The sequence below is a fragment of the Neolamprologus multifasciatus genome, chromosome 18, assembly GCF_963576455.1.
Source record: "Neolamprologus multifasciatus chromosome 18, fNeoMul1.2, whole genome shotgun sequence".
NCBI classification, from domain to species: Eukaryota; Metazoa; Chordata; class Actinopteri; order Cichliformes; family Cichlidae; genus Neolamprologus; species Neolamprologus multifasciatus.
The window spans coordinates 29,404,968-29,475,455 of NC_140456.1; the positions used below are offsets into that span (position 1 = coordinate 29,404,968).

Below are 70,488 nucleotides of genomic sequence, written 5' to 3' on the forward strand. Positions count from 1 at the left end.
TCTAAAATTGTAGACGGTAACTGATTTTCGTGGATGCTTCTACCTCTGGCTGTGAGTACTTCTACAAACACTCAAACCTGCAGCTTATGTGAAATTATACCAGAAATCAAAAGAGCACTCCAAGCATTGAACAGAGACCTTCAGACAACATAGGAAATGTTGAAACTGAGAATTTTATTACACTTTAAAAAATACACTTTGATTTTGAATTTAATGACCACAAAGCTTACTCTAAAAAAGAAGAAAAAAAAATAAGAACTTGGTGTAATATATCACAACTATTTTACTATTTATGTTTTCAGCTAACTGTTTAGATTAATCAGTAACATAACTGGGAGTAAAAAAAAGACCATCCAAGAGAGTCATTCAGTAAGACAGGGGTTTGCAACATTATAAGTGTACATTTGTTCAACAATCTCAGATATGTGTTATTTTTCTAATAAAAAACTGCAAAGAATTTAGTAATTTCATCATCTATGATAAATAATATTTCTGTATGCAAGGGACAGAGCTAAAAGCATGCACATAATAGGGACAACAGTACTGGGCAATCTACACATTACACCTGCAGGAGCTGCGGTCATATTATTAGGGCCTTTGGGCACATTGAAAACGGACACACCTCAGTAGTGGACATGGTTTGTTTGGCTCTGGCTTCTTCTGAAAAGCACAATCTGAAACACACTTCATTGCTGCATTCACACACACAGTCCAAAACTCTACACACTACATCCTGTGGGTAAAGAATAGGGATGGGTACCGGTATCCGGTGCCATGATGGCACCGGTTCTGACATAAACGGTAGTAACCAGACCGAAAAGCAGCGCACATTTCGGTGCTTTATTTCGGTGCTTTTTTTCCTGAGCTGTGATACACTTTCTTCTTCCTTACATTTGTATTGGCGGTTGGCAAACAACTGAAAGGTGCATTACCGCCACCAACTGGTATGGAATGATACACTTTAGATTCTAGCCAATCATTTTAAGTTTCCGAGAATAGTAGGCGGGTCCAGGTACGTACGTTCTTTTAGAGCAGAGCTACAAATTAAAAATGTCCAAGGCGAAGCGGTCAAAAGTCTGGCTGTACTTCACAGCAAAAGATGCAAACTCAGCAGCCTGCAACAAGTGCTTTAAGGTGATACTGTGATACTGTCAAAGGAGGTAACACCTCAAATCTGATGAAACACCTGGCGACGCATAGTGTTTTTTTTTAAAGCCGAGAAATGCGCCGTATTTGATAGCTTGCTGCGAGACCTCACACCGAGCACATCTACTGCTTGTGGGTTGCCTGTTATCGGACCCGGAATTAGCAACATCCCCCAAAAACCCGAAGAGGAGAGTCCTGGCCCCTAGCCCTGCCAGTGTAGCAGAAATGATGACGGATGATGATGGCAGCAGCAGGCGTTCTTCTCTGCGTGAGTAGCTTAATGTTGTTCGTGTGTAATTTACGTTGAGTAGGCTAACCACGTTATTACATTAATGCATGTAAGGTGAACAGCAAACACCATCATAGCTACATGCAGCTGTCTTCTTGTTTGATGGCAGATACTCCCTTCACCCTGGCCAAAAAGGCTAAAATGACCAAAGAAAAAGTGGAAAACAGTTAAACATGAGAGGTTTTTGGACAAAGTTTGTGTTTTTTTCCATTGTTTAAGCACTGCTTCCAGCCAAGAATGATACCATATATGCCCCATAGCTGCAGAAAAGGCTAACACTGTTATCTTTTTACAAAAAAACAGCTGAACATGAGAGGTTTTTGGACCACTTTTGTGTTTTCCATTCTTTAAGCACCGGTTTGAGCACCGTTTAAGCACCGGCACCGTTTCAAAAGTACCGGTTTGGCACCGGTATCGGATAAAACCTAAACGATACCCATCCCTAGTAAAGAACACAGGAAGACCGCGACCATCTGCTTTTTTCTTTTAAAGCAAGGTGTAGTGTATATACAGCATTCATGATAGTATGGGGCTCACGTGGAATGGATAATATTCACATCTTTAAGAATCCAGAATCATATGCACTATATGGACAAAAGTACTGCGCCACCTACACATTACACCCACAAGCTGCTCAGTCGTGGAAACCCATGCTGTGAAGCTGCTGGCACATCGCTTTTGTGCTGATGTTAAAGGCAGAGGAGGTTTAGAGCAGCAGCCGAGCATTTGGTTTTATGCACTTTATGCCTCAGCACATAGTGTATTAAAAAGTTACAGACTTACGGAGACCCTGCTGTGTATCTTAATGTGGTCTGCAACATCTTTGCTGAGTCGCTGCGCTTCCTAAACATTTCCACTTTATGTAAGAGGGAAGAAATTTGCAATGAAGACATCCTGTTACAGTACCACACTCGAACTCAGTGAGCTCTTTAAAGCAACTCATTCCTTCACAAGTGTTTATAAAGTGTGTGATTTTAGACACCTGTGATCATGAGACTGAGATTGTATGTTTTCATCCAGACTACCTCAATTTCAGGGCTGGCTTGATATTTATTAACTGGATTGGTGGATAGGTACACTCTACACATTTAAAAATGTTCCAATTGTGAGTTATTTCTCTCTCTACTCAAACAAGTAAGTTCTTTAAAGTGCTGTCTGTGATATACTTCTTGTTAATGAAGGCCTCATGCCAAAGCCTGTTGGTCAAGTAACAATATCTGTTCTTTCTGCTAAAAGTGTTGCAGGAGCTGCGACCTCTTTAGACCCTTATGCTTATCCGTGTGCCTTGGAAGCAGGTGAAGTTTTCCCAGAAACCTTCATTTTATTGTTTATTTCAGCAACAGAATAATGTGACAGGAAATAGTTTTAAGGGCTGCTTTTGTGTCACCTTTCATAAGTTTGCCATATGTCTCAAAAATGGTTGTTTTACCTCACAATAATGTCTTCACCTGGCATGGGAGAGGACTGAGTTGTGTGACAGAAACATCATTTATTGAATTAGTCTTCTGCTGGTCTTGTTTGCAGTGTGAATCAATGCAACCAAAGCTGCATGGCTGACCACAAGTCTGTACTGCTGTATTAAGAATGTAGGGAGATCTCTCACCGATCGCTGCTGTCTCTGAGACTTTGACTGCAGACTTTCAGCTACGATTATGGTTGACGTGTGTTTGTTTTTGAGTGTAACCCAATGTACTGGACATGAACCGCTAGTGCGTGTGCGTGTGTGTCTGTGACCAGTGAGCTGGTTGAGCTTGTATTGAAGGTACTTTGTAGTAGACACACCCAAGGCTAAAAATGTAAGCTTAATACAACTGGACATACATAGCCACAGCACTATAGATTGGTCACAGCAGCCAGCAAAAGACAAACAATATTCATACATCCAGTCAGTGCTTCACCAGTAAAAGTGGGAAGAGCAGCTACAGCTGTCGTCACAGCGACCAGTTAGATACTGTCAGACATCAGCCATTTAAAGTGAGTTATGAGCACTAAATGTGCCATTTCTCCTTTCCATATCCAGTCTTTTCCTTAAGTGGCACCACAACTGGAATGGCCTCGCCATCTGTTCCGAAGGAATTGGTTTATAAAACATATTGTCGGAGGATGCAAAAGTGTTTCTAGGTAATGCAAAAGTAGTGCTCATGTTTTTCACCTCGAGCAGCTCCATAAAATCAAAACAGACCTCAAAGCAGAGAGCAGCCCAGCTTTTGTGGAATTGGGCTTGTTAAACTCTACTTATGCTGAAATTGAAATCCCCTCCTGAAATGAGCTCTGTTTTTTTTATGTATGAAGGCCATCTACTGCTATTTATTTCTCTGTGATGCTGTTCCAACAAAGTGACTTCAGAAATTCCCATGTGTTTTTAATGTCTTGTATCTTCACTTGTATTTTCAAATAGATTGCAGTGAACAGGATTTACAAAGAGCTTATATATAAACAAAGAAATAACCTGTTTTGCAAGTCTTTTTATGACTTTACATTAAAATATGTAAAGTCATAAAATATAAAATATGTTTATAGAAATCTTATGTTATATTTGTTATAACTTTTCATGCCCAGGTTTCTCTTGAAAATGACTGATTGGATGACTGATAAAGCTGATTGGAATTTCTACCTTGTGAAAATATTCCTTTGGGTATAAAATGACTTGATATCATTAATGAGAGATATGTTTGAAATATTTTTGCCAGATTATAGGCCAACAAGTCATTTATACAGCTTAATTACCACAACTGAGTTTTCGGCAAATACTGGAAATCATTTTCTGGCACTTGTTGTGTGAAAAAGAAAAAGAAAAGAAAAAAAAGATTGTCTGTATTTAAACGGTTTTAAATTACGTGTTGACCTATAATCTGTGAAACACACATCAAACATATTTCCCGTGAATGATATCAAGCTGTTTTAGGCCAAAAAGAGCATTTCTGCAATCACTTTTTGGCAAAGCGACTTTTATATACCCATTATTTATGAACACAAAACTCTGATTGATTAAAAATGTTTTTTTCAAGAGAGGTGGGGCCGAGACGGCAGCAGTAAAATTGCAAAAAATATAACATAATAGTTACATAAAGATATTTTAAGTGGTCAAAAAGAGCTGGATTGATTATAATGTAGCAGCAGGTACGTAAAGATACTTGCAAAACAGGTCATTTGCTTGTTTTTTTTATAACTCCTCCTTAAATCTCGATGATCCCAGACTATTTATCAATATTGGCAAAAATATAGCAAAAATATTATACATTAAAAAAATTGAAACACCGGAAATCACTTTTTGGCAACACCCTCATTCCTCTGTACAAGCGTTCAGCGGCAGCGCCTTTTTTTCCCATCCACGAGATGTCTCTCTGCCTCCCCCTGGCGGCCTGTCTGTGAGGCGGAGCGCCTCACAGACACAGAAACTGCTAACAGTTGTCAAAACTGAATGATATTTTTTCCACGGGAGCAGCTCAAACCCTGGTGTCTGACACACACACAGTTATTGAAAAGAACTTAACAAGCTTTTTGAAAGCATTAGAAAGATATTTGCGCTGGAGGAAAGAGGGAGGGGCACACCACCCCGTACTCATCACTCCCTTTACCTCCAACCCAAGATCACTCTGCAGTCACTCAAGGGCGCACTCCCACACACACACACATACTGAGAGAGAGAGAGATACATGCAGGTATTAACTGGAGGTGGAGGGAGGAGCGCACAAACTGCTGTCCGCTGGAACTCTTCTCAGTGGACACGAGGGGATGCGTTTCGGTGCCGGTGGCTGTCCGTCCTCATCTCCTTCACATAGAAAGTCGCCTCCTATGCCGAGCGGCGACGCAGGTATAGAGTCTTCTTCCACCTGGCAGCCTGCTTCTTCCCATCCCGGCGCTCCACGCGCCGCACCTCTCATTTCTAGCGAGCGGAAGGAGCGAGGCAGGGAGGAGGAGGAGGAGGAGGGGGGAGGTTTTACTCGGCGGAGAAGGGGAGAATAACATCACGTTAAATGAGTCGCGCGTGCCTTTTGTGTGCCGTGCGTTAAAGCCGTGGTTAATGTGATGCCGGGTCTGCAAGCAGCACAGATGACTTGAGCCTCGTTCTGCAAAGAGAAGACTCACCGATAACCATGGCTGACCAGGTAAGGGGACGCAGATGTTCCACTACAGCCTCGTGCGCTCCGCACAATAGCCAGCCACACACTCCAGGTACGCTGCTACAACACCGCCTGCGTTTTTTTTCTGCAGCACACTTTGGTTTCTCACAGCTGCACTTTCTATGTGCAGGAATTGTTTTTTTTTTTTTTTCACTTTTATTAGATAATTGTTTTATTATTATTATTTAGGCTCTTCATTTCATTCACTATCACGCGAACTTTGACTGCTCATTGGTGACTTAAAGACTGAATATTAATGAACCAGATTTTCTCACCCGGTCTAAACCCCACTTGCTGTTAGGTGTTTCGGCGTTTGCTGTGACAGGATATCTGTGTGTTCTGTAAACCATCGGCAAGTGTTACACTTCTTAAACGCCTTCGATCCGTCCATATAGTGGAGCACTTAATCCCACAGGTTACTCCATAGATGCTGAGCACAATTATGGATCAGCTGTACAGTAAACACGGCTCGTAAGACTCGAAAGTAAAAAAGACTAACTGGGCTGGAAAGAAACAGCAGTGTCTGTGTGATTGGGCTGCGAGGAAGAGAGACTAAAAACATAGCCTGTAGTATTAATTTTGTATTATGCACTGCTGTTTGCCCCAGTTTCTAGACAGCCTGGCGAGAGAGAGATTAACCCCTGACACGCTGGAGCGATCCGTGGTCACGGTCTCTGCGTAGGAAAGCTCCCCTGAGCTCAGCAGACAATAAAGGCGTGATTAATTGATTAGATCCTTTGGCTGTTACCTGAGCGACAGACTCTGAGTGATGTGTCTGTGTGTGCATGAGAGAGCTACATACTCAATTGTCACAATCAGCCACACCTTAACTGCATTTTATTGTAAAAACACTATACAATATTAACAACACTGCAATTACGCTATAGTGCACTTCAAATGACTGCACTGTTACACTCAGTGCTCTATTTTACACCAGGAAAAGCGTCATGTTAGCAGTCAGAGGATCCTATCATGAGGCTGGCTGTCCAAACTGTTACATTTCATCCAAGCCAGAGGTCTGAATCAGTGTCAGGTCTACAGCCTCCTTACTGGCAAAAACATAATTTTACATTATACCAGTCATACCACACATATTACAGTCAAGGAGCTGTGCAACAGCTTTCTTTCATTTTCTTGTCAGCATTGCTTTGTGACAACAGCAGACAGACTGAATACACATTTTTGAAATTACACTTTCTTTCTTATAATATCTCAGTTTCAACAGTAGTAGGTGGACTTCTTTAAAAAAAGACATCTCCATGCAACACTATACAAAAACACTACAAATGGTATGTACAGAGTAACTAACAATGCAGTACTGTTACAATAGTCCTGTGAATGTCACAATAGTGATGGTATCACATTCACAGGACAACAGTTCTCTGATACATCGTGATATCTGTGGAACCAAATAGAAACTGGGTTTCTTCCATTAACTTTTATTATTCATTTAAAAAACCATTAAATATTAAGTTTGGTGTGTGTGCTGTATGCTATAGTGTACTATTGTATACTAAACTACACTACAGTATAGAGTATTACTATTACTTCTCTTATAGTATTCTATGCTATACTATGTGCTACATTATACTATACTATACTACTTTGTGCTATTTTATAGTGTACTATATACTATACTATATTAAAATAAACTATAGTATACTTACTATACTATTCTATACTATATGCTACAATATAACCTTTCTGCTATACCTTTTTAGTTTGCTACATTATAGCAACCTACCCAAATCTAATTCAACATGCAAGTTTATAACTTGTAGCTTGTGTCCTGTCAGCCTGTGACGTGCTCAGCTCAGTAACACAACAGTAGCTGTAAACTGCATTGTAATGTATTCGAGTGTGCTCCTATTATTGTGTCAGTCCCCTTTAAGTAAGTGCCAGTACTGTACTTGGCTGTGCCACAGACAGACACAGAGCCACCAATGCTCGGTGCTGCTGTGGAGCTAGATTAATTGCTGTATTAATATTAATGCGGGTCTTCTGTGGTTGACCTGCTGTGGCTGCAAAACACACACTCCCACACACACATGCACTATTGTGCTCGTGCAGAAACACTCACAGCTTTCTCAGCAAAGCCATTGTTCTATATAAAACTGGAAGCCCCCAATTATAGATTTCCATTTTTAAAAGACTAAGAATAAAGATGCAGACTTTATGTTTTTGACCTGTTTGCATGTGAATTCCCGCTGTGCACACACTCACCGTGCAGCATATAGCCACCTGAGTGCACTTATTACGCACAGCTGCAGTCTCTTTTTGTCTATCCTTGCTAAATGTTTCCGTGTTACATGCACGCTTCTTTTTGTTCTCTGGTCTCCACCTCATTCTCTGCATCCTTATCAACCTGCTGTCACTTTTCTGTCAGCAGCTCCTACTGCCCTCATATCACCACTCCCCACCTCAACATCTCCCTCCTCCTCTCTTAATTTTCCCTTTGACATGCTCTGTGTCTTCATCAGCATCTTTCTCTCACACTGCCATTCATCTGTCTCACCTCTGCTGTTATCACCTCCCTCCTTCTCCTTTTATTTTTTACACACATACGCACACAGTGGAAGTACCCTCCCCCTCCCACATTCTCCTGCGATAACATGGACAAGAATAGGCAGCGTTACAGGTAGATCAGCTGTCTGTTTTGAACTTTAAAAATCTGGGAATGCACTCGTGCCAGCAACACCTCCCGCCATGCCCAGTGACAGTCTTTCTTATCTTGTCTCTATTTCACTCTAGTACAGTATGTTTCTAACGACGGCACCCCCGCTTCGACGAGGGAGCACACCCCTGCCTGTCAAGCACCAGCTGCGAAGGGAAGAGGCCGTATCCGAGGACTGTGATTGGATCCCGGGCTTGGAGGAGCCTACCACGTTGCCTATCAGTGACACAGCGGTGCCTCGGGATGAGTCCTTCAGCCAATCGGCTGCTGCCCAGTCATCTTACCACAGCCATGGCGGGGCACTGAGGATAGTGCTACTGGGACAGAATGGCGTGGGCAAGTCGTCGCTGGCCTTATCTCTGGCCGGGCAGTCAGACAGATCCCTCTCTATAGACTCTGAGACACAAGCATGTGGTAATGACCTGGACAGAGATTGATGGAATGTCTTCATGCATGTTCACCTATATTCATAGTTTGTTTCCACTTAGTTTTTAACTAGGTTTAACCAAGGTTTAACTTTAGAAAACAGTAAGGCACGCTCATCCAACCACAAAATTCACCCAACCACTCTTTGAGCACATTTGTTTTTCCATTAACATATCATGACTACTAGCGCTTATGCATGAAGGCTATACCTTTTTAGTTTCCATTAAGTATAAAACCAAAGAGTAAAACTATGTTTAGGTTTATAATTCTGATCCTGAATTTCTCACCTCCAATAGAGGTTTACAGGTTTACAGGTTTCCCTTTTTCCTGTTCTTTTTGCGCAGCTAAGCAAATGCTTTTATATTTAGCATACAGACATTGTGCAGATTGGTAGGTGGGACCAAGGGATTCTGCACTAATCCGTACCAGCTGTTTCCACCTATTTTGTTTTTTAGTCTAAGCTAGGATAACCAGCTACTAGCTGTAGCTTTACATATAATAAAGAGACATGTAAAAGGTCTCAGTGACCTCAGCCAGGCAAATGGGATATTCTGGTTTATTGGTCTTCGTGTCATTGGGTATATTTCTACTTAAGGTATACACGTCTACCATTAAAGCTCATTAAAACTGTCCCGACCCTCCCTCCCCCTCTATCAGTCAGCAGGTCTGTCTGTGGCAAAGATCAGTTTAACACCGGGGATAATCAGCTCTTGTCTCGGCCAATCGATAAGTCACTGTCATTAAGAGACGAACGCTCTCCATCATGTATAAAGCTGACGTATCTTTGACATCATCATGTGTTATTCATTGCTGCCAACATTGTACATTTAGATTTATGCATCATACAGGGAGAGAAACAAAACCCCTCTCAGACAAGGAGCCTTTACATGTTTCCCCAAAGCCACTCCTATCATGCCGGGGAATTTAAGTGGTGCACTAAACCGTTCAATTATTCACACATTAAAATTGCAAAGTGTGGAAAGAAAAAAGACACAACACCTATTTAATTAGCAGTTTTTTAGTAGTTTTGAACAGATGCTCAGAACCATAGCATCTGTGAGTGGAGTAACACCTTACCAGACAATACGTAAAGTAATTACTTTCCAAAGACAGCATTGATTTACACTGGGAAATCTGTTGTCCCTAAGAGCAGTAATCTCATTGATCCCGAGTTTTCCACACTTACGGTGTATTTTAAAGAAGAAGTGTTTGTGCTAATGGTGTAATGATAGGAGGCTTCAGTTTGTTACGCCTAAATGAATTTACGATGTTTAAATGGGCACGTACAGTAGCTCCATCTGGCTGTTTTTGTGTATCAAAAAGAATCATCGGATTTTCAATGTGCTTTGATTTTGCAGCTGTTGAGAGGTAACAATTAAAACACGTACAATTAGAAAGAGGTGATTCAGGAGTTTCATGTGGTTGCTGGAAGGTAGTGTCGCCGCAGTGATTCTAGACGTGCCTGTATTTTAAATGTATCATAAGATTCAATGTCCATTACTCAAAAAAATTGCCTTTTGAGATCAGATGATGGAAAATTAAGTCTGTGATTCAAAATAGTGGTACGTGATGTGTTATTTCTCTATATCAGAGGTGTCGAACTCCAGGCCTCAAGGGCCGGTGTCCTGCAGGTTTTAGATATCACCCTGTGTCAACACACCTGAATCAAATGATTAGTTTATTACCAGGCATCTGGAGAACTTCAAGACATGTTGAGGAGGTAATTTAGCCTTTAAATCAGCTGTTTTGGATCAGGGACACATCTAAAACCTGCAGGACACCGGCCCTCAAGGCCTGGAGTTCGACACTTGTGCTCTATATGGACTCAATCTTCACTGTCTCATATACGCTGCTGCTGTGAATATTCAAAAATGTCTATTAATCTGCAACTGAAAACATTTAATTCCCAAAATAATAAATCTCATTTCAAGTAGCATTTGGTAAAAATTGACCTTGACTTATAGGAAATGGGGAAAATCTACTTTTTGACGAGCTGTTTGAAAAGATTTCCTTCTTCGGTAAGAGCAAAGAGGCTTGGACCGATAAGGCAGAGCAGTTAGACTGGGCTTTAACATATGGGCTTAAAACATTTGTTTCATGGGATTCCTTGACAGTTAAGAAAATGCAGAATATCACCACCATCATTTAAACTGGAGCAAAAATGCATTAAAACATCTGCATTATACCGCCTTCATAAACACATCATTTAGCTCCAAAGCCCAGTCTTTAAATGCTTTGCTGTAATCTTCACGGATAATGATGTAAGAACTCTCGAGTAGGTCAAGGACAGTTTTTAAGACTTAAACTGGTTCATCAGTGTCTTGAGGCAGAATATGCAGACAATCTACTTAAGTAGTGAATATTGTGATTCATTCTTTTTATCGTCAACAATTCCTGTTATGATTTTCTTTTACAACCTGTCAGACCCCCTATTTATTCTTAACATGAGCTGCATTGTCCTTTCTTATGTGTGACGAGGGCGTTTTGTTTGCAGGTGAGGGCTATGAGTATACGGTGACAGTGGACGACGAGGACAGCAAAGTCATCATTTTTGACAACTGGAAACAGGTGAGTGACTGACAGCTTCGTCCTCTCTCTGTCTTTTTTACACATTTAAACCAGTTCTGTGTCCCTTCTCACTCAATGCCCTCTTTCTCTTCCCACTCTTTATAATCTTTGCCTGTAGTGAAGAACAGGGAAAGCCATTTGTCTGATTTCACGTGTAAAGAGGTGTAAAGAGAGTGCATTCATACTTTTGCTTTTACACCTACTTGTGCGTTTGTGTGTGTGTCCTCCACTGTAGAGGGAATCCTGGAGGAGCGTTCACTGTACTTGATCTCTTTGAAGTTCTCTCTCTCAAAAGTGGGAATCACTCAGTAGTTAACAACATATGTTTCTATTCAAATCTGCTGAAAAAAGACGACTTCTTCGCAGGCTAAAATTGCTCCTGCTACGCATCATCTGTCTTTACAGTTGAACAGTGCGCGCAAGTTAATGTGACCTGGTGGTGGTGATTGTCGTGGCAGGAGAAACTTGAGCACCAGCAGCCAGCTTGTCAAAAAAAAGATCCTTTTGACACAGAGCGCATTATGCAAAACCAAAAGGCGTGCAGTTATTAATGGCTGCTAATAATGTGATGGAACAGTAGAGCCCTCTAATTAGTATGTAGGGTAGATCATCCTATTCCAGATGTCCACTGGGCTTTCTCTTTTCTTAAGGTTGAATTAGTCACATTTAACTCAGGAGCATCCACAGCAGGGGTGCTCACTTCTTCACCTTTCCTGCTCCCCCTTTCTCACCTCCAGTGTTGTTGCCTTGCAGTCGTTGTGTTTGAATGCCAGCGCGCCCTCGTCTGTTCTTTCGGTGGCTTTTTTTCGTGCTTGCTCGCCTCATTCTGCTGGTTAAATCTTGCTGAGAGTTAATTATATTTGTTATTATGTGCGTGTTTATACGAGGCAGGGCATTAATGCTGAAGCAACAGAAGCAGTACAGCGGGGAGCTTGGAAAGACTCCAGGGCCGTCTGCACTTGGTGGGGCGAGGGGCAGCGACCCTGTTCAGCATTGCGTTTATGCTAGTGTTTTGTTTTGTCGTTGTTTTGCAGTAATGCCACTAGATACAATATATATGCACACAGTGTCTAAAGGCAGAGTGTCCCACATACAAACAATCAGGTGCAGAAACAGATGTCATCCAGATGTCTAACGCGTGGCCGGGCATTGAACTAGCACAACATTAACCGCCGGGCACTCACCATCCCAAGAGGCAAGGCTTCTGGTCTTGTAGTGAGCCGCAAGTGTTCTCCGTGGGGCAACCCATCCTATACCCAAGTTACCATAGCAACATGCACAGACACACACACACATACGCACTCAAATGTGGCTGAATTAATCACTCACTCGCTCACGCATGAAATGATGCTGGAATAGTCAGCATCCAACCCTGCTGGCTTTGGGGCTTCATCCGTTCTCTGGCCTGGCCCCATCCTCTTCCTTTCCCAGCAATGCAAACTGCCAAAAAAAATGTGAAAAGGTGGCATTTACACCCATAGATTGCTCCTTCAAGTACTTCTCGGTTCGACTCACAACTGATTGGTACATGGACGTCAAGTCGGAGCTACAATTTTCCCCGAACTGCAGGGAGCATTGCACAACAAATCACAGGTAGAGCACACTGTAAGGGCAAAAGAACCTATAAATATGTACAGACTGCACCCGCGTGCGTGAATGCACACTCTGCATCGGCCTGGTCAAATGTGTAAAACAACACCAGCGAACACAGCCACAGAAGGCTGAGAGTCTGCTTGGCCAGACGCTGGGACGTTGTGAGTGTTGATGACGTTATAGGGATAGGATGGTTTAAATAAGTCACGATGTGCCAGAAATAGAAACACTGGCACACTTGGCGTTGACCTAGCCAGCCTATGTTGTCCTCCACTCTAAGCCTGAGATTGGTCATTGATTTAAGCTTTAAACAGCCAGTAGGGTCTCTGTGTCAAAGACCAAGTGGACACCTTTTCCCTAAGTGAGTCCTGAAGTTTCCATTGTTATTTGATAGCTTAAAATCTTTATATTTATTGTAAGCAACCAAAATGTGCAGCCTCAGGCCTGGAAGAATGTAGGGCAATGATGCACAGTATGCATGTTTATCAGTGAGTGAGGAGAATTTGCTGCTGCACCTAAGGGTAGGATCATTTATTATGTTAAAGCAAGTCAGGATGCAATTTGGAAGAAGATAATTGCTGCTTGACCACGTTTCTTATCTCAATTAGGAAGGAAGAAAAACAGTTCAACCAGCCAATTCTTGGAGCAGAGACAGACTTCATTGTTGAATTCTGTCCAGGGAAGCAACTCCCTGGACATTTTTCCCTTTCCTGTTTTGCTGTTGTTTAGTCTTAAGAGAGTCGTTCTGCACTATTTATGGTTCCCCATTTCTTGCCCAAATCCATATAAGCTATTATACCTAAGCAGTTCTGTTTGTTTTAGTCTCCGGCGGGAGCTACTGCTCATTTTGCTTGTGCAGATAAGTGTGTAAACAAAAATAAAGGTTGAAGTCACAGTTTTGTGTATTATATTTAAGAGTCAACTAGAGAAAGCACTATTAGAAATTAAAATGGATCAACAGATTAACTGTGGAAGGGCTAATGGTATCATATGGCTGAGCAACATTTTGGAAACATATTTTGAATGCAGCCAAGTCAGTCTTTACTGAGTGATTTACTCGATATAAGAATTATACTGTTGGTCATAAGTAGATGAACACGACATCAACAACATGTTGTTTAGCATTAGTGCTCCGCTAACCCTGCTGCTAACCCTGCTAGCTACTTCAGCTATCCATTAGCCCGTTTGTTGTTTCTAGTCACTGTACCTAGTAAACACCAGCATAATTTGACATCGGTAGCTATCTAGCATGGTAGCTAATGTAGGGTGACCACATTTTGATTTCCAAAAAACAGGACACTTAGCTCAATCATGAAGAACTTGCTTAAAGAAACATATTTAACATATTTAAACGATGCCTTCTCGGTGCGGTTAATTAATTGTGAAATAAAATATGTCATATAGGCTTTTACAAGTCAACAAGTGCAAAAAAATAACTTCAAAACCTCTGAAATTAAATAATGGCACAGAAATAACGCTTCATCTGCATAAAAAAGATTACCAGTACTGGGTCGGTATGAGGGCTGGACTGGGACAAAAAATTGACCAGGTCATTTTGACCGGCCCACCAGGTATTATAGAAAAAGCCATAAAGCCTTTGAATGTAAATGAACACTGTTGTGACAGTGATGTACACTGTCTTGTTGGTATATGTATGATTTCTATACATTTTACATCAGATAAAAACTTTGGTTGTAAGATTCAGATAATTATTTTTTAAAAGTGAGACATTTTAAATGAGAATAAGAAAGAAAGGTATTTCTTTGTGCCCCCCTTTTCCCTGTTAATGCTCTACCTGGCCCCCTGGCAAAACTTTGCTAGACCCGCCCCTGCACAGTTACCAGCTGTCAGCTACATAGAAAAGGATCCTGGTGTTATTTGTCTCTCAGAAACAGTTCATAACTTCCCTTCAACTCATTCATGCCACCTAAAAGGTAACCCTGTTTCTCCATCACCTGTTTAGCTCTGATGATTCAGTAAGGACATCTCCTGGTTTCATCTTCATGTTTCCCTCTCACCACATATCCAAACCGACATCATATCACTATCAGTAACATCATAGCACCCGCCCAGCTGTATAGAAACTCCGTCATGCTAGCTAGTACGCAGTATGAGTTATTGTAACTGACTGTAAAAAGCTAGCAGAATGAAAATAAACTCCACCTAAACTTGGTTTATATCTGACCCAGATAGACTGCAGGTCATAACTTCACCTGAAGTTCAGTTCACCTGACACTCGGACCGGCGGCCGCCTCGGGTCTCTCCTCCTCCTGCCTCCCCTTTCCCTCATCCACCTGCTGGCCTCTGTGAAAGCTCCAACATAGACACCACCAATAACTGAGTTATTTTTACACACCGGCCAGCATCTGGCAAATCCACCACCTTTCATTGTTTATACCATTACAAAACAACAACAACAAAACCATTGGCCGTAAAAACGAAAAATCACCATCGGCCCACCGGGCAAATGCCTGGTATGCCCGATGGCCAGTCCAGCTATGGTCAGTACGAGGGAAATTTCTTTTGCAGTTCGTCTGAAAAGATGCACTTGCGCTTTGGGATCGTTTGAACATCATTAGGCGTGTTGCTGTGCACTGTCAGTCCCGTCCTTGAGCACAGAACAAGCGCTCACAAAGCAGCAGTTCGGGGATGACGTCACACACATGGGTCCTCGAAAATCCCCCCGGACGCCCCGGACAGAATGTGAAAAGTGCACATGTCCGGGGAAAAGAGGACAGTTGGTCACCCTAAGCTAATGGAAAACATTTGCTGACCTGGCTTGTTTCAGATGGACTGACTTATTACCCTCAGCTTCTTTGTTATGTCAGTGTCTATCAGTATTGGCAAAGAATAAAGAAAGATGGGAGAAATAGCCTTCAACCATGTTATGAGTGTTAACACTCCATAGCTTGTACATATGTCGGGCAACGTTCTTTTTAAAAAGGATAAAATAAGAGTAATAATGGCAAAGAACAATCTAATGTTAGTGAGGTTTTTCTAAGCCCAAAAGTCAGATCAAACCTTATAATTCTATGGTCATGGAACAATTCTAATATTATTAATACTTTATTGTGTTCTGGAAAGAAATCCTCTTTCATCCTCAATGTACATAGAGGTCATGGGTCAAGAACAGAGCAGCATCTGGGCAGGGATTCAGGGATTTACTAATAGACAGTTCTGCAGGGAGCTGGTTCCACACACTGACATATTTCAGCTTGAAACTAGGTCATGCAGGGACACCCATTACTACTTTATCCTTTTGTCTATGTTGTGCTTGTGCACTTGTGTGTGTCTGAGGTGGCGTGCAATAGTCTCCATGGTGCACTAACGGTCTTTATGGTGTACTAAGTCTGTGCTGTGATGCCAGGTTTATTCAGCAAGCTGTGGTCATTCATGGTTGGATTATGGAATGGGTATGTGTGTGCAGGCGTGTGTATGACTTACTCAGTGCAGGCCAGATGGACTCAGATATATGTTTCCTTAGGGTTGTCTTTGTGCAGCAGTAAGTACGTAAAAGAGAAAGAGCGAACCCACTAACTCAGCATTCCATCTGCACTAAGCTTCATCATCCTATTATCAGATTTTGACTACCACAGAGCAAGGTGCTCCTCTGTCCTCTCTTCTTGCATTTGCTCCACCTTCCTCCTCTGTCCTTTTCCTTGTCATTTTCTGTTCCTCCATTCATCACCTTCGCATCTTTATTGATCTTCCTGCTCTTTCATTTTGCTCTGACAGCCAGTCAGTCAGACAAATACAGCACAGGCCAAAGAGGCAGGCGTGTGGAAAGTGCATGTGATTACTTTTCATAAAGATGAATGGAGGCTATATACGCCTATATATAGGCGTATACGCCTATATATGGAATATATGTCTGTGTATGTTTGTGCAAATTGTGTGGGGGTGTGCTTGACCTTTTTGTTTCCATGTAAAGGCCCTAAAGTAGCTTTGCTTATGTATTTTGTGCTGCAGAGCAAACAGCTTGCAGTCATTCAGGATGTGTGTTTGAAGCAGTGAGAGGATGCTCACACATCCTATCAAAAAAGGGCCAAATGCTCTGATTCAGCCTATTTTTTTTTAAAAACCACAACTGGAGGGGATAATAGTCTGAGTGCTCACAGAGCCACAACATGTTATGCAAATCATGCCTGATAAGTGATTCATTGTCCTCACTGTTAATGGATACTGATGTAGTGCGTGGCATTAGCCAGCATGTGAGTGGTTTTTAGAGTGCATGCTAATCTATGTGTGTGTGCTTGTGTGGAAAAAGTTGTTTTTATAAAAAAGCTAAAAAAACACAACATTGCATGAAAATCGGTAATCTTTCCAGTTTAATGACAGAGTCGTGTAAAGAAAATAGTCCTTTAAAACGCACATTTGATCGTCTTTGAAACATACAGATAAAAGTGTTGTGCTTGAACAGCCTTCTGTGCTGAAAAGTAAATTTATGACCAGTCGTCCACCCCAAATTATTTCAGCTGCAAAGTCAACTCATTTTAAATCCCCCACAACATCACAATGAGGATTCAGATCTGAACTTTAACTAGTCCTTTCAGTAGCCCTCTATTTAATATTTGGATTTACTACTTTTGTCCTGTCACAAAGTCAGCTTGTGATTAAACTTCTACTTTTGGACCAATGGTCACGATTATCTTCAGGCACTTTTTGATATGATGCAGAGTTCATAATTGAATCAAGGATTACAAGCTGCCCTGTCTCTCAGGCTGTATCTCCTTAAAGCTATTCTTGGTCTGCACAAATTATATCTGCTGTTCCTCTGTACAAACAATTTCTTAGAAAAACACATCTGTAAATCAGACATTCTGCTCTGGGGCAGAATTTGCCGAGGTGGTAAGTCCTGGGCAGGCTGTCTGTCTGACATTAGCAGCAGTTGCAGAAGATCTTTGCTATGATGAGCAAAACACTCTAGGCTCTGCCCCCCCCCTAAGGAATTTGTATTTGAAACACCATTGAACCCTTCTATTTGACTGTTTCTAACTGATTTACTCAATTATATTCCCTTCATTACAATTTTTCGGACTCTTTTGGTAAAATCACTCTCCATCATTTTATCTGTTCTCAGAACTAATCCACATACACAACCTGACACACACACACAAAAAAAAAAACAACCCACAATGTTCAGGACATGTGGTTCCTGGGGAAAACTAGCTTTTCTTCTTTATAATACAGTGAATGCATTACAGTGTACTTTGAATGTACCTGCTAAGTTGAAGCCGACGAATGATTCGTTCAGCTTCAGAGTCACGACTCGGTGCTGGATCAGGCCTGAGGACAGGCTTTGATCCGATCTTTGATCCTTCGTCTGCAAACTTGCTTCATTTCAATGCTGCTGCGTTGGAGGAGAGGGTCGCTGGTCCAAAGTGGAAAAGAAATGCTTTGGTCTACTTTCACGAGGTTTACCTGACTCATACTGTTGAATTAATCATTGCGCTAACAAGACATCTTATAAGACAAAAGCAGACACATTTTAAATATTTACTCTCGGAGGAGATTTGGAGGTTTATTTTATTTCTTTTTAACGTAAGATAAACATCACCCAGGTGATTGTTGCAGAAATGACACAGTCTTCAACAACTCAGTGTTCCCACATTTTCAATCTTCACTTATTTTCATTCCGCGAACGAGAACATGATCTATCACATTTGTCTTAAGTTACTGTTCTTAATGTTGCAGTTTTCATCATCCTCCTTGTTCACCACCTATATGAGTCTTTAAAAAGTGCTGATTTTGATTCAGAGACTAGTGCAGAAACTTTGTTACACACTCTCATATCTGTTATTAACCTCTGTCTCTCTTCCACAGCATGTCTTTTATCCTGTCTTCCTTCTCTCACCCCAACCGGTCGCAGCAGATGGCCGCCCCTCCCTGAGCCTGGTTCTGTCAGAGGTTTCTTCCTGTTAAAAGGGAGTTTTTCCTTCCCACTGTCGCCAAAGTGCTTGCTCATAGGGGGTCATATGATTGTTGGGCTTTTCTCTGTATCTATGAAGCGCCTTGAGGCGACATTTGTTGTGATTTGGCGCTATATAAATAAAATTGAATTGAATTGAATTGAACTTTAAGCTTCTCAAATAGTTTCCACCAGTTCAAAATCAAGTGTTTGAAGTTTCAATGAGATGTACTCCAGCGCAGCTCCATCAATATTATCTTTGCCAGGAACAGGAAATGTGGAGACGTTAAGTCTTAGAAAGCCTTTTCTTTGTCATTTAGAACAGATTCTAACTAAAGCTTTATGTTTATGCTGTTTTTATGGCCCCTAAAAGTCAGCACTAAAACTAAGCATCATGAAACTGAGGCCATCAATAAGAGAGAAAGTAATGCACAGTCATAAATGATGGGTAACAGCATGAGGAGGAGGAGTCGTTTGAGGATTTAGCCCAAAGCTACATTCACCCACAGAAAAAAAAGGCCGTTCTTTATTCATAATTTCAATATAGAGCCAGTATCACAACTGTAGCTTTGGAAACAAATATTGTTCCTTTATTTTAATCGGGGACGTATGACTGTGTAATCATCTGAGTATGAGAAGCTCAGCCCCAGTGCAGGGAAAATTCAGACATATCTATGTATACATAATTATTCCTAGATAGTCAAACTTATGGATCAGATCCAGGGATATGTGAATATTGAATATGTGTTATTCCAAAACAAATCTACTACTCTGACTTCTTTCAACTCTACTGAGAAGTCCTCCAGACTTTTGAAACTTAAAAGGTTTCCCTAAAAAAAAACCCGAAGTGGTCCCAGGACTGACGAACACTTCTTTTGTGTTTCTGAGCATTTAGCTGTGCCTCCTGTGTTGCGCCTGTCTGAATATCGCTGCTTTTTGTCTGTCTTGCTTTCATTTCAATTCCTGGTTTATTTTAAAGGTTAGTTCTTTTTGTGGATATTTGGGTTTTTAATTCCTTCTTTTATTCCCTTCCCTGCCCTTGATATTTTCTTGTTTGACTTCACCCTGGTGTTTACACTGTTCGCATTCATCCTGCTGGCTCTCTGCATTTGATTTCCTCCTCTTCAGTTGCATTGGTTTGTTGGATTTTCACATTTTGGCAAAATGTTGTTCAATTCAGCCAGACGAGTCCCTGTTTTTAATCTGGATAATTCCATTAAATTTCCCTGAATGCTCTATTAGTACTGTGTGAATGTTGTGGATGATTGTATGTGCACGCGTGCCTGGCTTTTGTATTTGTGTGTGCATGGGAGGAGTTGGTATTGACAGATGGCCTGCTCTCTGTGAACAGAGAGAAGCTGCTTAATCAAGAGAGGGAGAGAGTTGGCGCAGTCCCGAGTTGCTCTGCCTCCGTTTGATAGAGAGGTGTATTTACTTGGTCACAGCCTTCTTCCTGGATCGGTTCATTGCCCATATAATCGATGTCTACTCTATTTTTGTACGGCTTTTCTCGCAAAGATTTGTCCCTGATTCTTTCTCTGTCTTGTTTTCATTCTTCCTCCTGATCCCCCCCCAATCCATCAGTGACAGGTGGCCGGTGGCTCCCGTCCCCCTCCTTCCTTTTCCTCTGCTTGTCTTTTGCTGTGCGCTGTCAAACAGATAGCCTGCCAAGGTGCTCCCCATGAATTTCCTGCTCCGGGGTCTGATCGGGCATTTCTTGGCCGCTTCAGATTGTTTGAATTTTTCAGCCGTCTGAAACTCTCTGGAGGGCTGGGATGTTTACCTTGGGAGCTGTAGATGTAGGGCAGGGGCATGGGCACGCTCACACAAGCAGACTGTATGCGGTCCCAATTCAGCAGGCAGATTGGATCATCTGCTCGAAATAAGTTATTTTTTATTGATCCAGTCTTTTGTGGTTGTGTCCTATTTTCAGCTGAACTATGAATAGATTATGTCTGCTGATGAAATGCTATAGACTTAAGGTTTTGGATTAAACCAACCATCAAATATAATTCCTTTAGTTTACAGTAAAGTCAAGAGAAAAGCTCCAAGCTAAAGAATGTTATATAAACTTAATTCTCTGCTATTGAGCCACAAAATGGGAACAGAAATGCACTGCACTTGTATTCCTTTATTGCTAAAGACTGCATACATAGTCTGTGTTTCCCAAAGACTGGATTTAAAACTTTGTACTTTCCATTTTATGGTTCTATTTTCAAAATGGTTCCTGTATTATCGACATGTAGCCTCGAGAACGAGGCCTGACATTACACTGTGTGGTTTGGTTTCACGTTTCTGTCTTTGGGAGAAAAATGGTTTGTATTGATTCAGTTTGTTCAACAAAAGATGAAATGTCTTTCGTTTTAACCGTTTTGACCCCACTGACCCATTCACAAATCTATATTTCCATGCGCACGCTATTGTGGAGAAGCTTTGCTGAACCCACAAAACCTCAGTGTCATGTTGTCATTGTCATGAAGGGAGCAGTTAGCTGTGGATGCAAATATGTTCCTATGCACTAATAGCAGTTGCCCGATGGCAATAGCTATTAGTGCAAAAAGACCTTTGGTCCTATCAAAGTCTATGGGGAAACCGCTTTATCTCTTAACTTCTGTAAACATTTAACTGCTGAGTTCTTGAGGTCAGTCAGTTGATTTGGGTCATACTGAATAAAAAAAAGCCAAGTCTCGTTTACACCATGTGTCAAAATTGAGCATTATCCTGGGTATGATACACGCAACTGCATGACTTGTCAATCACAAGTTGTTTGCCAAAGACTGTGTAGTATCACAGTCAGACCCACCCCTCCACATCATATGCATTTTTTTTAGCAGTCATGGAGGTTATACTGTCTCTGGGACTGACTTTATATTGAACCCAGCCTCAAGTGGTTCTTCAAGGAACTGCAGCTTTTTCAGTTTGGCTTTATTTTTCCAAACCAGGAAAAGTTTGTACATCTTGTCACTTGGCAGATCTTTTTAGTTTTATAGTTGGTCTCCTGCAGTGAATACTTGTCTCTTTAACAACAAACAGCAGAAAAACGAACTAGGTTCTAGCTTTAATGTTTGCCGTGGTTGCTGTTAGCTCTGATGAAAGTACTGTAAGTCAATGGGCCACCAAATCTGGATCCAGATTATTTATTAACGCAGCTATTTGGTAACACCTGTATAGGAATTTCTTTTACTTATGTATTATGTACGGTCATGTAGGCTCTCCACCAACTTGGTTTGTCTGTTCTTTGTGTGTTTGGATTAAAGAATGTTAGCTACCATTCACCGCTCGTCTGCAGGCTTTATTTAAATGGAAAACTTCCACAACACACATCTTTGGGTTTTTCACCAAAGGAAGATACCCTTCACATGCCTTGTGCTCATTTATTACCTCTTGGCCATATGCAACTCAGAAGGTAGAGCAGGTCATCTAGTAACAGGAAGGTTGGTGGTTTGATTCTTGGCTGCTGCAGTCTGCATGCCAAATACCATCGGGAAAGATACTAACTCCAAGTTTCTCCGATGCGTTCACTGGAGTGTTAGACAGAAAGCATAGAAAAAAGCGTTGGTCTACATAAGGCATGTTTTATAAAGGGCTTTGATTGCTCAAGTAAAGTAGAAAAGCACTATATAAGAACCAGTCCATTTATCATGGCTTTAATGAAAGTCTAATCTCCCTGACCACAAGGTCAAACTTAAATGTAAAAGCACGTTTTAGCCACAGACAGTTCAGTTTCCTTAATCTCGACTGTCTAATATCACTCACCCAACAATAGCTGTGTGACTGCTGCAACAGCAGAGAAGATATTATTTTGAAAGCATGCTAGACTGGGTCAGCAAGTGATCAGCTGGGAGGGACTGAGCCACGATTGCTTGCTGGACACGATTTTTTTCAGTTAGCTTGCCATGACCGATTTTGCACCCACGGACCACCTTCAGTCCAATGTAAACGCAGCCAGCTGAATCGAGAGGAAAAGCAATAGAGGGAAAACATGGTCCCAGGCAGTTACAAGCTGCTGTTTCTGCAAGAGCCACTCGGGCTAATTGAGCCTCTGTGACAGGAAGCCCCGACGGGATGTTGGTGCTCACTTTTAAGAGGGTCAGGCAATTCAAAGTGAAGCGTGACAGGCGCATAGTCAAGTTGAGCAAAGATCCCCTCTGAGTCCTCTCGTGGGACAGTGATAAAAATTTGAGTACTTGGAAATAGCATCCCATGGCGTTGAACAAACACACCAGCAGGCACAGGAGAGGCAATTTTAAAAAGCAGTTGAAGGACAAATGATCAATTTGTTGGTGGCATGCAACACGATCTTCTGTAATGGCTAGTAGACACCTGACATTCCACACCTGCTCTGCTGTCACCTGATCTCTCTTTTTACGTGTGCACACCGGTCTGCTCCACCAAGGTGTTTGTATAATACATGTGTGTGTTTGCAATTCACAGGACCTCTCCACACTGCAGTGTGATGTGTGTATCCTGGTCTTCTCAGTGACAGACAGGCGAAGTTTTCACCGCACTGCCCAGCTCCGCCTCCTTCTCAGGGAGTCCCAGCCACAAACCCCAATCATCCTTGTGGGCAACAAGAGTGACCTAGTGCGGTCCCGTGAAATCAGCTCCGAGGGTAGGTAGAAGGATGGATGCTGGTGCGTAGTATAACCTGTATATAAAAAAAGAAAGACCCATGATAAATTCTCACATTCTTCCCAGTAACCTCCCAGTCACCCCTGTACTAACTGTAACAGGGAGCAGATTTTTAGACTGCCTCAGTGCTGAAACTGTTAGCATGGGGTTGTGGTAATATGAATACACATTAATGCAATAACATTAGTGCCTTCTCTGGATTTTAAAAGAAGACACTTTCAACACATGACTAGAATTTTAGCTGTAATCATCAAGGGAAATGTAAAGAAATGCATTTCACACCAGTGCATTCATGATGACTCATTTATTATATTAGCAAAAGCCAGTAGTATGGAGGGCCACAAGTGGCAACATGAATTAATTGAATACACCATTAAATAATTTATTAAATGTTTTTTAAATTAATTGAATGCCCATGTAATTAATTATTTATATATCAAATTAATTAATTAATTCCCATTTTTAATCATTAATGACACATTCAATTAATTATTTAATAATTTATTTTATTCATTTTGGCATCTGTGGACCTCCATACTTTTGTGCTGCACTTTTTATTCATTTTGTATTTAGTGATTAATCTAACTAAATCCCATCTTGGATACAAATTTTGTGAACTGAAACAGAGAACCTAACATTGCATTCGCAGGGGAATGATGATTTAAAAATGCACGACAAACAAATTAATCAGACATTTTCCTGCAGTAGCTTCTCTCACAAATGAAGTGTGTTCCAGAGGTTTACTGTTTTTATTGCGAGACTAAATCTGATTAAAGTTTAAAGCGTCAGTGGTGAGCGCAGACAAATATGCAATTCCTTTGAAAATGTACAAAGTCCTCACATCAGCGCTGCAAAAATCACAGAAGCCTTCTTTGTCATTGCTGTTTCCCAGTTTTTAAACCTTTAATCTCTGCAGTTGACATATCTGAGCGTGACACAACTTTCCCATGGACTCTGCCTCATTTGTAATGTTTATCATGTAGGGGCTTATTGGAAATGATATTTCTGGGTGAATGACGCAAGAAAAGAAACAAATGAAAAATTGTAATGCACCCTCTGTCCACTTACCTTTATTCCTCCCCAAATATAACATCCTAAACACACAACAGGATCTGGTCAGTACCGATGCTTTCGTGCTGGTTACAATAGATAAGAATGCCTAAAAGCCCAAAATGAAAATGTTTAGTTAATAGGCACACATTTTCCCCAGAGAATAGTGTGTGCTTTGTACAATTACTCATCAGTCCCTTCTGTTTACCCTCTTCTCTGCCTTGGCTCATCTGTCTCTCTCTGCACGCTGTTTTACCATAAATCTTCCTCAAGGCTGACATCATCTCCATTAGAAGTCGTCTTTGGGGATCTATCTTTGATCAGCAAAATCAATTTCTTCACTGTTTACAATATCCAGGGATTAATGCTCTGTGGTAGACAAAGTTCCCATGAGGATATCTGTTGCTACAAATTGATGAGATGTTAATATGGAGTAACTATGAAAGCTGTTTATTCCACTTGGCTTTTTAAAAAACAAAAATGTTGTATTATTCCACCAAACTCAATCAAAGTGGGCGTGATTAGGCTTTTTGAGAGTGATTATCAGAATGACTGTATAGTATAAAAATCAAATAAGAAAAGTTGACCAAACACAAGATTTCCTTGGTGGTTGATTACTCACCTCTGTATACACAAGTAGCCAAATCAAGTCAAGAAACCATAATTTCATGTTATTTATTGAGTTAAAAAAGCAGCATAAATCCCACAGATCTTAGAGTTAACTTTTCTTTGCCATACAACCCTGCTGGGCAGCGAGCTTCGCACGCTTTTGTACATTTTTGGCGTTCGGCGCTGAAGTTAAATAAATTCAGTGAGGGAGAAACAAGCAATTCTACACTGAATTCATTTGGTGACAATCCACTGAACACAGATCAGACCACGGGCAGGCTATAATTTGGCTGGACTTTTATGGGTGAATTTTTATGAAGCTCTGCCAGGCAAACCCATTACCCGGATTTCATTAATGTTTCAAACAGGAGCTGGGTGAAGAGTGGCGGTAGCTGAAAAAAAGAGAGAGAAAGAGTGACAGCCCAGTTTGACCTTGATTTAAATTTGTAATTGTGTCATATATGGCTGTGATCTTAAGCCCTCACTGTCATCTCTGCAGTTTCAATTTATATTCATTTATATATTTAACTCCGTGTCCCTCGGCGCTGCTTGATGTTTTGTTTTTTGTTTGTTTTCCAGAAGGCATATCTCTGATTGGATAATCTCCCTTTTACAGGGCACAGCTGCTCTTACCATCTTTACGTACGTTTGTCCTCATCATATATTCACAACTGGCTGCATTTACATCCACATATTAAACGTGCTAACAAGCAGACTCCCTCATCTCGCTCTATCTTCTCGCTGCTTGATGTCAGCGAGGCGGTTTCAAAGAGAGGGCTTTGATAAGAGGAACGGGAAGGAGAGGAGTGACGCAGGGAAGGGCAAATGTACGAGAATGCTGTGCGTATGAAAGAGAGCCTCAATTTGGGGTGATGTGTGAAATGCATAGCGGAGTGGCGCGTGCGCTGAGTGCGGCTTATTTTGCCCTTCAAAAGAACCACTCTGAGTTCTTACACAATCAGATTGGGCATATTTCAGCAGAGGTTATACTGTTTGTCCTACATCCATGTGCCAGTTTTGCCACACATCAATATTGTGAGTGTGCATCTCTGAAATTTTTGTTATTAGGTAGCATTCATTTAAAAATGACTAACGGCCTGCCAGTGTTATTGAATTCTGCTCTTTTGTGACTATTCAGAAGTTTTTAAAAGACCCCCACAAGCCGCTGCTGCTGGCTGTGACAGGCGTAAAAGCTAAATTGTCTCATTTGTAATCTGGACGAACTGTCGTTGATCAGAGATTAGCTTCACTAGCAGATAAAATGAAAGCTTAAATTGTGAGTCTGAATCAAAGTCTGGACAGAGTGCATGTTAGCCCTTACTCGACTCAGCTTTTAATGCTAAAGCAATTTTCATGTGAACATCCAGTGACTTACTGTAATGTGGAAGGATTGCTCGTCCTACCAAACTGTCCTAAAAAAGCCAACTCATCTCTGCAGCTCTACCGTGCATTTACTTTTAACTCTTTGGATTGTTTTTTTACTATAAATGTACATAGATCATTTAAGTGGAACCCAGTGAATAAATAAAACCTTTTCGAACCACCTATAATAAAGCTAGGCTAGATAACGTGTACTCATATCACATAACAACAGAGTCAAAGTAAATATGTGGACCCTGATATTATTTTAAGGACCTGTTGGGGACAAAAGAAAAAGTAAGCGGTAGGGCCATGAATATGTTTTAAATGAGATGCAAATGATATGCTAGATAGATAACTTCATGATCTATAGATGGACAGACTCTTTCAAAACTTGAATATGTTTTTGCCAGAAAAGTTTCATGCTTTTTGTCTGAGTTCGGAAGTTTAACAAATACCCAGCAAACAGAGGCACTATGGCCACATCCACTTGGAGCCCATGCATGATGAGTGTGGGTCTGCTTGTGCTTATGCAGCCTCACAGTTCACCAACATCTGCACGCAGGCATGTTTACTAGGTTTGTTTAAGGGATGTTGACACTGGTAAAATAAGATGAAAGGAATATTTGTGATTAAATATGGCAATGTACAATTAAAGACTTAGAGCAATCCAACCTTCTCATCCTCATGAGGGAATCTTCAAGTTTGGCACAAATTCTCTTGAGATTACAGTTTGTTTTAGTATCCACACTAAATGTATGGTTACTTATTTCTTCGATGCCTAAAACTCAAGAATTCATACACTAACCTATCTATTATAGCCAAAAGGTTAACAGTCAACATCACAGAGTTGAGCAAAATACATGGTCATGTCATGGTCATGGTTTACAGCTGGAAAAAGACAGAGTGCCCATTTTATGTTGAGAAGTAGTTGCTGCAAAAAGTGATGATCTTGGTTTGTTTATGTGTCAGGGTCAGGTAAAAGTAAAGACAAAGCTGTTGAGTTACTAGTCCAGAGCATATATTTGTGCCATATTGCACAATGATATAAGTATTATTAATCAAGATTAATAGGCTGAGGATTGTGTACACATATTGGAGTGTACTTGCTCACATAAACAACCTAACGATCGGCACTATATCAGCACTGTGTTGTGTTTGTGCTTTGGCGTGAGAAGCAACAAGAATTTACCTACCTGTTGCTATAAGGTTTGTTTTAGAGCATTTCTGACCCCTAGTGGCCAAAATATGATATTTGCTGCTTTAATATTAAGTAAAACATAAAGAAAGGGTTTGGGCTGGCAATAATAACAAAGCTTTGAGGATTGTTAGTTGGCAAACTGAATTTGATAAATCAATGTTAGATTTTTATCTGCAGTAATGTCAGACAATAATATGTCAACTACTGTGTGCTTTTAATGAAATTTGGTCAGAAACATGCATTCGGTGTATTTGCATTGTGGTATATTTGAAATAACTACACTTATCCTTGGTTATAGATGTCTCTTTATACATCAATCAATAAAATGCAGTGAATGAACAAAAGAGGAATCTAAATCAAATCAATATTTGGTGTGACCACACTGACTTCTTCTAGGTACACTTGCACACAGTGTTTGAAGGAACTTGGCTTGCAGGTTGTTCCAAACATCTGGGAGAACTAACCACAGATCTTCTGTGGATGTAGGCTTCCTCACATCCTTCTGTCTCTTCATATAATCCCAGACACACTCTTCGGATCTTCGGGGCCATACCATCACTTCCAGTACTTCCAGTACTTCTTTACGCTGAAGATATTTCTTAATGACTTAATGGCTGTATGTTTGGGGTCGTTGTCCTGCTGCAGAAAACATTTGGAGCCAATAAACAATCATGAATTTTTCTAAAAGCATTCTTTGTTTAAAGCATTTTTCTCACCTGCCTAAAACTTTTGCACAGTACTGTACATAGTTATACATTAGATTAATTTATGGATTTAGGATTATCATAAATTTCTATAAAGGATATTGTTATTGGCATGGTTTAAGTTTCAAGACACAGTAGGCTGTGCCTTTCTTGTTTTCCTCAAGCTTTGTATAGTCAAAGGCTGATGCTGATCAAAATCAGTGGAAACACGGTTTTGAGGAAATTCTTGTTTGTTTTGCTTTTTTTGCTGTGCAACTTAAATCAAGGCAGCAAGTGCAAAATGTGCACGCTGGCGCATGCACGTCGCTGTCAACTCGTGTTGGCTCTTGGCTTCAGCGTACACTTGATGATGTGAGTAGAAAGAGGCGGTAGAGAGGGTAGGAATGAATAATGAGAGATCCCTTTACTCAGCAGATTCTTTTGTCATAGAAAAACAACAACAAAAAAAAGGGGGATTGTGGTCAGCGATATGCAAATGCTGCATCCCTGTTCCCGGGGCGCATGACATCAATGTTCTCATGTTGTCTCTGGACAGGCCACGTGTACATTTTTTTTGTTTTTTTCTGACATGTGAACTTGACAGAGGCAGATCTCCGACCTGCTTGCCTAGCCAGCATCCTTCTAAAAGTACCTGAGGCCTTTCTGAGAGAGCTAAAGTCATAAAGTCTATTTATGGCATGTACAGTGACACTTTTATGCTGCTATGTCTCACCTACCCCCTCTTGCTACATCTCTCTCTGCCTCTCTATCCTCACCACCCAGTGATACACACACTGTCACTCTGGGAACATATTTATCATTTGCTCAATATGGTGTTGGTGTGGCCTTGCTCCTCAGGCCTTTGATTAATATGCACTCTGGCTCCGTTTGCTTAGTCGGCGTTCTTTCTGTCTTTCCCCTCCTGTCTCCGTCTGTCTCCTTCCCCTTCTCCTGCATGTTCACATCATCTGCCGTCTCGCATGTCATTCCCTGTCGGGATCTCCTTCTTGCTTTATGAGTCATATTTCCTCCTTTCATGACTGTTGTCTTTCTTCATCAGTCTTTTCTTTTCTAATGGTCAGGATATAGGTAGAGAGCCCCATCCCTTGTCTCATCTCCTCACCATGTTTTCTCATCTTGGTTGCTTTCCTCTTTGCTCTCCCTTCTTTTTCCACCCTCTTTCATCTCCTTTCTGTTCTCCTGTCCTCATTTTATTTCCTATTCGTTCCCTCCTACCTCCCCTGCTCTTGATATCTTTCTTGTCCTTGACTCATCTCGTCGTCTCAGCTCCTCTCCATATTCTTCCTCCCTCCTCTCTCCTTCTTACCTTCTGTCTTCATTTATTCTCATCATCTTTCTTGCTTTTCTATTCATCTCCTCTTATTTCCCTCCTTTCCTTTTCTCTTCTTCTGCTTTTCTCCTCCACTCGTTTCCTTTGTTTTGTTGCTTATTTTCCTGTCACCTCTTCACTTTTACTTTTGCCTGACCTCCTCCCGCTTTCGATCTGCTCCTTTGCTTCTGTTATCTCGTTTAATGCTCTTACCTCATCTTTTTATTCTCTCTTCTCCTTTTGCTTCATCCTCTCATGTTGTACCCCTCTCAGCCCTCTCCCCCTTCAATTCAATTTTGCAAGCTCCTTTTTAACAGGTTATTCAATCAGCTGTTGTAGGTATTAGTAAAAGTCCTGGTAATCTGGTCTGGGATTTGCTGTATTTCCTCTCTCTCTTACCTCACCCACTATTAGGTGACACTGCAGACGTTCAACAGCTGCTGTGTGCTTGGATTATTAGACCCAGATCAAATCTGGAGCTGTTTTTCCCTAATGCAATACCCGTGTAACACTGGTGTGCATATGTTCATGCTCTGCAAAAGCAGCCACACCAAAACCAGACTGACAACAATTAAGGAATGGCCTTAATTTGAAATATAATATCATAATATAATGTAAGCATTATAGGATCAGTGTTTTGAACTCATTTTTAGGTATGTACTCATTTTCCATATCCAAGAAAACAAACCAAACTCACCATCCAACTGAAAGCCCTGAAAAATTTTGGAAGAAAACTTTAAGTCACCATGAGATGATCATATGTGACCACATAGAAGAATTCTGTTATTTTACAGTCTGGTTTTTGTTCTTCTTCTTGGAAACTTTATTAAATCTTTTGTCACCTACTTCTTTGTTTCACCCACTGATCGACCATTTAATTAAAAGTCCCACAAGAAGTAAGGTTAACCCTATAATGCCCTTTGTATCATATTTGATACATGAGCTTCTGAGACCTCTGTCTCATCAACATGATCAATACTTGCTATAATTTCAAAATCTAATGGCCAAAACTCTATTTTTTTGGTCTAAAATGAACATTGTTGTTAGCAAAAAGTTGCCAAAAATGCCCAATTGATCAAATTATACAAAAATATATAATAAATATATAATAAAAATATATCATACACAACATGATATAGCAAAAAAGTTTTTGTGGAATTTGTTATAATGGTTAATAAACATCTCAGTTCCAAAAAATCAGAATTTTCTGGCTTTTTTTTTTGATGGGTTTGGTCTTACAGGATTAAGATGATCAGATTTTGTTTTGATGTTCTGTCTTTGATGTACAGTTAGGGGAATCATTTTTTGATCAGCTCCTGGATTTGTTAAGTTTTACTCACAAAGGAATGAAAAACAGTCTCTAATTTTACTGTAGTTTTTAATTAAGAGAGACAGAATACCAATGAGATGCAAATGATATGCTGATGTGGACACACAAGATTGTAGACCTTCATACAAGCCTCCTGCACACGCTACAAGACCATCAGCAAGAAGCTTGGTTAGAAAGTGACAACTGTTCATGCAATTATTTGAAAATGAAGAAATAAAAAAATGACCATCAGTCACTCTCGGTCTGAAGCTCCATGTAAGATTTAGCCACGTGGGGTCAGGATGGTCATAAGAAATGTAGTTGATCAGCCAGAAAATACACAGGAGGAACTTGTTGATGATCTGAAGGCAGATGGGACCACAGTCACAAAGAACACCACTGGCAACACACTACACCATTATTGGATTGTAATTTTGCAGCGCCTGCAAGGTCCTCCTGTTCAAGAAAGCACATGTACAGGACTGTCCTAAGTTTTCTAGTGAACATGTAAATGATTTAGATAAAGTGCTGCGTTGCAGATGAAAGTAAAATCAAGCTCTTTGGCACTGATGCAGCCTGCTATGTTTGGAGGAAGAGAAATGCTGAGGAGGACTTAAAGAACACCACCCCCTGCCCTGCAGCACAAGTACCCCCACAGTCAAGCATGGAGGTGGAAACATTATGCTTTGGGTGTGTTTTTTCTGCTAACGGTACAGGATGACTTCACCGCATTGAGGGCCAAGGGACAGGGCAGTGTCCATAAAATGTTCCCTCAGCTGGAACACTGATGACGGGTCGTGGATCGATCTTCTAGTATGATGAAGACCCAAATATTTATTTTACTAAATGATATAAAACTCAGTTTATACCTTTTATGTACGTTTTTTCTGGATTTTTGGTTGATATTCCATCTCAATCCCTCATTAAAATGAAATTACCATAAAAATTAGACACTGCTCATTTCTTTGTATGAGAGCAAACGTAAAAATTCAGCAGGGGATAAAATAATTAGCTCCCCCACTGTACTGCTAGAATGGTGGCTCCTTTTAATCATTGCCAAAGTTTCAAATAATGACATTAGCATATTTTTAAGTAAAAGAGAGAGCATATCTAGTCATCTCAAGTACACAGCTATTTTAGGAAAAGGTCCCATAAACCTACCTACCCACTATAATGCCAAACATATTTGCTTGTCTGCTTTCACATGCATATCAGCTTGAGGGAGATGCTATGCTTAATGCATAGGGTTTAATATGATGTCACCCTATGATGTATGATGTCATGTTTATGGACATTTTTGACCATTCTTGTTGGGTGAGAAGGCCTGGATTGCAGACTCCGCTCTAATTCATCCTAAAGGTGTTCTATGAGGTTGAGGTCAAGACTCAGTGCAGGCCAGTCAAGTTCTTCATACCAAACCTGCTCATGTTTTTATGACCCTTGCTTTATTTATGCACCGATGTGCACTCGTGTTGGAATAGAAAGGAGCCACTTACAAAGTTGGGAGCATGAAATGTCACACTAAGAGTTCCTTTCACTGAAACTAAGAGGCTGCAAAACAACCCCTTGCCATAATCCCCCCGTGCTTCAAGCTTTACACTCGGCACAATCAGTCAGACAAGTACTGTTCTCCTGGCAACCGCCAAACCCAGACTCATTCATGGGCCATGCAGACAGAGAAGCGTGATTCGTCACTCGAGAGAACACGCCTCCACTGGTCCAGTGGCCGCATGCTTTACACGCAGTGGTGCTTGGTGATGTAAGGCTTGGATGCGGCCACTGAAAGCCATTCTATCAAGCTCTCTGTGCACTGTTGTTGAGCTAATGTGAAAGCAGCATGAAGTTTGCAGGTCTGTAGCATCTGCTGACCCTGCTCTGCAATTTTACATGCCCTATGACTTTGTGGCTGAGCTGCTGTTGTTCCCAATCTCTTTCACTGCGTTACACCACTAGCAGCTGGACTTGTTACACAGGTCACATCCTGTCATGGTACTATGCTGGAATTCACAGAGCTCCTGAGAACAACTCATTCTTTCCCAAATGTTTCTGATTTTATATACCTGTGGCCATAGAAGTGATCGAAACACCTGAATTCAATTATTTGGATGGCTGAGTGAATACTTTTGGCAATACAGTGTACTACTAGCATCAGTTTGTGAGTGGAACCCAGTCGGAACGTAAAGAGGTGACCTTTAGATATGGCCTGTCTTTGTCTGCACCTCGCTAAACCAGCACGTTACAGACGAAGCAGTTTACAATAAAACAAAAGAGAACTATTTTGAACTGTGAACCAAACAGAGCCATTGTAATAGAGTCTGAGATTTAAGAAATACCTGGGGATATTACCTAAAGATGGAACACACATTGCATTAAACATAAGCTAAGGATAAGTGAAAAAAAATGGAATGCACATTTATGTATTTATGCAATTATTGGTCTAAAAAACAGCTATAAATCTTTTATTGTTCAGTTCACTGTAACGTGCATTTAATAGAAGAATCAGAACTACTCAGGAGAGCCTCAGTCATTCTGGCACACTGAATATAAAATTACATAATTGAAAGGTTCAGCTTATCTAAATTTGCTTTACTTTTTGTGCTGTTTTTCATCCATTGTGAGTAGACAATTGAGTTTTTATCAGCACTTCATCTGAGTATTACTGTGCTCTTGACATCATTTTTTCTAAACTAATACTCTAAAATGTCTTCACAAAACCAAACATAATTGTTCTACAGCTGTGACCTCTTCCCGCTGCCGTCATTTTAAGTTCCTGCGGTGAATTTTTAAAAACAGTTATTGTGAGTGCCAATAATACACTTAAAAGACCTTTCCAGCGCGTGGCTGCTTGTGAGCAGGAGTAAAAGCTAAAGCACAGTTGAGGGAGAGCGGTGGTTGTGCCATTTGAGTTAACAAAGAAAGCCATTTGTTGTAGAATGATCTGTATCTGTCAGCTTTCCTTATCACTGTGGCTTGTTTGGCCAGGGACAGACCGGCGCTTTTAGCTGATATCCTGAGCCTTGTCAACAACATGCTTAGTCACCTGTCCTTATTCACGAGAGTCACACTGAGATAGAAAGCATTTGAGCTTATACACCCCCGGCCACATTTAACCCCATCTTGGCTCAACTGTCTCACTGTGTCCTTGTGCACTCACCTGTGAATGCTGATTTTACAAATGCACAATAATCAGGGCCTTGTGGTAGAATTAAGATTCCTTAGTTTTCTGGTGCTGTAAGAGGCAGATAAAATTACAAATAAGAAATGCACATTTCTTGATAAAAAACAACATTTGTAAATGATAGAGAGCTGTTTGTACTGCAGGTTTCTTATTGTACCAATTTATTTCAGCTGCATCACAGTCTTCCTCAACTGACGATGTTTCATCTGTTGTCATGAAGTTGCATCTGTTCGCATATGATGACTTCATACTTCATAGTATTTTTGTAGAATTTGGGAAAAGCAACGTAACCCTAACCCCAGGTTGGCTTACTTTTCTTCCAAGTCTTTTACAGTAACACACAACCTCCATAGGTGGTTGGAGGCTGCTCACGCAGAAGTTAGCAAATCCACCTCCAAAACCCAAGTAAACTACGGTGGCCCTGAGAGTTCAAACGCACTGCAACTTTAGAAAAATCAGCAAGTAGAAGAATGGCAAAAACTCACAAAATACAGTGGAAGTGTTTTTGGGGAGTGAGTAACGACAGAACAGCTTTCGGAAGTGACAGAAAGGGAAACATGCGAATGACCTCACTGAGACATGTTTAAAAGAAGCCGACGATGTGTCTGTGTGAGGGGGGGAAATATGCAGGTAATGTGTGTTTTAAATGCATTATTCTTATAACACTGCAGTAACACTCTAGTAGCCATTCTGTCACATTATTGTTGCCTCAAAGAAGCTTCAACTTTGTTTTTTTTTTCTATTTCCATTGTGTTTTCTATGCTTTTGAAACATTTCTTCTTTGTGTTTTCTTAAGTTGCAGTGCTTTTGAACTCTGTGGGCCACCCTGGTAAATCACATCAGGACATTGTGACAGGAAATAATTTGATTTCTAGTCTCAATGTTCATGAGTGAGAAATATAATGTTGTTTTTAAACGCATAAAATAGCGCAGTCTAAAACCCACCACAATTCCCCTTCCTCTTTTATTTCTCTTTTACTGCCGTAGCTTTCAGGCACAGTTTCAAAAGCACATTACGCGGGGAAGAGTCCAATCCTCCCATCTCACACAGCCGGTCACGATTTTCTGTGAAAGGACTTCCAAACACTTAGAAAGCTAATAGAGATTTCAAAAGTGCAGTGAGTGAGCTCTCGAGTACTACCTCGTGGTGATACACATCACATGGCAGCTGGGCTGTTTTCACAATCCAGTGTCCGTAAATTTCAAACTGCTGCCTCTAAATGTCATCTACAGCTGACATTATGTAGATCCTTAGTTATAAAATGCTTCCCAAATGTCTCTGTTTCCAACCAGAGGCCCAGTCCAGCGCCATGATGTTTGACTGCCTCTACTTGGAGCTCTCTGCCTCCTTAGAACACGGCACCAATGAGCTGCTGGAGGCGGCAGTGCGGACTGCGAGGGGAGACTGCGTGGGCCCCGGATGGACGGACGGTGACCCCGGTGCTGGCCGCAGGGAGAGCCTGACGAGCCGGGCCAAGCGCTTCCTGGCCGGTCTTGTGCCGCGATCGTACGGCCGAGACAGGGACCGGGATCGAGGCCGCTACAGGGAGATGAGCCGCCACAGGGGCAGCAAAATCCTTCGGCAGAAGTCCCGCTCCTGTCATGACCTCAGTGCACTGTGACACACACCCACACACATAAATGCAGGCAAATAGACACACTCAACATGAACACAGACATACACCAAATTGAAAGACATGGAGGTGGGTGGGGGGCTAAAAGACTGAGGAGTAAAAGGAGATCGAGCTGGAGGGACAACATGAACAGGACTGGAGCAGGCTCACAGGAATGGGAAATTAGAGAGGTGTAAGGAGAGAAATTTAGCCGCCGAAGAGGAACGTCAGGGGAGGAGAAAGTGGGAGAAAACAATCAACAGATAGCCCGAAACTCATTTCGTGAGAACAAAAAATCAACGATAAGGAGGTGAGCTCCATTTGTTGCTCTGGCTTGGGTGAGTCAGTGAGCACTCATTACCTGATGAGAGCCGGCGAGGGAAGATTAGCACAAGAGATGGATCAAGCTGGCGATTTGATGCTTAATGTCACGAAATGAGAAACAGACTGGGGTCAGAAATAAACACACACCCAAGTAGCACGCACTGATAACGTAGAGACTGATAGCAATCTAATGTATACCTGTTATAGACCCTGTTTTATAGCATGCAGAGTAGACGATTTAAGACATGATCCTGTAGGTTTTACAGTTACATGATTCTGTACCTCAGTGGCCAATAGCTAATGCACAATCTAGCTAGTGTCTCTAGCAACGCCATCTCAAAGGCAAGACTATTTATAAAAGTGCTCCATCTCCACGCATCTTTGGCCACTTTCCACACTGCATCCACTGTTCTGTCCCTATATTGATTTAAAGTAGTGTTTGATGATACTGCCTATGGCACATGTTCATTTGAGACTTTTATACACGGTTTAAAACGTCAGCACTCAAGCCATAACTTTGCTGAACGCACCACGAGTGATCAGCACAAAGAACCCTTTACTGGAGGATGTGAAGCAAAGGAGAAAAAGTCAAGACGGCTGTAAGGACTAAGCCGTTGGCAGGGATAACCAGACTGAACTCTTCTTCAATCGAAGCTGAGTCACAGAACACTGAGATACTCTCGAAGCGCAGGGGGACAAAACAAGAAAACCTAATCTACCTGTGGCTGTTTGATGTATTCCTTCTCTTCCCTTTTTTACCCACCGGCATCATTATTATGATGATGATGATGATTCTTATAATCATTATTATTATTGTTATTATTATTATTATTATGTGTGTTTCGACTGAATTCTGTGGGGGCTGGCCACACAGGTGACCCGGAAAAGAACGTTCTGGAAACGTTGTTCTGATATCTCATCAAGCGTGGGGGCGTCACTGACACTTCCTCACTCGTTTGTCATCGTCTACTGAGCACTCTCGTCTTTACCACTGAGAATAAATAAAGATTTCTTTGACATCCAGTCCGAGTGTTTCGTCAGTTTTTTAAGACGCCACTAGAAAACGAGCACCTCATTACAGCTGTCAGTCACACTGACGGATGGTGTAATAAACCATCAGGTTTTCTGGACAGACTGGGAGATGGATTCTCAGGACACTGGCTCTATTTAGGGCTAAGCAGCAAAAAAGATGCTGCCTCATCATTGTGCGCCTGTAACAAAATCTTAGGTTAAAAATAGAGCGGAAGAAGGAATATGAACCAAGGCTTAGCAATATGAACTGCCCAAACTTCACTATATATATACAGAACACTTGTAATTTGTGTGAAGTGATAAATTACCTGCTTAATGATGAGAGTGCAAAAAACAAATCCTCCTATAGCACTCACTCCTAGCCTTTTCAGTCGTACAAACCTGTGCAGTACCTTGCAGATCAACTGAAGTACCCCCTTGTTCCCACAGCCCTCTGCTCTGAATATGCTCATTTAAGGTTATGTTATATTGATTTTATTAATATGAAAGTGAATATCGTTACAATTTTTGTAGTTTTGTAGTTGGGTTAGTAGATAAACAAAAGCACACCATTTGCCTTTAGTTTAACCATTGTTTTTAGCACTGTATAGGCTATCTGTAGCTTTGAGCTAACTACTTTAAGTCTTTCTAAATGTAACTTGTGCAAACTGTGTCGCTAACTGTGGATAAAACATCAGCGCTTAAGGTCAAAGACCTCAATCAAGTCAGCTGAAGCCAGATGTTGTGACTCAATGAATACATTAGCTTATTGCTAATACATATAAAGGAGTTAAATTTTGTTGTTTTGTGGAATATATCTTCAAGTGTTCAGATATTTGGACATTTTAACCATTTTAGCCATTATTCCAAGCTACATATCTATTCCTTAATTTTAACCGTGTCTCTGTAACTAAGGATTTTAAACAGGTTTGGCTAATACAGCTACGTCCATAACTAATAGCTAGCTATTTCAACACTTTTTTTAACAGTTACTTTTGCCTAACAATGTTAATCCTAGCCATTACCTTATTGTTCTATTAAGATATCCTTTTACTATGTATCTATGTATCTATGTATGTGTGTGTATATATATATATATATATATATATATATATATATATATATATATATATACACACACATATATTGGATCACGGAGTGAATCTCCCATTCCACAATATTCCAAAGGTGCTCCTTTAGACTGCTGGGAGCAGAAACATTGATCCATTGCTATTAAGAGACCCAAGTGTGCCAAGAAAATATTCACACAACGTTACATCACCATCAGCCTGAACCGTTTTGGTGTAATGTTGCATTGCATTATTAGCTAGAACTGTTAATACAATGCAAGATGGATCCATGACTTCATGTTATTTACCAATATCTTACCCTACCAAATCATCGCAACATAAATTCAGACTCCTCATTTTCCAGTGTTCTATATCTAGTCGTGTTAAGAATGTGTGAATTGTTGCCTTTGTAGCTAACAAGAATGGCACCCTGTGTGGTCTTCTGCTGCTGCTGTTGCCCAGGTGTTTCAAGGTTGGGTATGTTGTGTACTCAGAGATCTGTATACCTTGGCTATAACGAGGGGTTATTTGATTAACTGTTGCGTTCCTATCAACTTGAAGCAGAAATACCTTCTGCTTTAACATCAACAAGGCATTTTCACAAACAGAACTGACACTTATTGGATATTTTCCCTTTTCCAGACTCTGTAAACCTCAGAGATGGTTGTGTGTTCAGTTCAGCAGTTTCGGAAATACTGAGACCAGCCTGTTCAAAGTAACGTAAAACACATTTCTTTCACATTCTCATGCTCCATCAGGTCATCTTAACAATGTCTACATGCCTGAATGCACTGAGTTGCTACTGTAAGATTGGCTGTTTACATATGTGTGTTAATAAGCAGCTGAACAGATGTCCAGAGTTCAGCGGCCGATGAGCGTATGAAGATGTTCTGCAAAGAACTTGTAAATACTATTTGAACCTTATAGGCTTCAGTGGCTCCATACTTTTTGGACTTTTTAACTTCAACTTTGCTCACTTGCTAACTCAATCACACACTCAGCTCCAACCTATTCAGTTATATTTATATTTTTGACTGCAGCTCTGTGGTTCACCCAACTTGCATGATTTTTCTCCTCACTGACTGAACATCTAATAGTATCTCACCATGCAGAAAGTTTGGATTTATGTGGCCAGATTTTCAGATGTACTTCCAGTAAAACGGAAGTAAATGGAATTTCATCTGTACCACTCGCACTGCTAAGAACATTTAATTTCACAGAGCGTAATTCCAGAGGGCAGCGTATGACGACGGGAAAATGAAGTTAAATAGACCGTTTTCACAGCAGACATTTCATCTTCTCTAACGCCAGTTTATAAAAAATGGCTGTTAATTGCCGCATTGCAATGAAATGATTGCTGGAACTGAAGCATTGTTAATGTTTCCAGTTCTGCCTGGGACTTTTTCTTGTACAACAATAAAAGAACCACGAGTGCCCTGAGGAAGATTTATTTAGTGAGCAATATGCCACATAAAGTACGAAGAAAGGCGGAAAAAAACAACAAAATAAAAAACAGCATAAGTCTCATTTTATTACTGGTTTAACCAGTTTTGTGTCAGGAAAAGTTTCAGAGCCTTTTGCGTCATGAACAAATTTTTCATGCATGGGATGAAAGCCTGGGATGAAAACAAAAACAGTGTTGTGATCTTCGGGGTATTCGTTTCTCCCTCAAAACAAAAACACAGCTAAAAATAACTATGCCCTGCCTGTTTTACTGAAGTAATGTCGTTCCAAAAATAAAATCAGCATGGATATCACTACAGATCAACTACAGATAGTGCCCCTTTAGGACTAAGTTGCTTCACCAGTACTAGAAGCTTTTTTGACAGAACAACCTAAAAAAAAAAAGATGCCATGAAGAATCTGAACATTACCCGCTTTCTGCTCCACCCTAGATTTAGCAGGTGTAGAGAAAAGCCTCGAGACAAAAGGCAAGAGCGCCAAAGCCTACAACCAATCACGCACGATCACATCGGACGGCTGATGTGTTTTCTTACACTGGTACAATAACTATCTGGAGTGGATACATGGGAGGACACTTGAGAGGAAGGCAAACTGGCAAAGACATGGAGAGGGGTTGAGGAGAGAGAGACTCAGAGGCAGAGATGGGATTGGAGAAAGGCTTTGAGGAGTAATGGTTGCTTGGAGACCGTTGTCAGGGAGACGATGAGTCCTAGAGTCCTTTGGCATCTCAAATGTCCTATATTTATGTTGATTTTCAGAAACGGGGGAGATTTTTTTGTGCGTGTTCCATTTACTTTTCTGTTTCTTTTTTTTTTGAATAAGCAAATAGATGGTGATAAGCACGCGCACACGCTGGATAGCCCTTCAAAATGACTGTGCAACGTGTCTCTCAGAAGAGAAGACGCAGAATGGATTTTATGGCATTTTAAACAGGTCAGATAGCTGTCAGATATTTGACAGCCATACAGAATCTCTCAACGAAAAAGAAAAGGAAAATATGATAGAATTTGTTTCACTGACAGTATATCAGTCTCTTAAATCGTGACAGATATCCTCCCTCTCTCTGTATTTCTGTCGCTGACTCATTCTGTGGGCATTTACTGTGATTTTCGGGAAAAAGAATACTTCTCGGGAGCAGGGAAGACAGGGAGCTTAAAAGACGAAACACCACCTACTGCGTGCCAGAGAAAGGCTGTCAAACTTACTCCTCACTTTGCACCACAGATAGACTATTTTCAGTAAGTGCTGTGCATAACTAATAAGGAGCATATTTCCCTGATATGTTGGTATGGGCATGTAAGCAAGGGGATAATGATGGTAACCGGGACCGGGACACGTGGAGGCCGCAGAGATGCCCGCAACACTGGTATGCCAGGGCACTAAGTGGCATTGGAGGGAAGCGTTGCTGCATCTCTGGGGAATTCATGTGATTTATTTTCAAGGAGCAACGGCTCATTGTAGCTCAAAGGTCATTGTTTTTCTGCTTTGTCTCATGAGTGCACAGAGCCGATAATACGTTCGCAGAGCTACGATAACCAAAATGCAACAAAAGGAGTGAGGATGAGCCAGACGATAGCCTGACTATCTCCCGCTGATGTAGTGAAAACTGTTTTGGTCAAAGCTGCGGTGAACAATAAGGCCAGGGGATTGTAATAACAACCTCATTATGCGCTGAATTCCCCACACAGTGCTCCCCACATTTTCAGTAATGTGGATTAATAGCAGGTCAAAACGTGTAAGCAAAGCCGTGTGTTGCAAAATATGGCAACCCTAAAAAAGATTCACTCTGTAGAACTAGAGCAAGTTTATTTATTTATTAATCACTGCTATAAATCATTCACTTTAACCTCCTAGGACCTGGCGTCCACATATGTCGACATCACATTTTGGGTTGTTTAGACCAGAATACTCAATTTTGCTCTACAAGGGCCTGATATCCACTTTTGAGGACATTATACTGCTACTGTTCTATCAAAATTTTAAATGAATATCCTCATATGTGGCTCTCATTTTTCTTAGAAACAAAAAAATCTGGTAATCCTTTGTTTTTACATTTATCGGGTCCCAATATGGCCAAATATCAAAGAGAAATAAAAATGCATGCAGTGGAAGAGTTCGGGTCTTAGGAAGTTAAAGGAGCTGAGTAGATCTGTTCTCAATGTTGTCTTTACTTTCATGGGCATTTGAAACTTAGCTTAGCTTAGCATTATTGTGCTAAGATTAGATTTAATTTTAGCTAACTGAAATCCACAGGACTATTTCTCTACTAATAACAGCAAACTCTATAGAACTTGGATTCATGTGGACGTAAAAGACTGATATAGCTGCTGTAATCTTCCCCCACTGATTTCTGAAGTCCCGATGTGAAATGTGAGCGTTTCCACCATCTCCATCTTGGTTGCAAAAGAAATGGATGTGATGAAAAGGGCTGCTCTGACTGTGAAACCACGTGTTCACTGGCTAACGGCTTGTGATTGACAGCCAATGAGCATGCAGTTTCATACCACAGCTAATTCTCCATCTTACAGCACAGTATGGCCAACGTTGATTAAATAAAAGCAACTTTTTATTTCATATGACCCAAAATGAGTGACAGGGTAAAATCAAAAGGAAACTGTTTACAGAAACCTGTTTTCTCATATACTTCTATAGGACCAGAAGTCTTTTTACAACCACAGCTATCGCCATCTGGTGGCCAAATAAAATGCAGGTTTGAGGCGCTTAATGCTAATTATGCTAATACGTAATGCTAGTGCTAGCTTCATTTTTCTTCAGTACTAGCATCTTTTTTCTTAAACTATTTATGGTTTTATACTCTCTATGAATGCAGCACTACTATTAGCATTTGTGGTTCCGAGTGTTTTCTCTATTACCTTAGCTAGTTATTTTTGTGTATTTTTTTTGCTACGTAAGCAAAATAGTTTTCTTATAGTTTTATTTTTGAAAAAGCATTTTGCTACAGTATCTGAAAATACAGTTCGCTTGATGTTATACGACACATTAGCCTGTTGGAAAAAGTAACATAGAAGCTAACAAGCGCACAAAGAATATACACATTAATGATATAACCAGGTCTTTACTGCTGGTAATATCACTCTCTTTGGTTCAAGTGACTTATGTATTTGTGAAGTCAAATATATGCATCTCAAAATATATGCAACCCTAGATTGCTAATTGGATGTATACAGGATCTATAAAAATATTTGGATATATCAAATCAGTAGTGATGGGTCGGTCGCGAACGAAATGGCTCTTAGAGCCGGGTCTTTGACGTGAACGACGGGAGCCGGCTCCTTATCGCAAGCTGTGTTTTCTTTCTTTTTCTTTCGCTCACCCTCTCTCTCGCACTTTTTTTCCGCTTCACTCAGCATGCGAGCCTTGTGCTTTAAGCTGGGAAGAGGGGGCAGGGGCGGTAGTTACATTCAGTAGCACAGGAACAGAGCAGGAGGGAGAGACAGAGAAAGAGAGCCAGGGACAACAACATCACATTAGAAAGGTATAGTAATCATCCACAACTATTTTCAGTTGCGGATGATAAAGGATTCAGAAAGTTTATTCATGCAGGTCCATATGACAGAGAATGTGCATCTTCTTTTTGTTTTCATATTATAATTTATATTTAATTGTGTTGTGGTTTGCAGTGTTTTGTGTTGTTTCACTTTAAATTTGTAAAAGGAAAAAGCTGAAAATTTAAATAGTTAAAAGATGAAATGTGAATAGTTGATTTTTGTATTATATGATTTATTTATTACATTTTATGTGGAGTGAATAAATAAAAGTATATTTACGGTGGCCCCTACAGACACATACAAATTCCAAAACACGTAAAAACACCAAAACACGTAAAAACTCCAAAACACGTAAAAACACGTAAAAACACGTAAAAACTCCAAAACACGTAAAAACTCCATAACAAGTAAAAACACGTACCATCTCCAAAACACGTAAAAAACACGTACAAACTCAGAAGTACATACAAACTCCAAAACACGTACAAAAGACAACAGAAGTGCTCAGGGATGCTAGGGGCAGTGTTGAGCTTTTGTTACCTAGTGGCTACACAAGCCAGCAAGTACCAACGACCGGATTTGGTGTGTGGTAGTAACAGGTAAATGAACATTTATTTATTTTTTTATTATTTGACTATATATGAATGCTTGTGTATAAATACACAAACAATACACATATGCTTTCATGCTTTCAATTGTGTAATTTAAGTGATCTAGGTAGCTCTGTTTTGGAAGTTCAGTTCATGCTAGAAATGAATTTGAGTTTGTACATGCTTTGTCTCTAGGGGCCACCGCATATATTTATATATAAACATATATAAATAAAACCACTTTTTTACATTAGTAATTCCTTTTGTGCATAATTTTATATTATTGTTAATAATAAATTAATTAAAGCAACAAAACAACCTGAAGAGCCGGTTCGGAGCTGAAAGAGCCGGCTCTTTTTAGTGAGCCGAACCGAAAGAGCCGGAAATCCCATCACTACAAATCAGTCTGCCATAAATCGTGACTTAGTCAAGTTCCTTTACTGGGCTACTTTTGGAAATGCCTTAATAATTAGCCCATTTTTATCATCTGTATTTTGAGTCTTTGTTTCATAAGATGGATTAAAAAGACAAGTGAAAGATGTGATTGTGATTCTTCTCAGAAGAGAAGGTCTTCCCAAGTAAAGACTTTCCTCCTTCAAATCAATTTATGATCAATGAAAGTGTCTCCAACAACAAAACCTGCCCGCTGCTGAGGCACTGAGCAATTTCCTAACTGCCTGAATTTGTTTGCATTTCCATGAAAGAATCCTGAGGAAAGATGACATTTAGATGAGCTCAAGATTAAGATGTATTTCATTGTCAGACTCACTGGTGGGTGGTGGTGCTTTTTAACAAATGCCTTGAATCTGACTCCTTTTCTTTGTTACATCCCCAATCTAACAAAACCCCTTTTACCTTTTTATTATTTGTGTGCCTAGTTAATGTGTAAATAAGGGGGATTCAGTAACTATTCAGCAACACCATAGCAAAAACACTAAGCAACACACTAAAAATATGTTAAAAAAGGGCCTTGCGTGCTCACACATTTAAACTAATGTGGCTCTAGTTAACTGAAGACCTCATCCATGGGATGAAGCCTAAAATGATACATGTTCCTACAGTGCCCCCTACAGGTCAGGCTGATTCATACAATCCATAGCATACATTGGATAAAACTAAACTTTAATTCAGCGCACACACAAATGTTTTCAGATTTTATTTTTATTTACATAAAAAAAATCACAACAAAACAATTCTTCACAAATACGCGCTTGTCATTCAAGGATGTCACTGAAAAGCTTCCGCTTCTTGGACTCGCCCGTCTGAATTTCCTGCCAGTGGGCTCTTCTGTGTGCAAAGTGGGAGAGAGCAAATTTGGCCCACACGTGACGAGCAAACTGATCTGACCTCAGCTGGCTTTCACTTGGAACTGAGAAGGGGAGGAGAGACAGGAACAGAAGTCATGAATAGGGAAGTGAGTCACAGGAAAAGTGGGATTCTGAGAGAGAATGTTTGTTATTATTACCTAGTTCCTGTGCGATACTTTGCCTCTGACCGACTGAAGAGCTGTTCCACACGGCTTCGAGTACCCGGCTGCCCAACCTGGAGCAGGCCATCTGGACGTACTGACCCTGAAACAACAAAAAGCGTGATATGGAAAGAGAATGATCATTAAAACTTACACATGTAATACTTGAAGTCATTTTGCTTTCTGAATTAAGCATCACATACCTCAAGTCTCTTTAGGATCTTCCCCCTGCCCTTGTCACTGGATGTGGTGATTAGGGCCTGGAGGACGTGGCTGCCTGAGGGGTCAGAAGCCATACTGAGCAGGTCCGAAGGGCTCAGAGTGCGCAGGCTGCTGAGGAGGAGTGAGCGCTCCTTGAATTTAGCCAGTGCCTGGACCAGCCGGGATCCGTGGTAACATATGGAGGTCAGTGGGATCTAGAAAAAACCCTGACAACTGATGAAACATGCATTTTGGTGCAGCGCTGCACTGTTAGACCAACTGAAACGCCAAGACTACAATTACAATCAAACAAATGTTTTTCCTCCCAGCTGTTTACCTCTGTGCTTATGTTGCCCTCTGCAGTGTCAGAGTGGTAGTACACCTCATAGGTGAGCAGAGACATGAAGAGAGGGAGGCAGGCGACGTGTCTAGAGCCAGGCTCAGCGCAGTGGAAAGCCTGGGAGGCAACACATCGACAGGGCTTCATTATCCACAAATCAAACATGAAGTAGTTGTTATGCTCCATCAACACCAATCATAACACAGGGATAAATGAAAAGAAGGTTGTTCTAATCACTCAGGGCCCACGTGGGCCTGCACTTCAACAACAAACCCTCTTTTAAGCTTACATTGAGGAGGCATTGCATCATCTCGTCCTGCCTCTCTTCACTTTCTGCGCAGCTCTCTGCCAGCTGAACTATCACACCCATGTGACCTGCGGCCAAGATCGCCTCCACTCCCTGCACCAGCTCGTCAAATATTTTCAGGAACTGTGGAAAAAGGAATGACACCAGGAAGTCGGTGAAAAAATTTCCAACAAATCACCCCTCCCACGTTCTCAATCACAAGGTGTGACCTACCAGTTTGTATTTGGCAGATGCTGCTGTTAGCCTCTGGATGGGAAAGTTGGCGATGGGATGGAGGGCGAGGTCAACCAGCTGGCCCTTGAGATGGTTCTTGTAGAGCCCGCGGAGAAGTGGCTTGTGGGACAGCTGTATGATGGTCTCTATGAGGCGACTGGAGGCCTGGTCCTTCAGAAAGACTAGAAGCGGACTACGGGGAAATAAAAGTCACACAACACAACATTCTTAAAATAAAGAAAGAAAAAACACTCAATGGTTCACAAACGCAAACTTTGGCCTCTTACCTAACTCCAGGAGCAGCGCTGCAACTCGTCAGGTATTCCATGATGCGCCGGAGGAGCTGTTTGCAGAGTTTGGGCCGTTTTCTGTGACACACAGTCAGCATGGTCTGGAACACTGCGCTGGCAACAGCGTCAGTCACACTTACTACAAAGAGAAGAAGCACCGTTGAGACTTCCTGCCAGTACAAAGGTGCCCTGTCATGAACAAAACAAAAGATGCTTCCTCACTGAAACACACTGTGTGTAAATACTTTAATATTGTGTAGTAGTAGTCTTCCCTGTCTTTGCAAGTGTGACTGCCACCAGCAGTACAAGAGTAAAACTGCATACACAAGCAGGTGTTATGTACTAACGGCCTTAACAAAATACATAATATTCACTGTTGCATGTTTGCAGCATTTCCACAAGTAGGTCCACCCAGAGGAGAGACCATCGTAAGACTGAAACACTCTTCTTTCACTACAACTACAAAATGTGATCGAGGCCACATTTTTAAAGAAATAGTACCAGTCAAAAAAAATTGGAAGCAAGCACTCATCTGAAGTTTTTTCATAATTTCTCTTTAAAATATCCCAATGGGTAAATGAATGAATAAGAATAAACCTAATTCCATACAGTTAGATTATTTATTAGAAAATAAAATTGCTTTTTGTACCAGACTAATTTAATTAATGCAGGAGGGTTTATTTAATCGCAGCTATTAAGCAATTATTCTCAAAAAGAAAGGATGGATTACAGCCTCAAGTGGTCATTCGAAGAACTGCAGATTTAAAAAAAAGCTGCAGGCTGCAAAAGAAAACAAAAACACTCCTGGTGGGCACCTCCTGTTCTTTTTAGAGAGAACAGGCTTTGTGTCTTAGCAATCCTTCCAAACAAGCCATACTTGTTCAGTCTTTTTCTACCTGTGCACTCATGAATGTTAACATTTAACATCTTAACTGTGGCCCATCGTGTCTGAAATGTAGCTCCTGGGTTTTGTTGTTTGTTTTGTTTTTCGCAGTTCCTTTGAGCATTGCAGTCTAAACTTGGGGTGAATTTGCTGGGAATCCTCTCCTGGGAAGAATGCCTTGAATGTTTTCCACTTGTGAATAATCCTTCTCCCTGCAGAGCGATGGACTCTAAATTGCTTGGAAATGGCCTTATAACCCTTCCCAGATTTTCGGGAGATACATAAATGTCATTTTGCACTGAGCTATAGTTTTTGTTTTTATTGTTTAGCCATTAGAGATGTTGTATTTGTTGACACCAGCTATATTTGTTAGCCTGGTATGACGGCTGGAACATAGGAAATACATTTAAAGGGAAATGCTGAAGTCTACAGGAAGTTACACATAATGTTTACTACACAATTCCATACATGTTATGTTTAATTATCCACCTTTGGGTTTTTTGCCAAATGACAGAAAATTGTGAAATAAATGACAGAAACTCATGAATGTGTTCAAACTTTCGACTGCAACTCTGTTCCCTCAAATTATAGACAAATAAAAAATTCTGATCACTCAACTCACACTGACATTAAAAAAAAAAAATTCACCAAACGCAGAAAATTGAACGTGCATTGGAGCCACACTGTATTTAATATCTCATTTTAATTCAATTTATGTTACAATGCCTGCTAAACTGCGTCTGCTGTGCCAGATTCCACCATTGCTCTGTCAGATTAATGGCTTACAGTTTAAAGCCTATAGTTTCAATCAGAGACTGTGTGTGTGTGCACGTTAACTAATGGAAAAACTGGACTAAACAGCATTTCTTTCTGACACAGAGCTCTACTAAAAGCCACTTAGGCTTCTCTGCAGCGTGTGCATTTGCCCTCACTTTATTTACTGCCCATTTCATTTTGTTTTGATATTACGACTGCAAGAATTTGAATTGAGCACATAAATTCTAAACACATGCTGGTCAGCATTCTGTTCAAGACTGCCTTTAGGCGATTCCCCTTTGACTTTACTCCAAATCCTCGCCTGCATTCAAAAACAGCTTCTATGGTTTTCAGATTCCCAGAAAAATGTTACAAGAGTCAGGAGAGCACAGGAAGAGGGAGGCAACACTGCTGCTTTCTTTTTTTAATGACCTACTTAAAACATCTATCATACGACAACAGTTAAATTCCAAAATAATAATAAAACCACCAATTATTTTATGAAAGATGACTTACAATTAATGTTTTCCATCAAGGTCTCTGTAAGATCTTTAAGCTCATACCAGAAGGAAGTGGGAATCTCAAAGTCTGTCAGCTGAGGAGGGATGCTCCGCTCTTTTCCTCCTGGTTAAAAACAAGAATATGAACAGAGAAAACACAAAGAAGAAGAAGAAACCTCTTGGCATAAAGGTCCTGACATAGTCTCAAAAGAAAAGCGCACTGACAAAGCCAGCAGATCAAGAGCTTTATTTTTCTTCTGTTACATCTTGCAGAAAAAGAAACTGAAGTGAGACATTGGGCCAAATGGGAGAAATTGCTTTTTTTTGTAGGGTGAACCGAAAGCTCTTTCTCTGTATAGCAAATGTCAGCTAGTGCCAGTGTTGCCAATTAAGCTACTCTACATGCCTTCTCAGCCAATTGCTGCAATTTGTATCATAATTTGCTCTTTTTCTCTGAGCCATAACTCAGTCAGCTCTTAGCATACACGCATTATGCATGTGTATTTAGATTCTTTTTGACTTGTGCTTCCTGGGGATCTCATTATCTCTAAAGCTAACAAATAAAGCAAGCTGGATCACTACAGAACCTGGCAGAGAATAATCGTATTTCACGTGTTCTTTGGTGTCGTATTACAGTATTAACAGCCTGTGCCTGCATGGGTATCTTGCAAAGTGGAACATCTAGAGGTTAATTCAGCATACTTTATGTGCTGCTAATTGGACAAAACATAAAGATCACAAAAAAAACAAAGAAACATGGACACCGGCTTATTCTACTCATCATGGATGAAATAATGGATGTAGCTTCCAGGCCTGAAAACACAATCCTACCAACAGCTAAGTGCTTTCAATCTCCATTATTTTATTGGCTAACAGGGGTACCTGGGTTACAAAAAGACTGTTTCTATAGAATCTATGGGAAAACAGGCCTTTGGCAGGACATATGTGAACACCTTAAACATGAAGTCCTGTTTCTAAATTATGATCGTTATGATCTAGAAGTCAGACCAGAGGATTATCCAGAATATCTAATGGTTTGATCTCTGGCTCCTCCAGTCTGCATGCATATCCGCTGGAGGGTGAGTGTGTGTGTGAATGTTAAGAAAAGGTGTTTAGGCACAGAAAAAAGCACTTGTACAAATGTGCGTTTAACAGGGTGAATAATAAAAAGTGCTTTGAGTGCTCGGTTAGTTTAGTCATTTATATTTTTCAGCTTGTTTGTTTGTTTGTTTTCCCACTTAACATGGCCTGAAAAAAAAGACAGGAGCATCCTGCTGTGGAACTCAAAAACTGCTCAGAAAACAGCATAAACTTGCTTGTCACTGTTGGAGGTCTAACAACCAAACACGGTTCTCTGTCGCTGCACATTTTAGTACAGGGATTCCCAAAGTGAGGGCTGGAGCCCCATGATAGGCTGTAAATGGACTGCGGGTGGGCTGCAGTATGTACAGTTCCATATGCATATAAATGTATTTATGTAAAGAGCAAATTTAAACTGATGATAGGAGGTGGTTAGTTTGTGATATCACTTATTACTTTGACCTAAATTTACCGCTCTTGCATTGAAGTTTGTGCGATGGTAGGTACCAATAACAGCTCGAGCTGATTCAATTTTGTGAAAATCAGCTCAAGGTCAAGGTCACACCAAGTGTGAAAAGCAGCAAAGATTTTATATTACCCACAATTTTTTATGGAAATAGACAGCAATGAGGGGGCGTGAGCACCTGGGTTGGCTAAGGATTTGCTAAGTTTGCACCCAAGATCAAAGTTGACCTTGAAAAAATATCTCAAGAAACCAAATCAAGTGTAATATATGACATGAACGAGCAGAGAGAGCAGTGCAACACACTTTTTATTTTTTCAATACGACGCCCTACAACTATAACCTTCAGGGATAGTTGTTTTTTTAGTGTTTTGTTTAATTAATTAAATGGGAAAAGTATCCACTAAAAATCTTCATTTTTTCATACAAGCGTGAGTGTGTGTCTGCGTGCATTTACCTGGACGGGTTTCGGTGCGAGGTGGTCCGAGGCAGCCTCCCAGCACGTGTAAAAGCGTGCGGACCACGTGTGAGCCGTGAACATGTCTGATGAACTCGGCAGCGTTGTCCCTCACCACCTGACTGAAAGACAACACCTGAGCCTCCAACAGGCTTTCTTCTCCCTCCTCCTCTGTGGGCGGAGATGATTCCTTCTCTGAGGACTCTAAAAAGGACAGAGTCCCACCAGGAGTTAGGTTGGTGCGATTTTCTCAACCACAGCTGTTCTCTGTCACAGTAGAAAATGGGAATGTTTTCCCTTCTTATCACTCTTATCCTTCTTCCAGCTTCCACAGTTCATCCCCCCCCCCCCCCGCCTCACTCCCAACCGATCACTGGAAATGGCCGACCCTCCCTGAGCCTGGTTTGACTGGAGGTTTTTACCCTTTAAAAAGGAGTTTTTAAAGTAAAGTAAAGTAGTGCTCACTCATAGGGGGTCATCTGATTGATGGGGTTTCTCTGTAATATTGTATTGTAAAATGTATAAATCATTTTGAAGTTACTGATTTTGTAATTTACAGCTGTGTAAATAAAACTAAACTGAAGCTGAATTGATATTTCACTTGTAAAGCAAACTTACACTTGTGTGAACTTACCCATCCACCTGGACATCTGTCTGACTGCGCTCTCCACGACATGGCCTCCACACCGGTCACAAGAAACCGCCTTAAACTCGGAGCCCGATTCTCCACCCAGTTCAGCCAGCACCTCCCCGACCTGCTGGGGGCTGGACAGCGGGAGCAGCCGCTGAAGAGTGATGCTTCCGGTCTGATCTGTCGCCACCAAGGCCGCTTTACCTTTTACTTCTGTGAGGACATTCTCCACAAACATCTCTGTGAGAGACGGGGTGAGTATAAACAGAGAAGAAAGCTGCTGGAGTTAAAAGCAGAAATATAATGGAAGGAGGGAGAGGAACCTGTTTGTTATGTTTAAGGTAAAATGATGCAATGGACGTGCAATGAGCAGTCATTTAAAATCAGTGCATGACGTGAATAAGTCGAGGTCAGTGCAAGAGACGGTTATATCCAGCTCCAGGCAGTTTTTCTTAAAGCAATTACTTAACGGAGGATTTTGCTTCAGAAACACACAAAGTACCAACACATCACTTGTCAACACAATGACTTAATTAGCATAAAACACAGTGGGCATCTTTGGTATGAAGTAGTGGTGGGTACTGTATTAAATAGAGATTAAAAAATAAAAATAAAACGGACAGGGCGATCAATCACAGATTGAAACCATTTTCCAATTCAGGCTTCTCTCTTCTTTCTCCTCTTTTTCTTCATTATATACACATGACAGCAGATCTAATGCTAGTAAATAAACCTGACATCTGCTTCGCTACATAAGCAACTGGAAAGGCTGGAGGTGATTTATGTGTCGCATTCACCATCGGCTCTGTGGCAGAACAGAGCTGAAGATGTTCGCACTGATGGTGGTCAGCTAATTCCTCCAACAGATGGTCGTTTGTGGGAATGCAGAAATTAATCAGTCAGAAAGCACAAGAGCACAGCTTCTGAGCGACCTCCACAGTCTGGACCAAGCTTTGTGTGAAAATACATTCGATTAACTTATTGAACCCACCACCAATTATCTTCTAGTTTGTTATTTAAATAATCAAACCTCTCTTGTTTTGGGCCCTGATTCATGGCACCAGTGTACCGTGAATCGGGGGAGTTTGAGCTGTCTTTAGTTGTTCTTGCTCCACGTGAGGCTCAACTTCCTGTTATCCTCTTTTGGACATCCTGGTGATATAAACCAGGTGAGATCAACCAATAAAAAGCAAAGCAAGGAGCAGAGTTCAGAGAAGTTCGGCTGTGACATGCTGAGACAGGACATTTGGCATAAACAGTTGAGGTGCGTGCCATCCTGAGTAAACACTGGAAACACAGGAGTTTTTGGGCCAGCCAAGACAGTACTTGCACAAAGATTTGGCTCCCTGTAACCTGAACCTCTTAGTAGAAGTGGTTAAAAAAACTTCCAAGAAGTGAGCCAGCGTAAATGTAGCATGAATGCTGACGCCACTTTAAGGACACAACCTTGAAGGGGAAAGCAGCCAAACTGATGTGTGTACAGTGCACAGATTATGTGCTGTGCTCAAAACTCACAAATATTCAATCTACTATACATAAACAGCTCAAAAAATAATAATTAATTACATTTTGTAGCTCTGGCAGTGCTCAACCTGTTCCTCCTTGCACAAAGGAGCAGGTGCCGGTCCTGCTGATAGTTTAAGGACCTTCTATGGCCCTGTCCAGCTCTCCTAGAGTAACTGCCTGTCGCATGAAATCTACTCCATGCTCCTGACACTGTGCTGGGAGACACAGCAAACCTTCTGGCAATGGCACGTATTGATGTGACATCCTGTAGGAGTTGGGCTACCTGTGTAACCTCTGTAGGGCCCATGTATCACCTCATGTTACCAGCAGTGACACTGACCCTAGCCAAAAGCAAAACTAGTGAAAAATGTCACCTGTACAGACATTCCTGTTTTGGGGCTTGTCTCATTGTTCCCCCTCTAGTGCACCTGTTGTTAATGCCATTAACACCAAAGCAGCTAAAACTGATTAACAGCCCCCTCTGATACTTGACCGACCAGCTCAATATCCCGCAGTTCAACAAATGTGAAAAAATGATTCGATTTATGAAGATGGAATAAGTAAATGTACTCCTTGGACAAAATGCATTTAATGAATTGTCAGCTTATGTGTTTCTTCTCTACAGTCTAAGTCTGCTTCAGCAGACCTCATCCAAGCAAAGCTGGCAGAGGATGCTCCACATGTCACTAGTCTGTGATTCTCTGTTCCCTATGGCAGCCAAGTTCAAAAGATAAAGTTTATGAATCATGGCTGCACATGGTGCTGTGTAATGTGACCTTCTGCTGCACCCCTTATTTAAAGTTCCAGTCCTGTGCTTTACTCAGATCCCCAGAAAAAAAAGGACCTTTCTCACCTTTCTCCTCATCATCTTCAAAGCCTTCACTGAGCCTTTCTCCGACACGGCGGAAATAGCCCACACTGAGGGCGTCCAAGCGCTTCTTGCCACCCTGACCCTTCTCTCCTTTTGGACTTTCTCTCCTCTTCCTCTCTCCTCCTTCATCTTCTCCGGGATGCCTCCTCTTCTTTCCTCCCCCTTTCTGTGGCTTCTTTTCTTCTGCTTTTGACAGCATATCTTGAACCTTTAAAAACAAGGATACAAGTGAAATAAATAGCTAGTTTCTAAAGCAGATGTGAACCAATTAACTACATACCATATCTTATTACACTGCTGCATGTTTGCTACCAGTAAGACAGATTATTATACTTCAATAGATATATAGTACTGTGCACAAGTCTTGATCAAACCCTCATTTCTTTATATTTTGCTTCCACAGACCCAGATGTTCTTGTGATTTCTAAAGAGCTCTTGAGCGAAGGCTCTTTGGGCTTCAGGCTCTTTGAAGGTCTTCCAAAGTTTTTTTTGGACACTGGCTGCTTATGTAATCATTTGTCCTCGTACCTCACCATTTTCAGAGGAAGACACTTAACATTGACCTACAAGTTATTCAAGCATTAAAAACAAAACAAAAAACACCTAACTTAAGGGTTGAACCAACGCTGTGTCTAAACATAAAAGACAACTTAGCAGAGAATCAGTTTTACACAGGTTACATTTCATTATCAGCTGCTAAAGATAACGCAATTTGACCAGCATAAAATGGTATCTGTGCAGTGAAAAGGTGATTCCCAAAGAAAAAAAACAGGTGATTCTCCGAAGAAAATCTAATAAAAAACTATTTAGGGAATATTTTAAGGACAAACGAAGCATTGGGAGGTCTAAAAGGCTACCTACAGCAAGCTAACAGTATCTGAAAGTCAGTCATGTCTTTCAGAAATTGGAAAGAAAAACAATTCAGCAAAGGACCTGAGAGATGGATGATGATTGTGCTGGAGCCTCATCGGAAATGGTTTCAGTGAAAGAGTGGCTAGAAAAAAAAATCTTAAGAAAGGGATACAGGGAGAACAGACTGAGGAATACCATATTACTCAGGAATGGGACTAAAGATCAGCAGGAACAGGACTTTTGGAGTGATGAATAAAAATGTTTGGTTCAAATCGTTGTCAGCACATCAGAAGGAAGTAAGGAGAGAATGAAGCTTGCCTAACAGGGTCCAGGCTGGATTAAAGAATACCAAATACTGACTTTCAAACTCATTAGCATTGCACACACTGTTTTTTTGCTCTATATACTCTCTTTCCGTGCATATTTGCAAGTTTCAATAAATAACTGCACCTATTTTGCAGTTTCCTAGCAACATATACGGATCAAGACTGTACTTTAAAAAGCTGTTACAGGTAAAAGGTAATATTTGCATAATATTAAAGTGGCCACAAATAAAGCTGTCATTATTTTAGAAGGAGTTCGACTAAAACATGCAAACATATAAGCAAACAGGCACAGGGACTGTCCATGCTCACGCGCTGCACTCCAAACAACAACACAAACTCTCGAAAACGTTGCCAAAATAAAAAAAAAAACTATGGTTTCCCAAACTGTTAAAGAATGACTAAACCACACTGCTAAGTTACTCTGTGGAAAAATGTGTATAATAATATCGTTTCTGTAAAGCAATGTTTTACTCACGTGTGAGAGACAAGTCAGACCGAAGCACTGTGCCGTTGACGCGTGATGATGACGTAACAGCACGCGGACAAATATTATTACAGTTTCCTTGAAGATTAATGAATGGATAAAGAAATAAACAAATACATAAATAAATAGTTCACCATGCTTGAAAAGGCTTTATTTATGTAGCCTAGATAAAAACTGGTTGTATTTACCGGAACTAGCACGTCGCTGTCTTTTCTTCAATGTCCTTATTGGTTGACACCAGCAGAGGGCAGCATAGCTACTTTCCTGAAAGGCTGATTCGGGACGACCTCTCGATGGGGGTTCAGAGGTGTGCCCAACATGCATATGAGTCAATTAAAAAAACCTGTGATAATCAAATGTCGACATCTTACACCATCCCAACCCACAAAACAGAACAGCCTCGTTGGGCATAAAATAGGAAGTCACTTTTAATGTTCTTGGGATTTTTAACTGGCAGCAAGGTTATCAAATTAAACCTCATAATTCTCAAACAAAAAACATGCTTTTTTCATGGTAGCAACGCCATAATATCACAATTTGGCGTCATAATTACACAAAAATGATATGACGTTGATTTAAAAATAAAATGATAATATTATTATTAACACTAGCCATCAAATTGTATTTTTTGGGCAGACTGAGCTCAAATGTGTTACAAGAGCTACTGAAAAAGTTTGCCTAAAGGCATAAAATAAAATAAAGGACAAAATCAACATAGTACCTTTTTTTTCTTAATATCACAGTTATCATCAATACATGGTTATTTCAAGGTTAATAGATGCATTCCACAAGTGAAGGGAGAGCTCTAACCAAATCAGTCAAAATGCCGTTTTACTGCATCCCATCTTTTTTGCATTTGGGTGGGGGCATTGTTTCCTAATAACTGTTTGTTCATGGGTTAGTGGTTTTATTGCTCAGGGCACAACATTCTGGATTTCTGCTGAGACTGGACTGTAGTGTAACGGAAAAACAAAAACCCATTCATCTGAAACTTCTACGGAAAATGACATATCCGTGGATACAGTAAATGTTGCACATTTAAATGAATCAGACGTGATGTAAGTTAAGATTTTGTCATCTGTCTCCATCTCACCCTATCCCCAGCTTCCTCTTCTGTCACACCAACCCTCTGCATGAACCCTCCGTGAACCTTCTCTGCGGTGTTCCTGTTTTCCTCCTGCCTGTCAGCTTCATCTTCATCATCCCAAAGTCTCCATCCTCACTTACCACTCTACCCCTCCTGACTTCCTCAGTACCACAGTTCCTTCCTGTTGACATCCTATCACATTTCTCCACAATGAAACAGTGTAACTTGTGAACTTCTCTATACTTCTTCATCAACACTGCTGTTCGCTGATCATCACCTCTCCCCTTAACCTAGCTTCAACAGCATAGCTTCACGGTTTGACTCATCAACGTTATCCCTCTGTAGTTACTACAGCTCTGGACCTTTGTTCTTGAAAATCAATGCCACTTCACTTCTTCTGCATTTCTCAGGCATCCCCTCACGCTCCAGAACTGTGTTAAATTCTGTCCAAATGTCCTCTCTCTGAGGCATCTCCATGACATCTGGACCACCCGCCTTTCCACTCTTCATCCTCTTCACAGCTACCCTCTCTTCCTCCTTATTAATCCTCTGAACTTCTGTCTCTCTCGTTTTCTTCATTTATTCAAAGCACATTTTTCTAACACACTCTCTTCACTTTTAGTGTATTTCTACCTTTGATACAGCTCGACCTTTCTATCGAGCCAATCAGTACCAGTCCTGTTCTCCTTCCTTAGTGTTGTATCTAAGGAAAATGATCTCACACAAGGAGATGTTGGTAAAGAGAAGCATTTGGAGATATGTGGTATTAGAATTGCCAGCCAATCCACACAGAAAATAGAAAGAAACATAATCAGCTGCTGGGGAGATTTAGAAGATTTGTGTTGAGTTTTGTTGGCCACAGACTGTAAATTATAAAAGATGGAAGTGACTTTATGGACAAGTGCATACTTTTCAGTTCACATTGTTATGCTGGATGAGCAATTCCATTAATGAAATGTTCAGAAAGGAACAAGCATGGTCCAGATTACTGAGTGGATTTACAGGAGGCAGAGATCGGCTATAGCTTACTGTCTCAGCTCGCCTGTTTGTCAAAGCTGCCACACCCTTAACTTCAACAAAATGTCAACAACATCCAAATTGATGCTATATTGACAAAAAAAAAAAGAAAAGAAAGAAAGATGATACCTTGTACAATTGTTAAGAATGAAGAATTCAGCTATAAATCCCAAACCATTTTTATACTAGACTTTAAACAGTATTTATGGGAGACTGCTGTTGAAGCCAGTCTCAAGTTACAACAATTACTTATCCTCCTGACGCCAGCGTGCTGCTTCTGGCTAGGTGACGCATCTGTGGATGCAGTAAATGACTGGGAGTGCTGTTAGAGGTGATGTAAGTCGAAATATTGTGCTTTCAGATGAGAAATGCAGGTTCTACTTTTCACAGGTAAATGATGCATGCAGAGGAAACAAATAAAAAACCCACAGGCAGCTGTAGCAGAAAAGAGACTATTTACAGATTTTTAGCCATTCAGACACAGTCAGCCAGCAAGTGCAGAAGATTTGTCAAAAATTATGTCCTATCCATAGACTGTATACAAAAGATGGAAATGACCATATTTAAACAGGACGGTGAAAAGTCATTTAGCTGACGCAATCAATCTGGATTATCAAATCGCACTCATAAGTGCTTGTCCACAACTGCTAATTACTGCTAACAAGCTAATAAATACATGAATAAAACTGTAATTTCCCTTATAAAACCTCGAAACGGGCCAATTTATTTATCAGATCATAAATAGCTCAGTCACAACTAAGCTGTTCCACTGCCCTTCCTGAGTACAGGTGGTGATGCCTACCTAACATCAGCTACAGTGGCCTGTTTCGGCTTGGCTAACACCCCTAACATTAAGCTTAAAACAATTTAAATACAAAGGTTATTTCAGAAATACATGTGCTGTACAGTTCTTAAGAAGGAGGAAATTACCAACAGGGCCAAAACCATTGTTCTGTGCCAACCTTTAAAAATATTAAAATGTAATATTCAGCGGGCGCTGCTGCTCACTCAGTGGAGGCAGCATCAACAATTATCAATGAGATCGTAACAGTTGGGGATTTTGATCACAGATGTATATGACAACTCAGGTTTGTGGCATTAAATTTGTATTCTAATTTTAAAAATGTAACACATATACATATAATACAATTTATAATAGACACCTTTCAAAACATAGCCTACACCTGATTCTCATACCTGCATTAGTTTACTGATAATGTTGAAATTGTGGGGGAAAAAGCAGATCAGCAAATCTGTAGCTGCCAGCTCCCCTCTAGGCTTCACCTCTGCAAAAGCTGTGTCTCTGAACTGGACCTCAACAGTGTTTGTGGTCTCATAAGGTCTACTGTCAATTTTAGTTTGCACACTTCGATTGTTCAAATATATTATGCTAAATATAGACAGATTTTTCCACAATGGATATGATAGTAAGAGTTAGTAAACCTCTATTAAAGTCTCCCTCTGCAGCCTGTTGTTTCTTAGATTCAGCAATGAAACTGAATTTAAAACAAATCATAGATGACATTCTGTCACCTCGGCAACCACCAAGATCCCACTGCCTACAGACATTCAGTAACTCTCATTGGATAGTGTCAATAAATATCTTTCACTAAATATGAAAGTTTTCTACCTGTCCTTGTTTAAATTATGAAAGAAGTTATTATGTGTGAGAATCTGTTGAATGTCGAATACGTTTCCACTAAACAGTTGTCTTTTACTTTGGTTAGGGTTTTTTTTTAACAACCATTTAAAAAACATATTTTGCTTTTGTTTTATTTTTTACTGCAATTCCTGTAGAGTAGCTTTTATAGTGTTAATTCAGTATGTGCTACAAAATAAAAGCCTTTCCTTTACAGTAGGTTTGTGGGTATTTTATTTTGAAGTGTTCCAATCATGGCACTTCAAAGGAACAGCCTGTGATGTCATAGTGCACATTCTACTGGAAAACCCTTAAATAGGAGAGACATTCAACCAACTTTAGTGGATCTCGGATGGCAGAAACACAAAACAACCTGGTTGTTATAACAAAGACAAGGCAGACGCAGAGAAACGCAGACGCAAACGCTGACACATCTACAATGGCAGAAGCAAAATTAGAAATGGTCATCACACCTGAGCTTGAAAAAGCCGCACAACCAAATCCTGAAAAGTCTCCTGTGGCACAACCACAAAAGGAAATGGTTGTGAAACCAAAGAAACAAAAAAAGCAAAAACAGAAAAGAGTGGCTGAAGAACCAAGAAGACCAATTACTCGGGCATATGCTCGGGCTCTTCTTGAAGCTCAAAACAGCATGGGTGATGGAGAAAACCCGAAAAATCAAGAAATGCAAGAAAACACTGAAGCCGCTTCTGAAAGGGAAAAAGCTGAATCCCTCACCATTTCAAATGTAAAGGTGGACATGGAGAGAGAGGGAAAAGTGAAGAACCCCAGCAGACCAAACCCTGGGCCTAATGGAGGGACTTGGCCATATCAACCCAATCCCACATTTAGACCCCATCAGGGCAGTGTCCAGTTTAATCCCTGGCACGAGATTGCTGCTCTCAGAGAGCAACTGGAAGCCTCCCAATACCATCAGAATTACCTTTACTGGAAAATGGTAGGTGCAAACAAGAGGGCCTCTTATCACCAGTTTCAGGTGAACAAACTTCATGAACAAATTCGCGAGAACAAGAGAAATCATGAGGAAACAATTAAAGACCTCATAGAGCAGCTAGAGGAGGCTTCTAGTAATAAGCCCAATGACATCAGTGAGACAGAGGCTCTCACGAATGCCAATGAAGCTATTGTCTTACTGGATGAAGTGATGGTTACCCTGCAGGACCAAATCAGCCACCCTACCACAGAGCAGTGTGTGGAGTCTGCCACTCCAACCACAGAGGCTTCACACACTGACTGTGTAGGACTGATGTCCTCTAAGGAGGCTGAATTTGAGGTCCAATGTAGGATTCAGCAAGAGCAGATTGAGATGCTCCAGAAACAGCTCCTAGCAGCTCAAAATCAGCTCGAAGAGCAGGCCATTAAACATAGGCAGGAGCAGGAGACACTCAACCTGGAAATCAGTGACCTGAAATCCCAGCTCTGCCCCAACAAGGCCCTTCATGATTTGAAGGTTGAGGAGCCAGAAGAACAAAATTCCACCAATGCAAATGAAATGCATAAATGTGAGCCTCTGAAAGAAAACGAGACTGGAGAACAGGAGAAGATGGAAAAAGAGGACTCACTGCCATCCACTGCAATGTCTCTGCAGGAGCCTCAGAAAGAAAAAGACACCGCAGAACAACAGAAGATAGAAAAAGAGGACTCGTCTGCATTGTCTGTGCAGGAATCTTTGCAAAGTGTTCCTGACAAACAGAAAATGCTCACTGTGAAGGTGGCTGAACTAGAGACTGAAGTTAAGAGCCTGCCAGAGGTTCAGCCAAGTAAGAAGAAGAAGAAGAAGAAGCAGAACTGTCTGCGTCCCCAATTTCACCTAATTGGTCTCAACATCAAGTCCTAAAAAAATCACATTTATATACAACTAAATTGTCAGTGAACATTTGAACCCCATTCGGTCGAGACAGAAGGCCACCCCTTCCTGAGCCCGGTTCTGTCAGAGGTTTCTCCCCTATTAAGAGGGAGTTTTTCCTCTCCACTGTCGCCAAGTGCTTGCTCATGGGGGATTTGGGGGCTTTTTTAACACCAACCACTGATAAGCTCACTGACATCAAATTTAAGACTCAGCAAATATATAAATGGATGAGGAATCATCCATTTAAAACATGTTTGCTGAGTCATATTTAGTTGTATATAAATATGATTTCTGGGACACTGAGGCCAATCACAGACTAATTTGAACAATTAGTAAAAAAATAAATTGTAAAAATTAAAAAAAAAATAGATGTGTCATTGTTTCATATAGATTTCAAATAACATGCCATTTGATGTCAAAATATTTTTGTTACATATGCAGTGCTTGTGGTATTTGCAATACCAGGTGCTGTAACCTTTTCCACTCTGTTATGCTCAATCGCTGCATCTTCATGTAAGACACGTTTGTTTGTGTGCTCTTTAAAGCTGTTCTTCTAAAAAGTTATGAAATCTAGGATTTGGAATGCTGATTTCTTCAAGCTGCAGCAAAATGTATGTTTGATACATTCAGTCATGAGTTTTTTATACTGTTATTATTCCTGTTAAGAGTATCTGGAATATGCACATTTCAGTGAGATATAGGAGCTTGTGAAAAAGTCCTGAAAACGTATTGTTTTGAATCATATCTCACATGAAACAAGCTTTTTTGGCATGTCATAAATGTTTTAAGCTGCTGTGTTATCTGTTAAAGATGAATCATCTTGTTAAGTACAGTGTGTTTATAGTTCTTACATACCAATCAAACCACGTCAATGTGACAGTGAAAAAGCCAAAACGCTGAAATTATGTTTCCCTCTCAGTTTTGTTGCGCTGAACAGATTACGCCAAATGTAAAATAAAAAGTAAATAGAACATTCAATTTCTTGACAGTGTTTAAAAACATTATTTCAGCCCCTATATTCACAAAAAACTCAACAATGATGTTTGATGATGTCTGTGAGATCATACTTCACTGAAATGTATTTGCTGTTATTAAAGTTTGCATAGTAGTATGCTGTATAACCAACAAGATTTCCAGCATCCACAAAAATATTTTCCTGAGCTAGACAGGGAACTTCTACCTCATAAGCTAAATATTAACGACATACAGTTAGAAAAATAGTTTGACGTTTAAGATGGGGGAACTAGGGGCTGGATTTACTGAGGTAGCTGTAAATTTTGGGAAGACGAGCATAAACAACCCAGACAAACAAGCTCTACATAGCAACATCAAAAAACTAAGAAGGCAGAAGTCAACTTCCTCCCCAGTTTCCCAAGAGGAGAAGATCCTGCCTTGAAGAAACAAGACTGAAAATTGTAGCTAAAGTAAAGATTTGTGAGAACCCTCTTGTCCTCATTGGCACGGCGTTTGTGGGATCCTGAAACGCTGGTCTGCCCTCAAAATGAGTCACAGGTGAAAATGCTGGACCAGACGTATAGCCTTTCATTCATTTTTATGTGACTGTGATTACTTGGTCAAGTGATGTCCTGGGTCAGTTCTTCAGGATTTACGACCTCCGGGCTAGTTTTTTTTTTTTCCTTATTTCTTGATGCCTAAAAAGTAGCACAACGCTTGTGTTAATTAGTATCCAGAGTAAGTCATTATTTATTATTTTCTTTCACTGAAGGAGCAAGTTGAAGTCCATGTATGACATGCTGCCGTCCTATCTGCCGTCCTTGTCATTACATGCTGTATGCTGCTTTTAAAGCACAGCATCAGAGAATAACACAAACCTAAGACAGCACTTCTGTTAAACATCATGTGACTGCAGATTCTTTAATATGTTTAGATTTTTGCCCTAAAAATGTAAGACTTGATATCTTAATGATTTAGTTGATCCTTCATTTAGGAACATATTTCCTAAAGTTTACAAAATATATATTTTTTGTTTTTGCTAATCAAAGTCTAGAAAAAGTATCCTTTATAGTTTTCATAAGGTGCTCCCTGTTGTATTAATGAATGTTTACACAATGTTGATTTTCAAATAACTTTATTGTGTTCAAACACAACTGCACCACTGACAATGTTTTGAGATGAGCCATTTTTAAAATACTGACAACATTCAGACACAAATAAAGTCCTTTTCCAAAAACAAAAAGTCACATTTTTGTAATAAATGTTACTCATCCAAATTTAAAGGTGTGGTGTTATCAGTCAGAATATCAAACCTATCTTGACTGATAGTCACTAACAAACAGATCAAAACATAAGATGGCAGGATGTGAACTCTTCTATCTGGTTTCCATACAGCAAACAAATGTGTACTTGAGTTCTTTGGGAAACTCCATGTTGAGCCCATAAAGTAGGCCAAACAGGTAGACAAAGGCAGTGGGGAGGTCTGGCAGATCATCAAGAATAATGTCCTCTTCCAAAACAATGGCAGTGTTGACCCCTGTGGACTGCAAGGGGTCCAGAACAGTGAGGATGCCCACCGTAACCCCTCGGGTTGCCCTCTCAACTGGATCTGTATCCTATGCAAAATTAACAACAGCACATATAAGTCTCTGTAAACCAAAACTGAAGACTCCACCACCCTACGTGTATTTGCACTTCGTGAAATACACGTAGGGGGTGTCACGGAGGCTTGTCAGACATGAGCACGCCTGTTTGGTAGAGATGCTTGTCGGATTTACATTGTTTTGTGACATGGCGATTTTTATACGAAAACTTTAAAGCACTATTTTATGATGGAAAACATTCAAGTTGCTCACGAGGGCATTCAAGCAGCACGATTGAGTAAATCAGTCTAGGGGGAATCTTAAATGAGGTAGTAAACACATATAAATGCACATTAAAAGAAACATTACTTGCCTTCAGAAAGTTGACATGAACACCTTAGCTGCATCCAGCTCCTGGTCTAAAAAGCCTCGTGTTCGCCTTAAGGCAGACGGTCTTATTTGAGTTTATGGAGCAACTCAGCTTTTATTGTTGAATTGTGAAAGCAAAGCAATTGCAAGTTTGATTTTTTACAGTTAGTAGAAGCTATAATGGAAAGTAATGTCTTTGTCAGACATTGACGTAAACAGAGAAAATATCAATTTTGATCACTGATTTGGGGGATTAAAAATTGGAAATGGAACTTATACTGTGTCTTTGAAAACAGTGTAACATAGATTATATGAACATGGATTAACATCAGTTCATTGGTGTATTCTCTTTTCTTTTTTAATAGGAAATGGCAGCTCGGACTACTCGTCCTACTTCATGTCCATACCTCCTAAGAAATTGTGAAAAATGACTTTATCTTCACATCCACAGTTAGTGGATGAGTTGTGTCAGAAGCAAGTGTAATTTTGGGAACATTTTCTTCGTACCAAATAAAATATTCCCAGAAACATTTGACTCCAAGCACAACAGATGTCTATTGTGCTGTTCATAAGAAATATTTTTTCTGCAAAAGGGACGTTAAAAACTTCATATTATTATCATTAAAAATATTAAAATGTAATATTCAGCGGGCGCTGCTGCTCACTCAGTGGAGGCAGCATCAACAATTATCAATGAGATCGTAACAGTTGGGGATTTTGATCACAGAGGTATATGACAATTCAGGTTTGTGGCATTAAATTTGTATTCTAATTTTAAAAATGTAACACATATACATATAATACAATTTCTAATAGACACCTTTCAAAACATAGCCTACACCTGATTCTCATACATGCATTAGTTTACTGATAATGTTGAAATTGTGGGGGGAAAAGCAGATCAGCAAATCTGTAGCTGCCAGCTCCCCTCTAGGCTTCACCTCTGCAAAAGCTGTGTCTCTGAACTGGACCTCAACAGCATGTGTGGTCTCATAAGGTCTACTGTCAGTTTTAGTTTGCATATTTGGATTGTTCAAATATATTATGCTAAATATAGACAGATTTATCCACAATGGATATGATAGTAAGAGTTAGTGAACCTCTATTAAAGTCTCCCTCTGCAGCCTGTTGTTTCTTAGATTCAGCAATGAAACTGAATTTAAAACAAATCATAGATGACATTCTGTCACCTCGGCAACCACCAAGATCCCACTGCCTACAGACATTCAGTAACTCTCATTGGATAGTGTCAATAAATATCTTTCACTAAATATGAAAGTTTTCTACCTGTCCTTGTTTAAATTATGAAAGAAGCTATTATGTGTGAGAATCTGTTGAATGTCAAATATGTTTCCACTAAACAGTTGTCTTTTACTTTGGTTAGGGTTTTTTAACAACCATTTAAAAAACATATTTTGCTTTTGTTTTATTTTTTACTGCAATTCCTGTAGAGTAGCTTTTATAGTGTTAATTCAGTATGTGCTACAAAATAAAAGCCTTTCCTTTACAGTAGGTTTGTGGGTATTTTATTTTGAAGTGTTCCAATCATGGCACTTCAAAGGAACAGCCTGTGATGTCATAGTGCACATTCTACTGGAAAACCCTTAAATAGGAGAGACATTCAACCAACTTTAGTGGATCTCGGATGGCAGAAACACAAAACAACCTGGTTGTTATAACAAAGACAAGGCAGACGCAGAGAAACGCAGACGCAAACGCTGACGCATCTACAATGGCAGAAGCAAAAATCGAAATGGTCATCACACCTGAGCTTGAAAAAGCCGCACAACCAAATCCTGAAAAGTCTCCTGTGGCACAACCACAAAAGGAAATGGTTGTGAAACCAAAGAAACAAAAAAAGCAAAAACAGAAAAGAGTGGCTGAAGAACCAAGAAGACCAATTACTCGGGCATATGCTCGGGCTCTTCTTGAAGCTCAAAACAGCATGGGTGATGGAGAAAACCCGAAAAATCAAGAAATGCAAGAAAACACTGAAGCCGCTTCTGAAAGGGAAAAAGCTGAATCCCTCACCATTTCAAATGTAAAGGTGGACATGGAGAGAGAGGGAAAAGTGAAGAACCCCAGCAGACCAAACCCTGGGCCTAATGGAGGGACTTGGCAATATCAACCCAAACCCACATTTAGACCCCATCAGGGCAGTGTCCAGTTTAATCCCTGGCACGAGATTGCTGCTCTCAGAGAACAACTGGAAGCCTCCCAATACCATCAGAACTACCTTTACTGGAAAATGGTAGGTGCAAACAAGAGGGCCTCTTATCACCAGTTTCAGGTGAACAAACTTCATGAACAAATGCACGAGAACAAGAGAAATCATGAGGAAACAATTAAAGACCTCATAGAGCAGCTAGAGGAGGCTTCTAGTAATAAGCCCAATGACATCAGTGAGACAGAGGCTCTCACAAATGCCAATGAAGCTATTGTCTTACTGGATGAAGTGATGGTTACCCTGCAGGACCAAATCAGCCACCCTACCACAGAGCAGTGTGTGGAGTCTGCCACTCCAACCACAGAGGCTTCACACACTGACTGTGTAGGACTGATGTCCTCTAAGGAGGCTGAATTTGAGGTCCAATGTAGGATTCAGCAAGAGCAGATTGAGATGCTCCAGAAACAGCTCCTAGCAGCTCAAAATCAGCTCGAAGAGCAGGCCATTAAACATAGGCAGGAGCAGGAGACACTCAACCTGGAAATCAGTGACCTGAAATCCCAGCTCTGCCCCAACAAGGCCCTTCATGATTTGAAGGTTGAGGAGCCAGAAGAACAAAATTCCACCAATGCAAATGAAATGCATAAATGTGAGCCTCTGAAAGAAAACGAGACTGGAGAACAGGAGAAGATGGAAAAAGAGGACTCACTGCCATCCACTGCAATGTCTCTGCAGGAGCCTCAGAAAGAAAAAGACACCACAGAACAACAGAAGATAGAAAAAGAGGACTCGTCTGCATTGTCTGTGCAGGAATCTTTGCAAAGTGTTCCTGACAAACAGAAAATGCTCACTGTGAAGGTGGCTGAACTCGAGACTGAAGTTAAGAGCCTGCCAGAGGTTCAGCCAAGTAAGAAGAAGAAGAAGAAGAAGCAGAACTGTCTGCGTCCCCAATTTCACCTAATTGGTCTCAACATCAAGTCCTAAAAAATCACATTTATATACAACTAAATTGTCAGTGAACATTTGAACCCCATTCGGTCGAGACAGAAGGCCACCCCTTCCTGAGCCCGGTTCTGTCAGAGGTTTCTCCCCTATTAAGAGGGAGTTTTTCCTCTCCACTGTCGCCAAGTGCTTGCTCATGGGGGATTTGGGGGCTTTTTTAACACCAACCACTGATAAGCTCACTGACATCAAATTTAAGACTCAGCAAATATATAAATGGATGAGGAATCATCCATTTAAAACATGTTTGCTGAGTCATATTTAGTTGTATATAAATATGATTTCTGGGACACTGAGGCCAATCACAGACTAATTTGAACAATTAGTAAAAAAAATAAATTGTAAAAATTAAAAAAAAAAATAGATGTGTCATTGATTCATATAGATTTCAAATAACATGCCATTTGATGTCAAAATATTTTTGTTACATATGCAGTGCTTGTGGTATTTGCAATACCAGGTGCTGTAACCTTTTCCACTCTGTTATGCTCAATCGCTGCATCTTCATGTAAGACACGTTTGTTTGTGTGATCTTTAAAGCTGTTCTTCTAAAAAGTTATGAAATCTAGGATTTGGAATGCTGATTTCTTCAAGCTGCAGCAAAATGTATGTTTGATACATTCAGTCATGAGTTTTTTATACTGTTATTATTCCTGTTAAGAGTATCTGGAATATGCACATTTCAGTGAGATATAGGAGCTTGTGAAAAAGTCCTGAAAACGTATTGTTTTGAGTCATATCTCACATGAAACAAGCTTTTTTGGCATGTCATAAATGTTTTAAGCTGCTGTGTTATCTGTTAAAGATTCAATTCAATTCAATTCAATTTTATTTATATAGCGCCAAATCACAACAAATGTCGCCTCAAGGCGCTTCATAGATACAGAGAAAAGCCCAACAATCATATGACCCCCTATGAGCAAGCACTTTGGCGACAGTGGGAAGGAAAAACTCCCTTTTAACAGGAAGAAACCTCCGGCGGAACCAGGCTCAGGGAGGGGCGGCCATCTGCTGCGACCGGTTGGGGTGAGAGAAGGAAGACAGGATAAAAGACATGCTGTGGAAGAGAGACAGAGATTAATAACAGATACGATTCAATACAGAGAGGTCTATTAACACATAGTGAGTGAGAAAGGTGACTGGAAAGGAAAAACTCAATGCATCATGGGAATCCCCCGGCAGCCTACATCTATTGCAGCATAACTAAGGGAGGATTCAGGGTCACCTGGTCCAGCCCTAACTATATGCTTTAGCAAAAAGGAAGGTTTTAAGCCTAATCTTAAAAGATGAATCATCTCTTTAAGTACAGTGTGTTTATAATTCTTACATACCAATCAAACCACGTCAATGTGACAGTGAAAAAGCCAAAACGCTGAAATTATGTTTCCCTCTCAGTTTTGTTGCGCTGAACAGATTACGCCAAATGTAAAATAAAAAGTAAATAGAACATTCAATTTCTTGACAGTGTTTAAAAACATTATTTCAGCCCCCATATTCACAAAAAACTCAACAATGATGTTTGATGATGTCTGTGAGATCATACTTCACTGAAATGTATTTGCTGTTATTAAAGTTTGCATAGTAGTATGCTGTATAACCAACAAGATTTCCAGCATCCACAAAAATATTTTCCTGAGCTAGACAGGGAACTTCTACCTCATAAGCTAAATATTAACGACATACAGTTAGAAAAATAGTTTGACGTTTAAGATGGGGGAACTAGGGGCTGGATTTACTGAGGTAGCTGTAAATTTTGGGAAGACGAGCATAAACAACCCAGACAAACAAGCTCTACATAGCAACATCAAAAAACTAAGAAGGCAGAAGTCAACTTCCTCCCCAGTTTCCCAAGAGGAGAAGATCCTGCCTTGAAGAAACAAGACTGAAAATTGTAGCTAAAGTAAAGATTTGTGAGAACCCTCTTGTCCTCATTGGCACGGCGTTTGTGGGATCCTGAAACGCTGGTCTGCCCTCAAAATGAGTCACAGGTCAAAATGCTGGAGCAGACGTATAGCCTTTCATTCATTTTTATGTGACTGTGATTACTTGGTCAAGTGATGTCCTGGGTCAGTTCTTCAGGATTTACGACCTCCGGGCTAGTTTTTTTTTTTTCCTTATTTCTTGATGCCTAAAAAGTAGCACAACACTTGTGTTAATTAGTATCCAGAGTAAGTCATTATTTATTATTTTCTTTCACTGAAGGAGCAAGTTGAAGTCCATGTATGACATGCTGCCGTCCTATCTGCCGTCCTTGTCATTACATGCTGTATGCTGCTTTTAAAGCACAGCATGGGAGAATAACACAAACCTAAGACAGCACTTCTGTTAAACATTATGCAACTGCAGATTCTTTAATATGTTTAGATTTTTGCCCTAAAAATGTAAGACTTGATATCTTAATGATTTAGTTGATCCTTCATTTAGGAACATATTTCCTAAACTTTACACAACATATTTTTTTTGTTTTGCTAATCAAAGTCTAGAAAAAGTATCCTTTATAGTTTTCATAAGGTGCTCCCTGTTGTATTAATGAATGTTTACACAATGTTGATTTTCAAATAACTTTATTGTGTTCAAACACAACAGCACCACTGACAATGTTTTGAGATGAGCCATTTTTAACATACTGACAACATTCAGACACAAATAAAGTCCTTTTCCAAAAACAAAAAGTCACATTTTTGTAATAAATGTTACTCATCCAAATTTAAAGGTGTGGTGTTATCAGTCAGAATATCAAACCTATCTTGACTGATAGTCACTAACAAACAGATCAAAACATAAGATGGCAGGATGTGAACTCTTCTATCTGGTTTCCATACAGCAAACAAATGTGTACTTGAGTTCTTTGGGAAACTCCATGTTGAGCCCATAAAGTAGGCCAAACAGGTAGACAAAGGCAGTGGGAAGGTCTGGCAGATCATCAAGAATAATGTCCTCTTCCAAAACAATGGCAGTGTTGACCCCTGTGGACTGCAAGGGGTCCAGAACAGTGAGGATGCCCACCGTAACCCCTCGGGTTGCCCTCTCAACTGGATCTGTATCCTATGCAAAATTAACAACAGCACATATAAGTCTCTGTAAACCAAAACTGAAGACTCCACCACCCTACGTGTATTTGCACTTCGTGAAATACACGTAGGGGGTGTCACAGAGGCTTGTCAGACATGAGCACGCCTGTTTGGTAGGGATGCTTGTCGGATTTACATTGTTTTGTGACATGGCGATTTTTATACGAAAACTTTAAAGCACTATTTTATGATGGAAAACATTCAAGTTGCTCACGAGGGCATTCAAGCAGCACGATTGAGTAAATCAGTCTAGGGGGAATCTTAAATGAGGTAGTAAACACATATAAATGCACATTAAAAGAAACATTACTTGCCTTCAGAAAGTTGACATGAACACCTTAGCTGCATCCAGCTCCTGGTCTAAAAAGCCTCGTGTTCGCCTTAAGGCAGACGGTCTTATTTGAGTTTATGGGGCAACTCAGCTTTTATTGTTGAATTGTG

At 40.5% G+C, this 70,488-nt stretch overlaps 2 protein-coding genes across 2 annotated transcripts; one reads left to right on the forward strand and one right to left on the reverse strand.

Annotated features, from left to right (window-relative positions):
- Window positions 1-4,805: 4,805 nt before the first annotated feature.
- Window positions 4,806-38,104, forward strand: rem2 (RAS (RAD and GEM)-like GTP binding 2). Its single transcript, XM_085140484.1, has 5 exons — window positions 4,806-5,544; window positions 8,311-8,647; window positions 11,154-11,227; window positions 23,163-23,340; window positions 35,373-38,104. The coding sequence occupies exons 1-5, from the start codon at window positions 5,533-5,535 to the stop codon at window positions 35,699-35,701; spliced, it is 930 nt and encodes a 309-aa protein (XP_084996610.1). The 5' UTR covers window positions 4,806-5,532; the 3' UTR covers window positions 35,702-38,104.
- A 2,251-nt stretch (window positions 38,105-40,355) lies between these two features.
- Window positions 40,356-55,410, reverse strand: nop9 (NOP9 nucleolar protein). The gene is made up of 12 exons (XM_085141522.1): window positions 55,280-55,410; window positions 53,609-53,834; window positions 51,253-51,489; window positions 50,619-50,822; window positions 48,635-48,742; window positions 46,477-46,618; window positions 46,190-46,382; window positions 45,959-46,099; window positions 45,667-45,786; window positions 45,332-45,544; window positions 45,126-45,231; window positions 40,356-45,029 (listed from the first exon to the last, which is right to left on the reverse strand). Exons 2-12 carry the CDS (start codon window positions 53,823-53,825, stop codon window positions 44,875-44,877), a joined length of 1,836 nt encoding a protein of 611 aa, XP_084997648.1. The 5' UTR covers window positions 53,826-53,834; window positions 55,280-55,410; the 3' UTR covers window positions 40,356-44,874.
- Between the last annotated feature and the right edge of the window lie 15,078 nt (window positions 55,411-70,488).

Coding starts and splice junctions, on each gene's coding strand:
- nop9 (XM_085141522.1), bottom strand. CDS start 53,825: ATGCTGTCAAAAGCAGAAGAAAAGAAGCCACAGAAAGGGGGAGGAAAG. Junction 46,619..48,634: donor CTTGATGGAAAACATTAATT/GTAAGTCATCTT, acceptor TTCTCTTTGTAG/TAAGTGTGACTGACGCTGTT. Junction 46,383..46,476: donor AGCGCTGCTCCTGGAGTTAG/GTAAGAGGCCAA, acceptor ATTTCCCCGTAG/TCCGCTTCTAGTCTTTCTGA.
- rem2 (XM_085140484.1), top strand. Junction 8,648..11,153: donor CTCTGAGACACAAGCATGTG/GTAATGACCTGG, acceptor TTTTGTTTGCAG/GTGAGGGCTATGAGTATACG. Junction 11,228..23,162: donor TTTTTGACAACTGGAAACAG/GTGAGTGACTGA, acceptor TGCAATTCACAG/GACCTCTCCACACTGCAGTG.